At 41.7% G+C, this 71,762-nt stretch overlaps 4 protein-coding genes and 1 pseudogene across 5 annotated transcripts in view; 3 read left to right on the top strand and 2 right to left on the bottom strand.

Annotated features, from left to right (window-relative positions):
* LOC110502548 (cytochrome P450 26B1) overlaps positions 1-5,428 on the top strand; it is a 5,636-nt gene extending 208 nt beyond the window's left edge. The window contains exons 1-7 of one of the 2 annotated variants that reach the window (XM_021580666.2): positions 1-10; positions 604-857; positions 1,328-1,552; positions 1,913-2,188; positions 2,569-2,724; positions 2,943-3,386; positions 3,773-5,428. The exon at positions 1-10 is cut by the window's left edge and continues 208 nt beyond it. In XM_021580666.2, the coding sequence (XP_021436341.1) occupies positions 654-857; positions 1,328-1,552; positions 1,913-2,188; positions 2,569-2,724; positions 2,943-3,386; positions 3,773-4,120 (1,653 nt within the window). In that variant the 5' untranslated portion in view covers positions 1-10; positions 604-653 and the 3' untranslated portion in view covers positions 4,121-5,428. Of the gene's footprint in view, positions 21-603; positions 858-1,327; positions 1,553-1,912; positions 2,189-2,568; positions 2,725-2,942; positions 3,387-3,772 lie in introns of both variants that reach the window. The other variant, XM_021580668.2, reaches the window with a different exon arrangement.
* A 1,359-nt stretch (positions 5,429-6,787) lies between these two features.
* LOC110502547 (cytochrome P450 26A1) lies at positions 6,788-10,003 on the top strand. Its single transcript, XM_021580665.2, has 7 exons — positions 6,788-7,090; positions 7,321-7,545; positions 7,695-7,976; positions 8,094-8,243; positions 8,327-8,461; positions 8,806-8,958; positions 9,207-10,003. The coding sequence occupies exons 1-7, from the start codon at positions 6,800-6,802 to the stop codon at positions 9,558-9,560; spliced, it is 1,590 nt and encodes a 529-aa protein (XP_021436340.2). The 5' UTR covers positions 6,788-6,799; the 3' UTR covers positions 9,561-10,003.
* Positions 10,004-21,929: 11,926 nt separating this feature from the next.
* On the bottom strand, positions 21,930-30,768 carry slc22a15 (solute carrier family 22 member 15). The gene is made up of 12 exons (XM_021580664.2): positions 30,595-30,768; positions 28,716-28,859; positions 28,419-28,551; positions 27,962-28,126; positions 27,651-27,780; positions 27,232-27,468; positions 26,893-27,033; positions 26,635-26,720; positions 26,447-26,555; positions 26,204-26,276; positions 25,832-25,990; positions 21,930-24,429 (listed from the first exon to the last, which is right to left on the bottom strand). Exons 1-12 carry the CDS (start codon positions 30,676-30,678, stop codon positions 24,382-24,384), a joined length of 1,509 nt encoding a protein of 502 aa, XP_021436339.2. The 5' UTR covers positions 30,679-30,768; the 3' UTR covers positions 21,930-24,381.
* Positions 30,769-40,773: 10,005 nt separating this feature from the next.
* Positions 40,774-59,396, bottom strand: LOC110502544 (kinesin-like protein KIF11). The gene is made up of 23 exons (XM_021580663.2): positions 59,237-59,396; positions 58,902-59,012; positions 57,209-57,341; positions 57,001-57,098; positions 53,572-53,650; positions 53,295-53,480; positions 53,014-53,138; positions 52,840-52,930; positions 52,488-52,730; positions 52,288-52,383; positions 52,081-52,169; positions 51,866-51,953; positions 51,566-51,754; positions 51,206-51,413; positions 50,941-51,113; positions 50,674-50,799; positions 50,418-50,576; positions 50,008-50,147; positions 48,513-48,786; positions 42,997-43,219; positions 42,741-42,898; positions 41,367-41,477; positions 40,774-41,275 (listed from the first exon to the last, which is right to left on the bottom strand). Exons 2-23 carry the CDS (start codon positions 58,976-58,978, stop codon positions 41,159-41,161), a joined length of 3,183 nt encoding a protein of 1,060 aa, XP_021436338.2. The 5' UTR covers positions 58,979-59,012; positions 59,237-59,396; the 3' UTR covers positions 40,774-41,158.
* A 4,975-nt stretch (positions 59,397-64,371) lies between these two features.
* Positions 64,372-70,069, top strand: LOC110503099 (annotated as a pseudogene).
* The last annotated feature ends 1,693 nt before the right edge of the window (positions 70,070-71,762 follow it).

Below are 71,762 nucleotides of genomic sequence, written 5' to 3'. Positions count from 1 at the left end.
TTAAGACGAGGTAAGACGAGGTACATCCCCTTCTTCAATATTCGAGTTGTTTTCTGTGGTGTTTTGGTGTTTTCTCACGCTTCAAACACTTTTATTATAGGCTACTTTTTTAAAGGTATAGACTATTATTCTTAGTCAGCATCCGCCTTGGATGCGTTGGCCAGCTGTACTGTATTTCAATCAATGTGAATTTATCCCCCCGCTTTTGTCTGATTTATTACCTACCATGCACTGTAAACGCGGGACGCCTTGGGGTTATTGAGCCCCCTGGACTGTATAAACGCACATAAATAGACAAGCCGGCGCATGTAACCTGTAAAAGTTTTTGGGAATACTTGTCCGTTTCTCTTCATTCAAGGGGAAGTAAATGGAGGCGGAATGAAGTAGAGTTCCAGTAGATATAGTATCGTTTAGCCTATTTAATCTCGTTAAGTTTATTTCAACAATTTATTCTGCATAATTATCAGAAACCAGGCTTGCCATATAAAGATGTGTCTGACATCTTACAAGTGAAATAAGTTGCATTAGAAACAATTTCAACCTAAAAGCTCTATGAACGTTTTTTGTTTGTTTCCAATTAAATGTTTTCTCTCTCCTGGACAGAGAAAGAAGCACGCGTCAGAGTTTGCACAGTAGCACGTGGATGTTTGGAAATGTTCCTTCTGGAGCTCAGTCACTTGTCAGCGCTGCTCACAGCGCTCATGTCTGTGCTCTCCGCCCTGATCCTGCTTGCAGTCTCCAGGCAACTGTGGACTTTCAGGTGGACCATTATGCGGGACAAGGAGTGCAAGTTCCCGCTACCCAATGGATCCATGGGCTGGCCGCTGGTGGGAGAAACTTTCCACTGGCTCTTTCAGGTATGAGGAATGTTGCGTTTTTTACTAGCGTTCTAAGATAGGCTATCGGCGTCGTTTACGCGACGTATGTCACCATGCATGTGTTGAGCTAAAGAATTTGGTTTTTTTTTTTTTTTTTAAAGGTTGCTTTATCTCATGCAATTAGTGTAATTAAAATATTATGTAAACAAAAAACAGTACACAACTTATTAAAAAAAAACATTGGATCTCAATGTTCAGTAGGCCTTGATAATGTGTCCATGGAACTATACATGTGTGGACTTGATGAGCGCATGTAATTCATTCTTGCGGTGAAAACAGACGTTTTCACTTCACTTCCACACCGCTTTCCTGTAGGAATGTATTCTGCTTCCAGACTGGGCGTAAACTAAGAGGCACGGGTATAGCCATAAGGCTACGCGCCCTCTATAGTACACGTGAAATTAACACCCCTTTATACAGCTTTTGTGTGTGTTTGTGTTTTATGACAGGGATCCAACTTCCACATCTCCAGGAGAGAGAAGCATGGCAACGTTTTTAAAACTCACCTTTTAGGAAAGCCTGTTATCCGGGTAACTGGTGCAGAAAACATCCGTAAAATCTTGCTAGGAGAACACAACTTGGTCTGCACGCAGTGGCCCCAGAGCACCCGCATTATCCTGGGACCAAACACCCTGGTCAACTCTATCGGAGAGCTGCACAAGAAGAAGAGAAAAGTAAGGATGAAAAGAAGATTAGTAAAAACGATTAGTAAAATCGATTACATCAACATGTCCCATAAGCGTATAGTTTGCCGGATACAACTTGGTGAGGCATGGCCATCTTCTAGGCCTGCAAACTGAACGCATCTTCAAAGGAAATGCAGAATAGGCCTATTACTTGCCAGAGAGAAATCAAGGCAATAAAATATGCATTTAATTTCCTTCTGTTGTTATTGAGTTTTTACATAGAGCATTGGTTATAAATATGTAAGTATAGGGAAAATTAATTTCGTCTCAAGTATTATTCAATTGTTGTCTGGAGCACCTTGTACCAACCAGGTGCTAACTTTTTATTATGCTTTCCTTTCCTTTAAGATCTTAGCAAAAGTGTTTAGCCGCGGGGCCTTGGAGACTTACCTACCCCGCTTGCAAGATATTGTCAAGTCTGAAATTGCAAAGTGGTGCTCGGAGCCTGGCCCAGTGGATGTTTACGTCGCAGCCAAATCTCTCACATTTCGCATTGCAGTCAGAGTCTTGTTGGGACTGAAGATGGAGGAAAAACGCATAGTATACCTTTCTAAGATCTTTGAGCAACTCATGAACAACCTCTTCTCATTACCAATTGACGCACCTATGAGTGGCCTCCGCAAAGTGAGTGAGCCTACAGCCAACAATGTTATAATGCTGTAAAATTATTCGCATATGTTATTTATGTTTTAATCATTGTTAAACGGTTTGGTTAATGCAGAGAAATTATAACCCCGAAATTATAACTCTTATGTATTATCAATATCTTTACATGTTATCAAAAAACAATTGTAGCCTAAGTCGTATTGTATGGTGTGGCATGACGAACTATTTTGCTTTAGTTAATAATTTGCATGGAAAACAAAAAACTTGCACATCCAAATGTAGTATTACAACCGAATGGGCAATTATACATATAATAGAATGTCAAACACTGGATGGAAATATCTCATCGAGACAGTTAAATATCGATAAGACTATGCTGATTTATGTTTTCTTCTCAGGGAATTAAAGCCAGGGAAATCCTACATACGTGCATGCAGAAAATCATAGAGGAGAAAATGCAGAAACAACAGTCTGAGGAGTACTATGACGCTTTCGATTACATGTTGAGCAGTGCCAAGGAAAACGGACATGAACTGAGCATGCAGGAGTTGAAGGTAAATTATAGTTTTAAAAAACAGCCCAGTTTATCCATTCTGCTTTGGCTATATAACTGTAATACACAACATCCCACATTTTCCATTGTATAGTCTTATTTGGAAGTTTATAGCCTAGTATTTTGAAATCACCAATTATTTACTTTGGATCACCAAAGCAAATGCCCAATATTGTAGCCTAAATAAAAGGTTAATTGTGTTCTGTCTCTGGTGTCTAGGAAACCGCGGTGGAGTTAATATTTGCTGCTCACTCAACTACGGCCAGTGCTTCCACTTCGCTTATTCTTCAGCTCCTGCGGCACCCCGCTGTGGTGGAGAAAGCCCAGATAGAGCTGGAGTCAGAGGGTCTCGGCTACGACGCACACAGCGCCCACAGCTGCTCCAGTAAAGAAAATGGTCTGAATTGTCCTCTTGCGGTCGAACAAGGGGAACATCGGCCTCTAGACGCAGAGACCACCCCCTTGATGAATGGGAACGGGACTTTTCATTGCGCACCGGATGAAAACGAAGAGGCACCGTGTTCTCGGTCTCATATTCCTTGCTTAACTATGGAGAAACTGAGCCAGCTCCGTTACATTGACTGTGTTGTCAAGGAGGTGCTGCGGTTTCTCCCGCCAGTATCTGGAGGATACAGGACGGTGCTGCAAACATTCGAATTGGACGTAAGTATATCATACGCGAGCTTCTTGAGCACGGCGGAAGCGCACTATGGAAGCTGACCTTAGAAAAAAAACATGAACAGGCCACACACCATTATGATACATTCGATCTACTGTGATGTCGCTATTTCAGTATTTTAATTGGGTACAATGAGATCTATTCTAGTCGGGTTATTACAACTTGATTAATACTGATTAAATTACAATTGATTTATGTTTATCGTCTATGTGATATGTTGTGAGATACAGATGATACTGCCTTAACATTTCAGAAAGTCAAAGAGCATTAAATCTGACCATAAAGAGGTTTTCGCTTGCCAATAGCGACTTTTTATCTTGTCAGGATTGTGTTGAAGTTTGAATTTTTGTTTTGTCTCTCTTCTTCCAAGGGCTACCAGATTCCTAAAGGATGGAGTGTGATGTACAGCATCCGAGACACACATGAGACAGCTGCAGTGTTCCAGAGCCCTGAGATATTCGACCCAGACCGCTTCGGTTCCGAGCGTGAAGAGAGCAAGACTGGGCGCTTTAATTACGTTCCATTTGGTGGCGGAATAAGGAGTTGTGTCGGAAAGGAACTTGCCCAAATGATATTAAAAACCCTGGCCGTTGAGGTGATTGGCACGTGCAAATGGACCCTCGCCACGGATACATTCCCCAAGATGCAGACAGTGCCAATAGTCCATCCCGTCAATGGACTGCATGTGCATTTCAATTACGATAGCCTACTCCGATAGAGTTGAGATAAGTAATTGTGTTATTAAAGACATTAAGCTCATGAACTTTTCGCAATTACAATATTAAGTTATTAAATCAGAATACATAGTCAAGAAACCTTTCCTCTTCGTTCCGAATATCGTGGAAATGGTAAAAACATGGTGGTCATTGAAGAGTGGAAGCAAGGCATGGTGCCAGTGACCTTCGATGACCTGCTTATCGCCAAGATCGCCTTTTTTTCACCCACTGGGAAAGGTGACGGGAAACTTTTGCTATTGTTCACGGACATCCGGGCGCTCACTTTATAACATAGCAAATCGAAAGATGATATATAATTTTTAAGCACCCTAATGCAATATATAATGGACGAGTAGGGCTTTCTTCTCAGAACAAACATTATTTGTGCTCAGGATGTGCGTCTATAATGTCCGTCTATAATGCGAAACTGTCTTACAGATCTTGCACTTGGTCTCCACGAAAAACATTTAGAAATACCTTCAAAATGTATGTGTTTATGTGAGTAGATATAAATGAGATATAGGCCAACATATAGGCCAACAGTAGGCTATGTGTGTGTATAAAGTTATGTGTGTATACAATGAAGTAGTACCAATAAGCTTTATTTATAGAACATTTCGGCTAAGTCTGTGTTAAGATGGAATAATTATGAATAGACCTAGTTATTTAGATATCATAAGACATTAACTAATGTAAAGCTTAGACCGTTAAAACAAAACCATATAGGCCTAGAGCTTTTATTCGATTATTTAGAGGCTATACATCAACATGCAATTATATAATGTTACCTAGAGAATATAACCAATTATTATTATTATTATTATTATTACATGTGTCATCTTTATAAATAATCGCTTGTTGATTTTGAAGCATGATGGAAGCGCTGTGAAATGACTCAGTTAATTAAGATGGATTCATGGAAGGAGATAGCACTTTTTCTCCTTTACGGAGTGTGTATATACAGTATTTGTCCTATTGATTCAATATGTGTATTGTTTTGTGTATTGCTCGTATTATCTATAGAACGATGTTAAGATTAAATTGCAAAAAGGTGTATTTTTGCCATTGGATAGGAAATTCTACCATGACAAAATGTGCAATTGTTGCCATCATGTTAACCACAATGAATAGATTCCCGTTCTATTAAAAGAAAAATATGAACTTGTTCATAGATAAAATGGTTAAGGTTTTAATCATATGACATTTGAAAGTGTGCCAGTATTATCACAGTATAAGCCTATTCAATCTTTCATGACATATTGTATGTTTTTAATTGGATATACCGAAATATAGTCAATTGTTAGCGTAAAGTGTAAAGTCTTATTCTTAATTGGGTCTGTTTTCATTCACCAACTCATAACATTAAATTCCATAACCAAAAGGAGATTTGCATATCATCTGACAGGCTCCGCCCTCGAAGATGAACAGAACCTGCAAGAGATTACACCTTCAGAGTGAACTCGGATGGCAGTGTGACCCTCTAGTGAACCAGTTAACTTTGCCCTATTGACCCTCAATTTAGTTGACGGCTTTGTTAGCTGCACTCCACAGGCTGTGATCACAACACCAATGATATTTCACAGCATCATCTTCACAGCAAAGAATGGTAAACCAATAGCTCACCATCTGAATTTCCTCTATAGATTACGAAAGTATTTACCCCCCCCCCCCCCCCCCCCCCAACACACACACGCACACACACTCTTTCCAAGTTAAAACCAACAGAGTAAAATTACCCTTCTCAAATGATATTCAAAAAGGTTGAAATTATGCTAAATTGTAGGCTATATTCCCTATAGGTTGATTGAGACATTGGAAAACCTGTATGAAATCCTGATCTCATTTGGCCTAGATTGAGAGATGGTATATTTATGACCTCAATTTGATTGTCGTGATAGACAGAATAGATTACTGTAAGACTGTAATGACGCGAACTCCTCTCTAATTATGTGTTCTATAGGGCCCTGTAACTCGCTATTTGATGGACAGTGAACTTGGCGACATTTTGGCGCCGGAGTTCACACGGATGTCACCGTCCGTGTTGTAGGTCACATGCAGGTCAGCGCATGGGAATGGGATAGAGCGTCACTGCCCCCACCTCTGTTGGAATCGCGCTGCGGTCATGGGTTTTAAACAGAGGGTCCAAAGAGGATGGTGATTTGTAGAGTGTTAGATGGCATCGACATTTCAAAGTAATATAGTAATTAACTGTAAGCCCATTGAGTAGCCTAAACTAAATACAAAACATTAATTCATTGCCGTTTGAAAAATATAAGACAATACATTGATATGCCTACACAGTGAACACAGAAGCAACGCTTCTCATAGCTTACTGACGCATGCGTCAAGCCTGGGTGTCCTCTTCATGGGAAGTATAATTCATTTTCTAAAGTAATCAAGACCGATTAGTCTCATTCTATGTAGGCCCTAACACAACTACAGTGATGCGTGCATGCTGTAAATTAAGAACACGATATATTGGGTAAACAAAGAGGTCATTTTCAAAGCCAGAGGCTTGCATTCTGGTGTGGGGCTACTGTGTAAGTGGTAGCCTATGCGCACCCAAGAAATGGTTAAACATTCGGGCCTGTCCGCTGTGGGCGGAGCACGGGGCGCGCGAGCAAGAGCTGCACAATTAAAGATGAACTCTGAGTGAACTAATTTGTCTGACCCAAGGTAAGATGGGGCAACTAGTTGGGGGGAAACGGGCGTATAAAAGCGCAGAATGGAGGGTGAGACATACCAGTCCACTCCTGCGGTCCATCCGTACACTTCTCCTCGAGATGGGTTTCTACACGTTATTCGTAACATGTCTTTGCACTCTCCTGCTCCCACTCCTTCTGATCGTGACGGCGATGAAACTGTGGGAAATTTACGTCATTAGTGGAAGTGATCCAACCTGTCAGAGTCCTCTTCCTCCGGGTACCATGGGACTGCCCTTCCTTGGCGAGACGCTTCAGATGGTCCTACAGGTAAACTGATGATGGAAACAAACTGAAAACTCAGTTCCTCCCTATATTTGCAGTGTGCAGCAGGCTGCTATTGATTAGTTATTGTTGGGGTGATGCATCAGGCTCAAATGTCATATCAGAATGCTATTGAATAAATTGAAGGATTGTTATGTAGCCTCATTCAAGCCATTTATATGAATGACATTTACAGTATCTATTCATCCATTTATTCTTCTCATTTATATTTCTAGAGAAGAAAATTCCTAAAAATAAAACGTCAGAAATATGGATATATTTATAAGACGCATCTCTTTGGGAGTCCCACGGTGCGGGTAATGGGTTCAGAACATGTGAAACAGATTCTGATGTCCGAACACAAATTGGTCGCGGCTCAGTGGCCAGCATCAGTGCGACTCATTCTCGGGTCGCACGCCCTCTCCAATGCGCATGGCGCGCTCCACAAGAGCAAGAAAAAGGTAGGAAATACGTAGAGTAGCCTACATGTCTGTGTAGGAAGCTCATGGTTTATGCTTACGATGAAAAACACAATTGTAATTTACCTTGCCTTTTTACAGCGGTGTCCTTAAAACATGCCCTTAAAACGCTCTCTCCTGTTTGCCTGCAGGCGATCATGAAAGCCTTTTCTGGAGAAGCCCTGAAAGAGTATATTCCTGTGATCCGGGAGGAGGTGAGATGTGCAGTGCATAGCTGGCTGCAAAGCGACTCTTGTGTGTTAGTGTACCCAGAGATGAAGCGCCTCATGTTCCGCATCGCAATGAGGATCCTGCTTGGCTTCGAGCCCGAGCAAACAAAGACCGACGAGCTGGAATTAGTGGAAGCGTTCAAAGAAATGATAAATAACCTTTTCTCCCTACCAATCGATGTTCCTTTCAGCGGCTTGTACCGGGTAAGTTGTCTGTCAAATGATACGATTGATTGATTAAAACAGCCCTGGCCTGCATCACATGGGGCTCCAGTGTGCGCGCAAATTTTTTTAACCGATATTTTTCACCATTCAATTTAGGGTCTGAAAGCACGCAACATCATCCACTCAAAGATAGAGCAAAACATCAAAAATAAGCTGTCCAATATTGATAACAACAATAACTACAAAGATGCTCTGCAGTTATTGATTGAGAATGGAGAGAGGAACGAGGAGCGACTAAGCATGGAGGTAACCAGATGCCTTTCATTTAGCAATTTGATTCTATACACTGTCATTTACTCCATGAACCGTTCTTTATTTGTTTCCCTCAGGAGATAAAAGAGTCTGCCACAGAATTGCTATTCGGTGGCCACGAGACTACAGCGAGCACTGCGACCTCTCTGGTGATGTTTCTCGGGCTGCATGCACATGTCATGCGTAAAATGCGCCATGAGCTTCAGGAGAAGGTTGGTATCACTCTGTATCATCAAAAAACAACATGACAACATTGTACATGACACTTGATTCGTGTTGTGCCAATGAAATGGCATAATATTTATTTAACATGATTTGAAACCATACAAAAATTGTTTACAAAGTCTTCCATGACAACAAAAGAATAGTCAATGTAGGCCCATCTTTTTTTGGTTATGATGAGATTAAGTTTAGACGCAACTCTCATTAAAGTATTTATACATTATATTCTTCCAAATCTAGGGCTATATTTAATTGACTGAATTTGCTGTACATCTCACTTGCGAGATTTATGTCCCCCTATCTATGTGTTTATAATATATACATGTTTTTACAGCATTTGTTGGGAGCCCAATCTGAGGACAAACCACTGAGTATTGAGTTGTTGGAACAGTTGAAGTACACCAGCTGTGTCATCAAAGAAACTCTCCGTATAAACCCTCCTGTCCCTGGTGGCTTCCGTGTGGCACTGAAGACATTTGAGCTCAATGTAAGTAAACCTATGTTGTAGCATCTGAAATTACATTTACACAAGATTTTAGGCTAAAAGTTTAAAGGAGGCATAATTGTGTTTTGATAGCCACAAAATGGAAACCATGTACTGTTATAGTATATTCGTTTTTCTACAAATATATCATCGCAACATGGTAGCAGCTCTATGTATAATGATTGGAAGAAAATTGTTGGAAGTCATTGCCATACCCACCCCACCTAACAACCTAAAGTGTGTTTCCTCAGGGATACCAGATTCCCAAGGGTTGGAAAGTCATCTACAGCATCTGTGACACACACGATGTGCTAGACACACTTATGAACAAGGAGGAGTTTCAGCCAGAGAGGTTCTTGGACAAGTCACCAGATGACTCCTCCCGGTTCGGTTACATCCCATTTGGGGGTGGTGCGAGGACGTGTGTGGGTAAAGAGTTTGCTAAAGTTGTACTTAAGGTGTTCCTGGTCGAGGTGGTCACCAGATGCGACTGGACTCTGTTAAACGGACCCCCGACAATGAAAACAGGCCCAACCGTTTATCCAGTGGACAATCTGCCCACAAAGTTCAGCAGATATGGTGACAAATGTATCCAGAACAACTGATAGTGAAAAATTCACATTTATGTAAATACACTTGTTAATATTTAAGATAGACGTATCATGTATATTACATATATTTTGTAATAGAGATATTTATGTAAACCCCACTAGCATTGTAAAAGCAACATTTTTAGAAGCACTTCAGGTTGATGCACTTCGATAAGTTTTGAGACATAATTTTATGTATATTTTGAAATGTAAATGTTTTTCATCTGTACTTGATCATTTTCATGCTGCTTAACTGTGTTGTTGCATTTGGAATGTTTTCAATAAAATAAATGTACTATTATTATGAATAGTTGATTTTTCACTTTAAATCTGTCTAAATCAAAACCATTTCAATTTTCCCACATTCTCTGACATGATATTGATAGAGCTCAATGTTTTCATGTCAAATGTTCCTCTATCCCCAAATAAATCACTGTTGGTTCAATTGCTTGAAGAAATATACATGTGTAGTTATTGGCACCACTTCCTGTTATTGAATCACTCTATGGATCTAGTTGTATGCCCATTCATCTAGCACACATCAGTGTACATTCACTCCATGCTACAATAACTATTACACTTACGCATAATATGACCCCAAATGACGTTAGACAATGTCAACAGTGATGAATTTGAATCCAAAGGCGACACAGAGAGGGACAGGATGTTAGACCCTCCAGATGAGTGTGGAGAGGATGGGTACAGTGCCTTGCGAAAGTATTCGGCCCCCTTCAACTTTGCGACCTTTTGCCACATTTCAGGCTTCAAACATAAAGATATAAAACTGTATTTTTTTGTGAAGAATCAACAACAAGTGGGACACAATCATGAAGTGGAACGACATTTATTGGATATTTCAAACTTTTTTAACAAATCAAAAGCTGAAAAATTGGGCGTGCAAAATTATCCAGAAGTTCAGTGAGGATCTCTGAATGATCCAATGTTGACCTAAATGACTAATGATGATAAATACAATCCACCTGTGTGTAATCAAGTCTCCGTATAAATGCACCTGCACTGTGATAGTCTCAGAGGTCCGTCAAAAGCGCAGAGAGCATCATGAAGAACAAGGAACACACCAGGCAGGTCCGAGATACTGTTGTGAAGAAGTTTAAAGCCGGATTTGGATACAAAAAGATTTCCCAAGCTTTAAACATCCCAAGGAGCACTGTGCAAGCGATAATATTGAAATGGAAGGAGTATCAGACCACTGCAAATCTACCAAGACCTGGCCGTCCCTCTAAACTTTCAGCTCATACAAGGAGAAGACTGATCAGAGATGCAGCCAAGAGGCCCATGATCACTCTGGATGAACTGCAGAGATCTACAGCTGAGGTGGGAGACTCTGTCCATAGGACAACAATCAGTCGTATATTGCACAAATCTGGCCTTTATGGAAGAGTGGCAAGAAGAAAGCCATTTCTTAAAGATATCCATAAAAAGTGTTGTTTAAAGTTTGCCACAGCTGAACACACCATCCCCACTGTCAAACATGGTGGTGGCAGCATCATGGTTTGGGCCTGCTTTTCTTCAGCAGGGACAGGGAAGATAGTTAAAATTGATGAGAAGATGGATGGAGCCAAATACAGGACCATTCTGGAAGAAAACCTGATGGAGTCTGCAAAAGACCTGAGACTGGGACGGAGATTTGTCTTCCAACAAGACAATGATCCAAAACATAAAGCAAAATCTACAATGGAATGGTTCAATAATAAACATATCCAGGTGTTAGAATGGCCAAGTCAAAGTCCAGACCTGAATCCAATCGAGAATCTGTGGAAAGAACTGAAAACTGCTGTTCACAAATGCTCTCCATCCAACCTCACTGAGCTCGAGCTGTTTTGCAAGGAGGAATGGGAAAAAATTTCAGTCTCTCGATGTGCAAAACTGATAGAGACATATCCCAAGCGACTTAAAGCTGTAATCGCAGCAAAAGGTGGCGCTACAAAGTATTAACTTAAGGGGGCTGAATAATTTTGCACTCCCAATTTTTCAGTTTTTGATTTGTTAAAAAAGTTTGAAATATCCAATAAATGTCGTTCCACTTCATGATTGTGTCCCACTTGTTGTTGATTCTTCACAAAAAAATACAGTTTTATATCTTTATGTTTGAAGCCTGAAATGTGGCAAAAGGTCGCAAAGTTCAAGGGGGCCGAATACTTTCGCAAGGCACTGTATGTGACTTCATGGGAAGCCTGAATGGTGAGTCTTAAAATACTAGTAAATATTTATCCCTCAATGTTGATTTAAAGTATTCTTGTGCTCTCAGGATGTTCTTTAAATGGCTTTGCATATACTTGATTTATTGATTTGTCCTTCTCTGACCATGATTAGACCGTCATAACAACCCTGCCAGGCTGCACAGTAGAGCCGAATGCACTGTAGTCAAGCCAGCTAAGTGCGCGCGCTCACACGCGCACACACACACACACACACACACACACACACACACACACAGCTAAGAGGCTGAACCAGGCTTTAAATAGGGCAAGTGTGGCAAAATATTGGGCATGAAAAGACAAGAAAAAGGTAAATATCCCTTAAACAGATACCTTCCCCCGCTTGCTTCTCCTCATGTGGGTGAAAATGTGACTTTTCACTTTGTATCAGGGTGGATGAAAGCACTTATAATGTAATTTGCATGTCTGATGCACTCTTGCCCCCTCGTTGAAACATATCAGTCCACCTAACTCTCAATCAGATTACCTATTAGCAGCCCATTGGTATTATTTATAATCAAGAGGGAGAGGCTTTTCAGAGGACGCCTCAGGGTCAAGGAGAGTTCAGTGATAAGAAAAGGGCCCTGGGGTTACAGTGATGAGGTAGGGGGGTGGCCTTTCATCTGCCTGTTCAAATAGTTTGCTGATCAGTAAAGAAAAGTAAAACAATTGTCAGCAAGAAGGTTAATAGCGATATTTCATGCATTTCACATTTGAATTTCATCTTCTGTAAAAGGCTTTATTGGCCAATAAAAGTCACACCGCAAACAAGTATGTTCATGCTCTCTTAGAACTCTTGCTCTCCACTCGTGTGGGCTTTGGTTCAAAGACACTTTGAAAGCAATAAGGGACAACGACTTGTGAAATGAGAGGTAGCAGAGAGGAAAAGGCGAAGCGAGAGGCGAGAGGTTTTACTCTGCCTAAAATCTGTCCACTAAAATAAGCCCACGAAGTGAGGAATTTTTGTATGGTCAATTAGTTTTGAATTTGGTTAACAAAAATTGTAATTGCTAATTTGCTGCATGGGGCTTATTTGATTGAATATAAGTTTCTTAGTGGTTAGCTTAGCTTCTTACAAATTCACTGATATAAGTGGACGCATGTGTCATTTCGTCAAATTTATATACAACATTAAATATCGGAGTTGTGCCTGTTGTCACAGACATAGACAGAGGACTCATCATGTAAACTCAGCAAAAAAAGAAATGTCTCTTTTTCAGAACCCCGTCTTTCAAAGATAATCCGTAAAAATCCAAAGAACTTCACAGATCTTCATTGTAAAGGGTTTAAACACTGTTTCCCATAATTGTTCAATGAACCATAAACAATTAATGAACATGCACCTGTGGAACGGTCGTTAAGACACTAACAGCTTACAGATTTACAGCAATTAAGGTCAGTTATGAAAACTTAGGACACTAAAGAGGCCTTTCTAGTGACTCTGAAAAACACACAAAAAAGATGACCAGGGTCCCTGCTCATCTGCATGAACGTACGTGCCTTAGGCAAGGCATGCTGCAAGGAGGCATGAGGACTGCAGATGTGGCCAGGGCAATATATTGCAATGTCCGTACTGTGAGACGCCTAAGACAGCACTACAGGGAGTCAGGACGGACAGCTGATCGTCCTCTCACATGGCAGACCACGTGTAACGACACCTGCACAGGATCGGTACATCCGAACATCACACCTGCGGGACAGGTACAGCATGGCAACAACAACTGCCCGAGTTACACCAGGAACGCACAATCCCTCCATCAGTGCTCAGACTGTCCGCAATAGGCTGAGAGAGGCTGGACTGAGGGCTTGTGGGCCTGTTGTAAGGCAGGTCCTCACCAGACATCACCGGCAACAACGTCACCTATGGGCCAGACAGGACTGGCAAAAAGTGCTCTTCTCTGACGAGTCGCAGTTTTGTCTCACCAGGGGTGATGGTCAGATTCGCATTTATCGTCATTGCAGGCAATCTCAACGCTGTGCGTTACAGGGAAGACATCCTCCTCCCTCATGTGGTACCCTTCCTGCAGGCTCATCCTGACATGTCCCTCCAGCATGACAATGCCACCAGTCATACTGCTCGTTCTGTGCGTGATTTTCTGCAAGACAGGAATGTCAGTGTTCTGCCATGGACATCAAAGAGTCCAGATCTCAATCCCATTGAGCACGTCTGGGACCTGTTGGATCGTAGGGTGAGGTCTAGGGCCATTTCCCCCATAAATGTCGGGAACTTGCAGGTGCCTTGGTGGAAGAGCGGGGTAACATCTCACAGCAAGAGCTGGCAAATCTGGTGCAGTCCATGAGGAGGAGATGCACTGCAGTACTTAATGCAGCTGGTGGCCACACCAGATACTGACTGTTACTTTCTTACTTTTGGTTTTGACCCCACCCCCTTTGTTCAGAGACACATTATTCCATTTCTGTTAGTCACATGTCTGTGTAATTTGTTCAATTTATGTCTCAGTTGTTGAATCTTGTTATGTTCATACAAATATTTACACATGTTAAGTTTGTGGAAAATAAACGCAGTTGACAGTGAAAGGATGTTTCTTTTTTTCTGAGTTTATATCACCCATTTTAGCATGGATATTAAAATTGTGTGCTTCCACCATTTTAAAGTAGTCAATTTGGTGGGAATTCCTATGAGTTGGGTGCAATCAGCCAATGCAGAAGAAAATTGAGATAGCCTCAATGGCGCTGCCCATGCTGTCACAGATGCTATAATGCACAGATACAAAGATGAGTCCTCTATTTATCTCAATGGCCTGTTGTTCACATGCGTATTTGCCCTCTCATTGTCTAGAATGGTCCCACCTGATTTCGCTTACTCCTGCCTGCCTTCCATTTTTGAGAACGTGTCTTTCCATTGTTAGAGAGGTCATTTGACTATCTTGTCAATATAATAGGCCATCTCTGGAGGTAGCCAGTGCAGATGGAGGATATGATAGGGCTCCTAAAACATCAAGCCCAAAGTTAGGTAATGCCACCTTTTAGTCCCAAAGGAAATTATAACTGACCCTGTAACCTCCCTCTGAAATCATGTCACTTGTATTCTAGTATGGTACAAAAGATAGACATCAATAATGATTTCTTTATATAGCCGTTCCAGGTCATTGAGAGTTAACAGTTAATTACAATAATGAGGTAAGAGAGCAGTCTTTAGAGAGAAATTTACCCGCCCACAGACGGATTACACAAATCCACTCGCTTGTTGACTCTTTTGGAGATGTCAGGGCTAGGGATTTGACTTTGTGTTTGAGACTTTCTTTTACAGCATTCAAGAGTCAAAGGTTCTCAAAAAAATAAACCAATAATTCAGAGGAAATAGAAACGTTACTGTAACAAAGTTTACTAAACTTTACAAGAAGCTGACAGGAAATACCTTCAGAATAACAAGCTGCCAGGAAAAAGGACAAACATCTTAAGGATGTAAGCAAATGTTGTTCAGATTTCAAAATGTTATAAAGACCATGTTGTTTCATATGTATGAAAATGATGAGGTTCTCAAACAATGAGGTTATATCCACACACACACACTACATGATCCAAGCCACAAACAATGCTCTAATCATGTGACCCAGTAAAAGGGAGATAGAGATAAACAGAGAGAGAGAGAGAGAGAGAGAGGGTGAGAGAGACAGCATCCTGCTGTGACCTTAAACAGAAAAGGACACAAGCTGTTCACACAGGAGGAATAAGGCGCAAATTAAACAGGGATCTGCCAAGGTGAGAGATAATTATTGGCTATGTCAGACAACATCTGTTATTGCAGCATTCCAGAAGTCAGCTTCTCTGAGGACAAGCTGAAACCTCCTCCAGAGTTCATGACTGACAAAGGCCTCTGGCTGTTCCCACTGGAGTTCACCCTCCTCCATTTCCATCATAATATAGAGCATCTGGCATGATAGTGGAAGAGAGAGATTAAGAGATGATACTCCACACATTTGTATTTGTGTGTGAGGGTGTATCAGACAGGTGTGTAGGGGTTCGTATAGGGCACGTGTCAAACTCATTCCACCGAGGGCTGAGTGTCTGCAGGTCTTCGCTCCACCCTTGTACTTGATTGATGAATTAAGGTCACTCATTAGTAAGGAACTCCCCTCACCTGATTGTCTAGGTCTTAATTGAAAGGAAAGAAAAAAAACTGGAGACTCTCGGCCCTCCGTGGAATGAGTTTGACACCCCTGGTATAGGGGTTGGTATAGGGAGGACAGGCTCATAGTAAAAGCTGGAACAGCATCAATAGAATGGTATCAAGCACACCAAATGCATGGTTTCCATGTGTTTGATACCATTCCATTCACTCCATTCCAGACATTATTATTAGCTGTCCTCCCTTCACTGGCCTCCTGTGGTGTGGTGTGGTGTGGTGTGGTGTGTGTGTGTCTGTGTGTGTGTGTGTGTGTGTGTGTGTGTGTGTGCATGCATGCATGCATGCATCATGTGTGTGTTAGCATATCTTATGCTCTTGTACAGATTTGTAAGAAATATATGTTGTTTACTTGTGAAATGGCTAAAGTTATTGAGCTACAGTTTTCAAAATTTTCATGTTAGCAGTTTACCCATAAAGACTCACCCTGTAAACTTTTGGGATTTGTTGCTTACAGTCAGAGTGAACTCCCAGCCCTGAAGCATGGTAAAATGAGATGGGAAGCATGCATTTCATCGCCAAATAACTGCAAAAACTTGTTTCGTGGCAGCCTGTGCCTCAAGGTCAGGCAGAGTTCGTTCAAAAGTAAAAACAATCCAAGCTAAATCAACTATCTGAGGGTTACTGTTTTTGTTTCCTAAAGTTTTGCACATGGAGGACAAAATAAGAGCTGTGAACCCTCTTTGACAAAGCAGAAGCAGAGTGGGAGGATGAACTGCAAGAGCCCTCATGAACTCTCATATCCATCAGAGCAAATAAACACCTTGTGTCTCGGACGGGGTTGTTTATGCTATGAAATCCTGTGTGGGGTTGATATACACTGTACTACCGTGTGCCACATACCAGCAGAGGTTCAAAAGTTCATCTAAACCATGAACTCTGTCAGGGCACAGCAGGCAGTTCCACCCATGAGTCAAATAAAAGAGAGACAGAGAGGCTCAAAGCAGCATAAAACAACCCGGAAAGTGCTGCTCGCCACATTCAAGGGCAATGACAGGTGAGAGGTGTCACAACTCCTGCCCCCTCCCTCCTGTCCTGTCCATCCCCCCTCATTGGTTCACTTTATGACCCTCTGACGCCCCTCATGCCCCCTTTAGGAGCACAAATACAGTCACTGTGAATGAAACTCAAGCGTGGCTGTTTGATCAGTCCATTCAGTTGTGTGGCGTGTGTGTGCTTTAGGAGAAGAGGGTCTAGGACTATGCTATGGTGAGGGACACACATTCTTTCCTAGGTTGTGTTCATATGTGCGTCTGTGTGGTGTGTGTCTGTCTAGGATGGGCCAGGGAATCAAAACAGAGGGGTTATGACCCATATGTATTTGTTTAAAGATGAGATTTGTGTCACCTCCGGGCCCAAAACGCAGCCTAGCAGTGCAAACCAGCGGCAGGCATAACTGGTTCTGGAATGAAAACAAACCCTTTGCTGTTGTTACAGCTAATTTGCTAATGTTTATACCGGCTTATCAAAGAATACAGAGTGTTTAACTCGATCAGTGTACCCTACAGGTTTTCACATAACATGTTGATCATAGCTGACCTCGTCCTATAACGTTTTAATAGGCCTTTTCACTTGCTTAAAATTGTTATTGTTTTTAAGAGCGTTTATGGTTAATTGCCTTTCACATAAGCTCTAGAGAGAGAGGAGGGGCCAGATAAGTGAAGTTGTCTATTCTTAGTTCAGGCAGGGGTTACATAAGCTTTGATCAACTTTTTACCAGAAGTCTTAGTCTACCAATTGTTTTCGTATATGTTGAAAGAAAAACCCAGACTGCTTGCCTTTGAAAGCATTTAGCAGATACCACTGATGGTCTAAGTGCAATGACCTGAAACTGCCCCTGCATGTTCGCTGTTAGGATAAATATCCCTCTATTAGGAACAAGTGCCTTGAAAGCTGCATTGCTTTCTGGGGAGATCTCTACTCAGAGCTTTTAAGAAAAGGTGGTGTACTTGACTGGCAGGTAGACTCTTTAAGAAGCCTGCCTCATCCATCAGGTACACAGTATGACGGACAGTTATATTTAGCCGTTGCGGTATGTGAACCTGTGTGCATGAAGAGTGCTTCCAAAAACTCCTCTCTGTGAAAAGGTTCATTTGCTTTTCCTGGCAGGCGTAGGCAGCCTGATATAACAGCAAGAGGGGTATTTTAAACAGTCTGCTTCCCTCAGACAGCTGCCATGGTGGGAATTGAACTGCAGCAACGCAGCAGCAGAGCTGCAAAGGGAGGGAGGATGACCAGGTCACACAGCGGGCACGGGGATACGCCTGGGACACTGCAGCGACGCTTCATTCCCATACTGTAAATACAGACAGACAGTCTCTGGCACACATACACGCGTTAATGCACAGGGGGAAACCATGGACAGCCATGCACACATAAGCTTTGTATGGTTTGTTGTGGGCTGATATGTTAGATATAACGTGCATTAAATATTGAAATGATTTATAGGTCACTACGTGCATTGTATTTTTTTATTCATACATTGACAAAGAAAAGCTGGAGACTAAAAGCATTCACTCCAGTGGTTTAGTACATCCACTGCACTGTTTTCCAGCTTCTTCTGTTTCTTATTGCACTAAAATCCAGGTTAATACACATCACCACAATCCATTAGAGGGAACCCCCATCTCCTCCAGATTCTGGCCACACATTCATCATCTGATTTCACTTGTTCCAAGGCCGAGCAGCAAGTCATCCATCATTGCCATGTGCTCGTTTCATTATCACCAATCTCTCCTTTTCACCCTCAGAAAACATCTAGCATGCTGTAAAGCTGAGAGAGAAAGGGAAACCAGCAGCTCAGTGAATGGTGAGCTACCTTCCATCTTCATTTGTCAGAAAGGAGTAGTACTGTGTTCCAGACCCTTTTGAGGGTCTTGCCAAAAATCAGGAGAATGAACACTGTTGAACAGGTCATGTTACAGCAGGTATTGCACTTGGCTTTGGCCTTGTCAGTACAGATCTCATTTAGGTGTGAATCGACAGTCAGTGTCATACAGGTGTTTCTTATCTTTACTGAATCTGATAGATTAATTATACATTTAATGAGAAATGTTATCTGAAATGTCATGATGGCACAATATGTTTGCAAGCAGGGTGGTGTGAGCTGAAACTGGTGAAGTTGATTAATCACAAAAACAGAGTCAAGTCCAATAGGTTTCTCAGGGTCAAAATGAGAGGCAGGGGATGCATAACAGAAAATAATCTCTGCAATACATTCCCAACACATAACAAAACTGAAAGTATGGTATTTAAGAATATGAAAGGAGCATTTTCTCACAGGTCAGACTTGGCTTACTCTCATCATTGCTCTCTCCATCTGTGGAAAGTTCCCCAACCCCCTTCCCTTCTTTCCAACCCCCACCTGCACATGTCCCTCCTTCCTTTCCTCCCCCTCTCTCAAGAGCGGAAAGGCCTCGGTCTCTGAGAGACTCACCGGCAGGATGCTCTATACACAGTGTAATTACAACCAGAAGCAGCGGCGAGTGTGAAAGCAGCAGATAACATCAGGTCACCCAGCGTGCAGGAGTTCACGCAGAGCCCAGTGGAGTGGCAGCAGCTGAGTTATGGCTCCGTATTTTAACTGCTCCAGCCTGGTCCAGCCCTACGCTACATCCCCATTCACTGCCCACACCCACTGTGATACAGCAGCAGGGAGCAGCATGGTGTAGGGTTAGAAACGTTAGTCACAGATTGCAATGTCATACATAGACAAAGAAAATGTTCAAGGATTTGGGGATAGAGATTTATGTTCATTGTAAGATAAGAACACAGCCGGACGCACACATACGCAACCACGCGCACATCCACGCGGTCTAGTATAGCAGGTCTGTATCTATTTGTAGAACTCTGACAAATTCAAAATAACTTAAACTTGTCCTCTCTGGTAATGCTCAACCCCAATTGTCGTCTGTCCCCCTAGGTGGTTGGAGGTTGAAAAAGGTTGGGAGAAACGACGGCTGTGGAGAGCAGTGACCCTGCACTGTTCCCTGTCAGACTGCTGGATTTATGGCCCATCACTGTGAAGGGGAACTGTTTGTTTAGACACCACAAATCCTTAAAATGTCCACTTCTGACACTTACTCACTGATGTCACAACAGTCAGAACTGTTATACCCGTGTACCCGGGAATCTACTGTAATTATGTATTTGCCCTTTAACCTGTTACCTGACAAAAGATTTTTATTTTATTTTTTTATTTTACCTTTATTTAACCAGGCAAGTCAGTTAAGAACAAATTCTTATTTTCAATGACGGCCTGGGAACAGTGGGTTAACTGCCTGTTCAGGGGCAGAACGACAGATTTGTACCTTGTCAGCTCGGGGGTTTGAACTCACAACCTTCCGGTTACTAGTCCAACGCTCTAACCACTAGGCTACCCTGCCACCCCAGGGTGGATAGCAAGGAACCAGATAGCAAGGAACCAGCAGAAAGTACCATACTAGATTATACTGGGTGATAGATAGTTCAGTTGACCATTAAGCAAAAACAAATCTGCGTGCTACTTATTTTTTTTGCTTTATGGTCAACTGAACTATGTAGCGTTTTACTTGAATAATTGTCTGAATAAGACTATTAATCTTTTATTTTTTAAAAAACCTTTATTTAACTAGGCAAGTCAGTTAAGAACAAATTCTTATTTTCAATGATGGCCTAGGAACAGTGGGTTAACTGCCTTGTTCAGGGGCAGAACGGCATAATTGTACCTTGTCAGCTCGGGGATTTGAACTCGCAACCTTTCGGTTCCTAGCCCAACACTTTAACCACTAGGCTACCCTGCCGCCCCTATTAACATTAATCAAACTTTTAACACTGATAAAATCTTAAGTAAACACATAAATCTGGACTGAGAGCACATTTACTGCTAGCAATCCACCCAAATAGGCTACCCCAAGTACAAATACACACACGCTCCCTGGCACACACTCTCACACACTGCCCCAATCACGCACTCTCCCCTCTAGAGATGTGACAGAGTTGTTCCTCGAAAGTTCAGCAGTGGGTCAGTGTGGACATTACTCTCCTGGCTTCCCCCACACACTCACAGCCTCAGTGCTCACACACCCACTCAAACATAACCACACTCTCATTCCCCTCCTCATGCCTCATCAACTTGACTGGAGGTAACTATAAATATCAAGATATCAGTGCCGTTGGAAAATGTTTTTTTTTGGGAGTGTTAAGTGAGGAATTGGGGGGGTGGGGTTAGCTGGCCAGATCCTGAACTTTTGATTTGAGTGCATATTGGAGGGTGTGTGAACAATATTCTGTGTTTCCCTGGTCTCAAGTGCCAGTTTTAATAAGCAAATGAGGTCACCTTGAGGCTTCAGACTTTCCTTTTTGTTATTTAGTTTATACAACCATTCAACTGAATCATCTGACATGCCTTTCAATTGGCTTCTAATTAGACAGAGAATGTAAGTAACCTCACCCAGCCCCATGTAACACATCTTATCTACCTCAGGTGCATTACCTTCAATCACCCATCCACAAAATATTCTGCAGCAAGAGCTTGTGTGACAAATCTTCTGCATGCTGAAACATCATCTGGCACGCTTGCTGTTCAGAGTGAAGAATAGCAATTCCAGGACCTCAAATCAATGGTGGGTGAAAGCCTACAGCTCAAACATACAATAATGATGGAAGCAGACCACAAAACTTTATTTAAACTAGGCCAGTCAGTTAAGACCAAATTCTTACTAACAATGACAGCCTACCGGGGAACAGTGAGTTAACTGCCTTGTTCAGGGGAAGAACGACAGATGTTTACCTCGTCAGCTTGGGGGTTCGATCCAGCAACCTTTCGGTTACTGGATCGCTCTAACCACTAGGCTACCTACCGATAATGACTTTAAGTAGCATAAGCACTTCAGCTCGCATTAGGACGTAGAGTTATAAAATTGAAGTGCATCCAAGCTGTTTTGAGCTTGATATTAAGCTAACCCACATACTGTATAAATTATACATACATTAATTCAATACATTTTCTTTTCAATTCAACACCTCATTTCCACAAACTTTTGTTGGAGATTGTTTATTTACTTCCAACAGGGAATTTCTGTGCTGGCAAGCATACAGTGTCAGAGGAATATAAATCAAAACAATGATTACGGTTTCAACTCTTCAACTCACTCCAACTGTTTGCTGAACCGGTGGTACGGGCCAACTGCCATAATTATAAGTGATGGGGGAAAAAAACATTATGCGGTTACGTCATTCTTTGATGAGAGCTTCTGGCCGATATGGTTGTTCGGGGGCCTCTCCTGTCTGCGTCAATGGTGACAATCACCTCACTAGGGTAAAAGGCCAAACGTGACCTGAGTTCAGGCAGTGACCACTATAATTACTTATAATAAACAGTATTAAGATTTAAAAGATTCAAATGTCCATGAACATTACAATGCACCCCTGTTCCATGTCATTCTCATATTATTATGCAAGCTACCATTCACAATTGGTGTTACCTCCGTCATTAACTATTTATAACTCCGGAATCAGCACAATGTAAACCAATTACCTTGAATACTGTACAAATCGTCAACAATGTCCAATATAGATATTTATACATAATCTGTATTCACATTGTAACTAGCATATGATCTGTCCAGCAGAACACAGAAATTATATTTATATGGAAACTGAAACAAGCCATTTGAACTTCAGTGACTTGATTTATAAATGTTGCGTACACACAAAATATGCATGCCTGTTCTCACACAAAAGTTGGTATTTATAAAAACTGAACTTTACATGAGAAAGTGCTATCCTCCCACAAACTTTAGACCATGCATACACTGTTTCTAGTGGTTGAAGTCCTGCATTGCAAGAAAGCAAATAACGTAGCCTAGTCGTAGCCTTATGAATAGATGTCATCATATTTTCACAACATAAAACAGGTATGCCTAGCTAAATAAGATGCTATCATTTTCCATTTGTGATAAAAGAAAAATCAATGCATCATCACATTCTAAAATAATTTGAAATAAGGCATATATATTTGCTATTATTTATTTAATTTCCACAATCATTTCACCTTTGATGGTTTCGAAATAGCCTACAGGCAGACAAGTTAAGATGGGACGAATGGTAGTTTATCACTAATTTAAAATTGTACCCACTTCCCAGTAGTAAATAGATAAGCTATTTCAAGCAGCCTATTTTGCTCTATGCGATCTGAAGCGCAGTTTAACAGTAGAACAGATGGTTCACAGGCCATGTCCGAGCACTGTAATGTGAAATGTAGATATTTCATTTACAAACATAGTACATATCAACCATCGCAGAATAAATTCCTCACCTTTTCTGGCCATGATGAGTTTATATTCTTGTAGTAGCTATACAACAAATTACCACACGCATCTCATTTAACTGGGATTATTAGTTAGAGCAAAATTATAAATAGCCTATGTATCCGACAGGGTGCGCGGTTTATAACATACAGTAGAATTTGACAGGTGAACAGAGAGTTGATATTTTGCATTGAAGTGTGTAGGCTACCACTAAGGTCACTGTTTACATTTTACAGAGTAGACAATGTATCAGAATTCGCAGGTAGTGCAGCATATTTAGGTTTGGGAAAAGGTTCATGCAAAATGTTGCATTTAACCGGTCTGTTTACAGGTCCACAAGAACATGCAATTGTTTGTCGTTCAGAAAATTTCAAATACCCAGATTTACTCCACCTCAAAAACACCCATCATGAACCTTTTAACACCCTTATTTTCGGTATAGTTTGAAAGTATTGGAATTAGGCCAAGACAGTATCTAAAGGAAATAGCAATAGAAAATAAAACATTTAGCCAATCCCTCCAAAGGCATGTGATCAAGGTCACCATTGCTATTTCCTTTAGATACCGTCTTGGTCTAATTCCAATACTTCCAAACTATACATAAAATAAGGGCGTTATTGTCATCACAAAAGGTGAATGATGGGCATTTTTCAGGTGGAGTAAATGCTCGGTCACAGTTATGACAGGTCTGATTTACAATGGGAAACCTGCATATGAATGGTGTGTGCCAAGTTAACTGCACGCACAAAAATATTGAGATTTTACAGAAATGGCGCACGCGGCTATTTAGTGTTAAATGTACGCAACAATTATAAATTAAGCCCCCGATGGCTACTTGGAAAAGTAGAAACTGAAAACTTTGGCAGTAATTGTAGTTCTCTTCCATTTGATACCACATGATTACTTGATCAATTCACTGCGGCTAAACTGCGATTTTCACTGTAAAGTACAAAAAGTATCACACATACAAAGAGAGAAACAAAATAACACGAAAACATTGTAAACATGTGTGCCGTTCCCTGTAAAAATGGACCACCATCCATCACGGCATGACCCGTCCTTGCTTCACCATGGAAACAGAGCACATCGGGTCACTTGTGAGAAAGCACTTGTGTGTGGACAGGCTTCGAGAGTCTCTCCTGTCGGATTGCCTCTGACTGTTCTCTTGTTCAAAGAGTGAGTCACTGATTGTGGTTGGTTTTCGATTGGTCCTCTTCAAACAAGTGTGTCTGTATAACGGAACACAAACCAGCCACCCAAGATACAGACTGTTAAGCAGGTATTACATTTAAGATCATTGTAAACTTGCATTTGGATAGGGGGCGTAACTAGTCTCACCTGACCATCCTTCTCAATCCAGTCTCAACTATTGAAAGTCTGGAGAACATCAATACTGGATTTTCATTTGAATGGGAGCGCTGGCCTTCAGAGCTTGAATTTGCCCCCAGGAGGCATTTCCTTGTTTTTCGTTTATTTCAATGTTTTTCTATTTCCCTACAGTGTCAGACATAGGCTGACTCCGTTTGGAGCACCACCGATGCAAAACATGTGATGGGTTGCAACATTCAAACCAATCACTAGTTATACTCCACCCCTTTATATTTTCTTCCTGAGAACTTCGCCAGGCTTTTGAAACACAGTACAAGTAAGATTTTGGACACGCCTACTCATTCAAGGGTTTTTATTTTGACCATTTTCTACATTGTAGAATAATAGTGAAGACATCGAAACTATGAAACATATGGAATCATGTAGTTACCAAAAAAAAAGTATTAAATCAAAATACATTTTATATTTGAGATTCTTCAAAGTAGCCACCCAAATGTCAAGAACTTTTTAAAGTTTCTTCGAGTGCAGTCGTAAAAACCTTCAAGAGCTATGATGAAACTGGCTCTCATAAGGACCGCCACAGGAAAGGAAAACCCAGAGTTACCTCTATTGCAGACGATAAGTTAATTAGTTACCAGCCTCAGAAATTGCTGCCGAAATAAATGCTTCACAGAGTTCAGGTAACAGACACAACATCAAATGTTCAGAGGAGACTGCGCACCACTAAGAACCCACCACTAAAAGGACACCAATAAGAAGACGACTTGCTTGGGCCAAGAAACATGAGCAATGGACATTAGACCGGTAGAAATCTTTTCTTTGGTCTGATGAGTCCAAATTTGAGATTTTTGGTTCCAACCGCTGTATCTGTGAGACGCAGAGTAGGTGAACGGGATGATCTCTGCATGGATAGTTCCTACCAGAGTGGAGAAAAAGCAGCCAACAAGCTCTCAGCATGTGTGGGAACTCCTTCAAGACTGTTGGAAAAGCATTCAGGGTGAAGCTGATTGAGAGAATGCCAAGAGTGTGCAAAGCTGTCAAAGCAAAGGGTGGCTCCCTGGAAGAATCTCAAATATATTTCAATATGTTTAACCATTTTTTTTAGTTACTACATGATTCCATGCATTCTGCCATAGTTTTGGTGTCTTCACTATTAGTCTACAATGTAGAAAATAGTCAAATGAAGAAAAACCCTTGAATGAGTAGGTGTCCAAACTTTTGACTGGTACTGTACGTGAGTAGCTCGACGTCCGAAGCTAGGGGGTAACTTGCCCAATATAATGAACAGAGTTATGATCCTACCTTGGTCTCTACAATGCGGTGGTAAGCAGGGCTGCTGAGCTCATCCAGTGTCTCTGTCACAGGTTTGTTAAGTGTCTCAGGGAGAAGGAGACCCAGGCAGCCAGCAGAGATCCCACTGAGACAGAACACCAGGAAGGGCATAGAGGTGTGTAACTCTCTCTGAAACACATAGCAAACAAAACACAGCTTAAGCTTGAGGGGTTCAAATGAATACCATACATTATGACAGAAGGCAAAACAAAACTTCGGTTTACCACAATTTGAACACTTAGAAAGCCCAAAGTGGTCCTCGTACTTGAATACAATTGTGAAAACAAAAAAAGACTGATGATTTTTGTCCCTTGTCATATTAATGATATTCTGCTGACGTACCATAGAGGGCACAAAAGGGGCCAGGATCCCCCCGACTCTGCAAGACATTGAGCAGACCCCAAGACCAGCATTCCTGACATCAAGACAAAGCACTTAACATTACTTAAACACCTCTCCAACATTCAAAACCATATTGCATTGTGAGAATTGACACTCATATTACACAAGCAAAAATGGGAGAATGGCACCCTCTACTGTACTTCATAGAAGTAATTTAGTGGGATCTGTTTGCACTGCACTCACCTTACAGCAGTGGGGTACAGTTCAGTAGTGTAGACATACACTATGTTGAAAGCCGCACTGACCAACAGCTTTCCTAACAAAGCTAAAGAAGTAGCATTGAACAATGCCCCTAAATAATAAACAAATAGATTAATAAGCAAAATAATGAATCAAAGCTATCTAATATACTGTAGATGGAATGCCCTTACCAGCAGTTACTGGAACCAACATGGTGCATAGACACGACAAGCCAGCTAAAGCCAGAAAGCTGGCCATGGTTTTCCTTCTCCCAGCCCTAAAAAACAGGCACAGATTCCAACTGTTTAGCACAGCTGAGGAGAATATATGGTCTTGTGAAACTATTACGATTCAACTTCTGAATTATTAACCATAAATCAAGACATTTATTCAGTGCACCACTGACACTTCAATTCATAGAATATCATCACAGGTGGTGAGAATCTTACCACTGCTTGTTTATGAAATAGATACAGAGAGGGTAGGCTGGGAGCTCCACTAGTCCATACATGGCAACACTGAAGTAGCGGTTCCCACTGTCCTCACTGGCATTCATGGTCAGCCCATAGTACACCAGGCTGCAGGAATACCTAAAGAACATCCACAGACAGTGTCAATCTAAGTTTGGTTATGTTTAAAGTCTTCAGTGTGAAAGGACTTTAAAACAATGTATACTGAACGTACGCATCGTTGTGAGCTGTTGATACCGTCTGTGCACTATTAATGACATTGCAAAAAGTGAGTCCCTCTGGTTTCCCAGTGGTTCAGCTCATGATGTGCTAACTCACCAGACATACATGAGCACCACGGTTCTCCAGCGGAGCACTGTGTGGGTGAACAGGTCGAGGAAGCCAGGGCCATTGTTGCCCTGGTTACCAGTCTTGACAGAGCCAGGACACATACGGAGCTTTACTTTGGCTGCAGCGTTGCTGTTCCCATTCCGCACAGCTATATACTGCAAAACCTCCTCCGCCTTCTCCGTGTAACCACGGGAATACAGCCAGCGTGGAGACTCCGGGAGAGTCCTGCCTCAGCCAGAAAAACAAGAACAAGAAAGAAAAACAGGAGACGAAAAGGTCAACTTGCTATTTGTTTCATCAGAAAACTACAGTCTCACACATGCAGTAAAATGTATTGGGAAGGGTGTCAGTAAAGGTTCTAATGCAATTGCTTTCTTGGAATAATCATCCTAAAAAAAGTGACTTACACACAAAGTAGAAAAAACAGGACGCCAGGAGAATTAGCTGCTGTTGCCAGGGTACGCCATGGTCTGATATAGTAGCCAAGGGCACCAAACAGGGCAATACCCACAGCAAAGGTCATATTAGTCAAGGTCCCTGAAAAACAAAACACCAGACAACTTTTAAATAATTTGGAAAAAACACTTTCCAATAGTGTCAGACCACTTTCTTATGTGGACGGACTGACTACAATTGACCCTTCGTCCAATCCTAGTCCCCCCTTCCTTAGTTACTGTAGCTGGTAAACATTTGTCATTGTCATGATGATTATTTGTACCTGTCATGGCCCAATAGGCCTTGCCCACATACTCCTGGGTGAGCACAAAACAGACGAGGGACATACCCCCATTCATCAGACCCACCAGCAGGCGCGACAACGCAAACACCTCATAGCTGGGAGCAAAGGCTGTGGCATAGCCAAACACCACCTCAAAGAACAGAGCTGAGAGAGAAACAGAGCAAAAAAGTTGGTTTGTCAAAGAGAAGGTTGCTTAAAGAACATGTTATCAATGATGTAGCAGTCCACAAGCAAAAGGTTGTTTTTTTTAATTATGAATGATGAGGCCTAACCATAGCTCTCAGATGTTTACCAGTGACACTATTAGCTGGGCTGAAAAGCAGCCTGCAAGGAAGCAGTTCAGAACAACATTTCCTAACATTTCCTAATGACTGCTATATCATATCAGCCAGTCATTAAGATCAAAATATGAAAAGTTATGAACCTCATTTGTCACCTGTTAGGAAGACTGGTTTCCTTCCAATCTTGTCAGAGAGGGGTCCAAAAAACACATTTCCTATCAAGACCCCAGCAAAGAACAAAGAGCCTGCCAAGCTGACCTTGTAAGACTGTTGCTTTAGAAGGAACCACTAAGAGAAAAGGAAGGAAAGAGACAGGAAGATGGCATTCATAAATTATCATTGTGTAGATTATTTTTAAGTGTGTTAAATACCATACACAGGTGTGAATGACGCTACATTCTCAAGCACGGCACATTTTTGCTCCTATTGAATCATGAACGGTGACCGCTCACCTCCGTCACAATGGAGTTGACATCCTCTGTAAATGTAACGTGTTTGATGAGCTCCTCATGGTTGGAGTGGTCACCTTGTTCAATGTGGTATTCTGGTATAGCGCCAATGAGCACAATGAGCATGGACTGGCATGCCATATACACCTGGAAAACAAAACCAAGCTGAGTGCCAAGCAAGTAATAAAGGCCAAGCTACCCAAGTGATCTATCCATCACTGGTATTTAATTAGCTAGCTCCTTTCACACATTCTGCATTGGAACAGCCTGACCTGCTCAAATCCTCTGAAATTCCAGAGATTGGCATGGTAGAGCTGGGGAGCTCGGAAGGTACCGGAACGCATTAAAAAAAAGAACCCACCTTTATAATAAAGCATTGAATGTATATCAACACATTTGCCGAGTGACATAGGGCAGAAGAGTAGAGCCACTTACAGATGTTACACACATGGGGACATTATTTTTGGGGCCGAAGGTGCCGGAATTGTTGGGGCCTTTTATAGACACATTTCATGCAATTCTTCGTAATTTTACATTAATCTTTTTTTAATGCTGCGTTCAAAACTGGGAACGCGGAGCTGGAAAATCTCCAACTGGGAAATAGGGAAAAAAAAGCTCTGACTGTGAAAATGTTTGGGACATTCATCTAACTCAGAATTCCAAGTGGGGAACTACCTGAAGATGGATCACTGATGCCATGATTGGACCTCGTTTACTCCCCCTGAGTTACCAGTTGTTTTGAAAGCACCATAATACTGCACAAATGATCGAAATGACACCGAAACTGAGATCAGTGAAAACGACCCTGTCTTGAATCCACATCAATAGCCTAGATTTATGGAGACAATGAGGAAATTATATATTTTTTAAATGCTTTCCAGTTTCACCCAATGATATGCAGCTCACTCGCTGGTGATGGCATATTAGTGATGGCGTTAATTCAAATTTTTACATTGCAAAAAGTTAATTATCTTGAGGTAAAGTATTCAGCCAAATAGGTTCCGGAATGACACAGCCACAGGTGTCAGATCCTGTTCCAGCAGTCATTTAGCAAATGCTCTTATCCAAAGCGACTTACAGGAGTAATTAGGGTTAAGTGCCTTGCTCAAGGGCAGAAACATTTTCCACCTAGCCGGCTCAGAGATTCGAACCAGCAACCTTTCGGTTAATGGCCCAACGGTCTTAACCGCTAAATTAACGGTTGTGAAGTAGGTTGTCAAGGAAGTTGTCAAGGTAAGTGAATTTGTGTTTACACAAGTCCTCCCGCCCTCACCTACCGTCCACCAATCATGTCAATGCAGAGCTATATGAGACCTCATTTTTACCAAATTTGAGAGGCGCAAGGCGATGCGGTATGGTGCTCAATTTGTCCTCTGCGTGCCTCCAGAGACTTGACAATTGCGTCACACCACCCATACAGCGCCTCCGAAACACATTTTCGGATCAAGCATAAATTTGCTCTTAGATATTGGGTTATAGGATAAACCATTTGTCATATTTCATTTATAAGTTATATTCTTCAAGAACTGAGTAAAATTAATTAAAATGGCCATTGAACAGAGGGAAATATTGCAGACTGTGGCTTTAATGGGTATGCAAATGACGGGAGAGATAGCTTGCTAGGATTCAGCAAGCTACTTCAAAGCTTCTGTGATTTCATTATCTAGCCAACTAACGTTAGCTAAGTAGCTTAGCTATGGCTCGATAACAATAACAGCGACAGACTACTAGCTGGCTTGCCCCACACTAAGTTTGACCACATACTTCAATGCATTCAGAAAATATAGTAAATGTATTAGATTGCTAGCTAATACAGCTAGCTAACTAGCTGTGGGTGGCATACGTTTTCCGCGAAAAAAAAAGGAAAGTTAATAAAACAAACCTGAAGCAACACAAGAACCAACACCATCTGCTTCTGATATGATCCGAATTCTCCGACTAGTTGAAATGCCTCTTCTAAATCCATTCCAAGAGGAAACAATATTCAAGCACATCACACCAATTTGACAGACTGCGCAAACATCATTTCGCAGACGTGGATTACTATCACATGTTATCATATAGGGAAGCGTATTGGTCAAGGAGACGAAACAGAATACGGCGCATGCGCAGCAGTAACTAATTGGGCGAATTCGTTCTGAACGTATGGATGGATACACTGTGATCAATTGGAGGCTAAAGAAATGAGCGTATAGAAGAACTCTGAGATAGCCTCCAGGCAATGGCGACCCATCATTCAAGGCAGGTTTTGAGCCCCACATTTTTAGCATGCTATTTTGTCATTTATACGTGTCACATATCAGTTTGCAATTTTTTTTTAAATAAAATAAAACATCATTGAGTTAATAAAGCCGCATACAAACTTGGTCCCTTTTTTTATTCCTTGAGTAAGCCACCTCAAAATGCTGGTGTTTTAGCCTAGCTCAGTGCTTTCAAATCAAATCAAATTTTATTGGTCACATACACATGTTTAGCAAAATGCTTGTAATGCTTTTTCCGAGTTCTGTGGTGATGGGGCAGCCAGCAGAAAATATGGAGAGTAGGGGTTGGTAATGTTCTCTAGTTGCGCCGTGATTGGCTCAGCAAAATCTAAGGGTAGAGCTTAAAAATTAATGCCCCTTCAGTGCTACCATATAATTACATTAGAAGTGCCCATCGAAGAAGGCACAAGGTCAATGGCCACAGGTAAAATTAAGTCAAATCAAGTTATAAGTTATACAGTGGCAAGTCAAATCAAATCAAATAGTATTGGTCACATTCACATGGTTATCAAATGTTAATGCGAGTGTAGCGAAATGCTTGTGCTTCTAGTTCCGATAAGGCAGTAATATCTAACAAGTAATCTAACAATTTCACAACAACTACCTTATTCACACAAGTGTAAAAGGATGAATAAGAATATGTACATAAATATATGGATGAGCAATGGCCGTGCGGCATAGGCAAGATGCAGTAGATGGTATAGAGTACAGTATATACAGTGGGGCAAAAAAGTATTTAGTCAGCCACCAATTGTGCAAGTTCTCCCACTTAAAAATATGAGAGAGGCCTGTAATTTTCATCATAGGTACACTTCAACTATGACAGACCAAATGAGAAAAAGAATACAGAAAATCACATTGTAGGATTTTTAATGAATTTATTTGCGCTGTTGCGCCTTCTTCACCACGCTGTCTGTGTGGGTGGACCATTTCAGTTTGTCCATTATGTGTACCTTGAGGAACTTAAAACGTTCCACCTTCTCCACTACTGTCCCACGATATGGATAGGGGGGTGTTCCTTCTGCTGTTTCCTGAAGTCCACGATCATCTCCTTTGTTTTGTTGACGTTGAGTGTGAGGTTATTTTCCTGACACCACACTCCGAGGTCCCTCACTTCCTCCGTGTAGGCCGTCTCGGCGTTGTTGGTAATCAAGCCTACCATTGTAGTGTCATTTGCAAACCTTATGATTGAGTTGGAAGCGTGCATGGCCACACAGTCATGGGTGAACAGGGAGTACAGGAGAGGGCTGAGAATGCACCCATGTGGGGCCCCACAACAACAGACAAACACAGTCTGCTTAAACCAATAACAGACAAACAATTATACGTTTTCATGTCTCTATTGAACACTGTGTAAACATTCACAGTGCAGGGTGGGAAAAGTACGTGATCCCTTGGATTTATTAACTGGTTGACCCTCCTTTGGCAGCAATAACCTCTGTATAACCTTCTGTAGTTGCGGATCAGACCTGCACAACGGTCAGGAGGAATTTTGGACCATTCCTCTTTACAAAACTGTTTCACTTCAGCTATATTCTTGGGATGTCTGGTGTGAACCCCTCTTGAGGTCATGCCACAGCATCTCAATTGAGTTGAGGTCAAGACTCTGACTGGGCCACTCCAGAAGGCATATTTTCTTATTTTGAAGCCATTCTTTTGTTGATTTACTTGTGTTGTGGGTTGTTGTCCTGTTGTATCACCCAACTTATGTTGAGCTTCAATTAGCGGACAGATATCCTTACATTCTCCTGCAAAATGTCTTGATAAACTTGGGATTTTATTTTTCCGTCGATGATAGCAAACTTTTCCAGGCCCTGAGACAGCAAAGCAGCCCCAAGCCATGATGCACCCTCCACCATATTGTACAGTTGGGATGAGGTTTTGATGTTAGAGTGCTGTGCCTTTTTTTCCTCCTCACAGTGTTGTGTGTTCCTTCCAAACAACTGAACTTTAGTTTCATTTTTTTTGCCAGTAGCACTGCTGAACATCCAGGTGCTATTGCGAACTTCAATCATGCAGAAATTGTTTTTTTTTGGACAGCAGTGGCTTCTTCCGTAATGTTCTCCCATGAACACCATTCTTGTTTAGTGTTTTATGTGTTCCAGAGATTTCTGTAAGTCTTTAGCTGACACTCTAGGATTCTTCTTAACCTCATTGAGCATTCTGCGCTGTGCTCTGGCAGTCATCTTTGCAGGAGAGCCCCTCATAGCGAGAGTAGCAACAGTGCTGAACTTTATTTATATACAATTTGTCTTACAGTGGACTGATGAACATCAAGGCTTTTGGAGATACTTTTATAACCCTTTCCAGCTTTATGCAAGTCAATAATTCTTCATCTTAAATCTTCTGAGATCTCTTTTGTTCGAGGCATGGTTCACATCAGGCAATGCTTCTTGTGAATAGCAAACTCTAATTTTGTGAGTGTTTTTTATAGGGCAGGGTAGCTCTAACCAACATCTCCAATCTCATCTCATTGATTGGACTCCAGGATAGCTGACTCCTGACTCCAATTATCTTTTGGAGTCATTACCCTCATTACCCTTTACAACCTACACTGTGAATGTTTAAATTATGTATTCAATATAGACAAGAAAAATACAATAATTGTTGTGTTATTAGTTTAAGCACACTGTGTTTGTCTATTGTTGTGACTTAGATGAAGATCAGATCAAATTGTATGACCAATTTATGCAGAAGTCCAGGTAATTCCAAAGGGTTCACATACTTTTTATTGCCACTGTTTCTACAGTATCTTTGATTGGACTGATCATGTCAACATCATACTTTCAAAATCTTAGCTAGCAAGCTAGCAGTCATCATCATGAATCAAGTCGACAAGTCTACTGGCAAATCCTTTTCATTCTGAAGAGAAATAATGAAGAGAAATTATAGATAAAACGTATCAGTGCTCATCGGCCATTGAACATAAACATTACACAACAAGTTGGAAATCGCAAATTCAACAATGAGTGGTTTGGAAGGAATCAGTGGCTACCTGCAAGCATTGCAAAGCAATCACTAGCCTGCTATTCAGTGGAGTTGGTGTGTGGTCCCAAGTCTGGGTTTAAGGGTCTCTTTTCCAAGTTTAAAAAGCTAAATATTCAACATTGGCCATGTTGTCAATCCAGCATGACTTCTGCCGCGCTCAAAACAACTGGAAAGTTGGAACTAGGAAATCTAACTTCAGTGAGTTCAAGACAACGGAGGAGCTCCAACTAGGAAAATACGTTTTGAACAGTCATCCAACTGGGAATTGCAAGTCGGGAACTCTGGCCTATCTCTCACTGATGTGGTCATCCTGTCTGGGTTGGCGACTGAAAGAGACTGAAACCAGAGATCTGTATATAATGACGAAATGCTCATATATCCGCAATGGGCGTCTTTGTTCCAAAGGCGGGAAGGCAGGCGACAAGCTTAGGTCTGCATATTATGCACATGGAAACGCATTGGGTTTATTCTGGACACATTTTGGTGAGTGAGCTCTCTCGTTTCGCCTTTTCCTCTCTGCTGAAACGACACTACATTACCAAAAGTATGTGGCCACCTGCTCGTCGAACAACCTACTCCAAAATCAAGGGCATTAATATGGAGTTGGTCCCTCTTTTGCTGCTGTAACAGCCTCCATTCTTCTGGGAAGGCTTTCCACTAGATGTTGTAACATTGCTGTGGGGACTTGCTTCCATTCAGCCACAAGATAACTAGTGAGGTCGGGTACTGATGTTGGGCGATTAGGCCTGACTTGCTGTCAGAGTCCCAATTCATCCCAAAGGTGTTTCATGGAGTTGAGGTCAGGGCTCTGTGCAGGTCAGTCAAATTCTTCCACACCGATCTCTACAAACCATTTCTGTATGGACCTCACTTTGTGCACGGGGGCATTATCATGCTGAAACAGGAAAGGACCCACACCATTATACAGTTGAAGTCGGAAGTTTACATACACCTTAGCCAATTACATTTAAACTCAGTTTTTCCACAATTCCTAACAATAAAAATTCCTTGTTTTACGAAAATTAGCATCACCACATTATTTTAAGAATGTGAATGTCAGAATAATAGTAGAAATAATGATTTACTTCAGCTTTTATTTCTTTCATCACATTCCCAGTGGGTCAGAAGTTTACATACACTCAATTAGTATTTGGTAGCATTGCCTTTAAATGGTTTAACTTGGGTAAAAATGTTTCAGGTAGCCTTCCAGAAGCTTCCCACAATAAGTTGGGTGAATTTTGGGCCATTTCTCCTGACAGAGCTGGTGTAACTGAGTGAGGATTGTAGGCCTCCTTGCTCGCACACGCTTTTTCAGTTCTGCCCACAAATGTTCTATGGGATTGAGGTCTGGGCTTTGTGATGGCCACTCCAATACCTTGCCTTTGTTGTCCTTAAGCCATTTTGCCACAACTTTGGAAGTATGCTTGGGGTCATTGTCCATTTGGAAGACCCATTTGCGACCAAGCTTTCACTTCCTGACTGTTGTCTTGAGATGTTGCTTCAATATATCCAGATAATTTTCCTTCCTTATGATGCCATCTATTTTGTGACGTGTACCAGTCCCTCCTGCAGCAAAGCACCCCCACAACATGATGCTGCCGTGCTTCACGGTTGGGATGGTGTTCTTTGGCTTGCAAGCCTCCCCCCTTTTCCTCCAAACATAACGATGATCATTATGGCCAAACAGTTCTATATTTGTTTCATCAAACCAGAGGCAGGAAACTGACTTGTTGGAAAGGTGCCAACCTATGACGGTGCCACGTTGTAAGTCACTTAGTAAGGCCATTCTACTGCCAATGTTTGTCTATGGAGATCGCATGGCTGTGTGTTCGATTTAACACACCTGTCACTAACGGGTGTGGCTGAAATAGTCTAATCCACTAATTGGAAGGGGTGTCCAAATAATTTTGTATATGCAGTGCATTCAGAAATTATTCAGACTTATTGCCTTTTCCCACATTTTGTTACGTTACAGCCTTACTCTAAAATTGATGAAATTGTTGTCCTCAGCAATCTATTCACAATAGCTCAATGACGAAAATGACAATTTTTTAGGTGAATTTATTAAAATTGAAAAACAGAAATACCTTATTTACACAAGTATTCAGAGCCTTTGCTATGAAATGATTCAGTCTGGTTTTAGACCCCATCATAGCACTGAGACTGCACTTGTGAAGGTAGTAAATTACCTTTTAATAGCATCAGACCGAGGCGCTGCTTCTGTCCTCGTGCTCCTAGACCTTAGTGTTTCACTATATATTTTACCTCTTGGGGATGTAATTCGAAAACATAATGTTAATTTTCACTGCTATGCGGATGACACACAGCTGTACATTTCAATGAAACATGGTGAAGCCCCAAAATTGCCCTCGCTAGAAGCATGTGTTTCAGACATAAGAAAGTGGATGGCTGCAAACTTTCTACTTTTAAACTCGGACAAAACAGAGATGCTTGTTCTAGGTCCCAAGAAACAAAGAGATCTTCTGTTGAATCTGACAATTAATCTTAATGGTTGTACAGTCGTCTCAAATAAAACTGTGAAGGACCTCGGCGTTACTCTGGACCCTGATCTCTCTTTTGAAGAACATATCAAGACCATTTCAAGGACAGCTTTTTTCCATCTACGTAACATTGCAAAAATCAGAAACTTTCCGTCCAAAAATGATGCAGAAAAATTCATCCATGCTTTTGTCACTTCTAGGTTAGACTACTGCAATGCTCTACTTTCCGGCTACCCGGATAAAGCACTAAATAAACTTCAGTTAGTGCTAAATACGGCTGCTAGAATCTTGACTAGAACCAAAAGATTTGATCATATTACTCCAGTGCTAGCCTCCCTACACTGGCTTCCTGTCAAAGCAAGGGCTGATTTCAAGGTTTTACTGCTAACCTACAAAGCATTACATGGGCTTGCTCCTACCTATCTCTCTGATTTGGTCCTGCCGTACATACCTACACGTACGCTACGGTCACAAGACGCAGGCCTCCTAATTGTCCCTAGAATTTTTAAGCAAACAGCTGGAGGCAGGGCTTTCTCCTATAGAGCTCCATTTTTATGGAACGGTCTGCCTACCCATGTCAGAGACGCAAACTCGGTCTCAACCTTCAAGTCTTTACTGAAGACTCATCTCTTCAGTGGGTCATATGATTGAGTGTAGTCTGGCCCAGGAGTGGGGAGGTGAACGGAAAGGCTCTGGAGCAACGAACCGCCCTTGCTGTCTCTGCCTGGCCGGTTCCCCTCTTTCCACTGGGATTCTCTGCCTCTAACCCTATTACAGGGGCTGAGTCACTGGCTTACTGGGGCTCTCTCATGCCGTCCCTGGGAGGGGTGCGTCACCTGAGTGGGTTGAGTCACTGATGTGATCATCCTGTCTGGGTTGGCACCCCCACATTGTGTTGTGCCGTGGCGGAGATCTTTGTGGGCTATACTCAGCCTTGTCTTAGGATGGTAAGTTGGTAGTTGAAGATATCCCTCTAGTGGTGTGGGGGCTGTGCTTTGGCAAAGTGGGTGGGGTTATATCCTTTCTGTTTGGCCCTGTCCGGGGGTGTCCTCAGATGGGGCCACAGTGTCTCCTGACCCCTCCTGTCTCAGCCTCCAGTATTTATGCTGCAGTAGTTTGTGTCGGGGGGCTAGGGTCAGTTTGTTATATCTGGAGTACTTCTGTCCTATTCGGTGTCCTGTGTGAATTTAAGTGTGCTCTCTCTAATTCTCTTTCTTTCGCTCTCTCGGAGGACCTGAGCCCTAGGACCATGCCTCAGGACTACCTGACATGACTCCTTGCTGTCCCCAGTCCACCTGGCCGTGCTGCTGCTCCAGTTTCAACTGTTCTGCCTTATTATTATTGGACCATGCTGGTCATTTATGAACATTTGAACATCTTGGCCATGTTCTGTTATAATCTCCACCCGGCACAGCCAGAAGAGGACTGGCCACCCCTCATAGCCTGATTCCCCTCTAGGTTTCAGCGTTTCTAGGGAGTTTTTCCTAGCCACCGTGCTTCTACACCTGCATTGCTTGCTGTTTGGGGTTTTAGGCTGGGTGTCTGTACAGCACTTTGAGATATCAGCTGATGTACGAAGGGCTACATAAATAAATTTGATGAGACTCCAAATTGAGCTACGGTGCATCCTGTTTCCATTGATTATCCTTGAAAAGTGATAAGAATCCACCTGTGGTAAATTCAATTGATTGTATATGATTTGGAAAGGCACATACCTGTCTATATAAGGTCCCACAGCTGACAGCTTGGTTTTTACCTAGACATGCACTATGAGGTTGAAGGAATAATCCGTAGAGCTCCGAGACAGGATTGTGTCGAGGCACAGATCTGGGGAAGGGTACCAAAATATTTCTGCAGCATTGAAGGTCCCTAAGAACAGCCACCTCCATCATTCTTAAATGGAAGAAGTTTGGAACCACCCAGACTCCTCCTAGAACTGGCCAAACTTAGCAATCAGGGGAGAACGGCCTTGGTCAGGGAGGTGACCAAGAACCCGATGGTCATTCTGACAGAGTTCTTCTGTGGAGGTGGGAGTACCTTCCAGAAGGACAACCATCTCTGCAGCACTCCCATCTGGCCACTCTATGATAAAGGCCTGATTGGTGAAGCCATTCCTCAGTAAAAGGCACATGACAGCCCGCTTGGAGTTTGCCAAAAGGCACCTAAAAGATTCTCAGGCCATGAGAAACAAGATTCTCTGGTCTGATGAAACCAAGATTGAACTGTCTGGAGGAAAGCTGGCACCATCCCTACGGTGAAAAATGGTGGTGGCAACATAATCATGCTGTGGGGATGTTTTTCAGCGGCAGGGACTGGGAGACTTGTCAGGATTGAGACAAAGATGAACGGAGCAAAGTACAGAGAGATCCTTGATGAAGTCCTGAACGCTCTGGAGCAGGTTCTCAGACTGAGGCAAATGTTCACCTTCCAACAAGACAATGACCTTAAGCACACAGCCAAGACAAGGCAGCAGTGGCTTTGGGACAAGTCTCTGAATGTCATTGAGTGGCAGAGCCAGAGACCAGACTTGAACCTGATCGTACATCTCTGGAGAGACCTGAAAAACAGGAAACAGCAGAGAACACGCCTATCCACATTGACGGGACCGCAGTTGAGAAGGTGAAAAGCTTTTAAGTTCCTCCGCGTACACGTCACCGACAATCTGAAATGGTCCACCCACACAGATCGTGTGGTGAAGGCACAACAGCGTCTCTTCAACCTCAGGAGGCTCACAAACGTTTACAGATGCACAACTGAGAGCATCCTGTCGGGCTCCATCACCGCCTGGTAACTGCACTGGCAACTGCCCGCAACCGTAGGGCTCTCCAGAGGGTGGTGCGGTCTGCCCAACGCATCACCGGGGGCACACTGCCTGCACTCCAGGACACCTACACCACCAGATGTCACAGGGAGACCAAAAAGAGCAAAGGCATCAACCACCCGAACCACCTGATGGTAGCCTGTTCACCCCGCTACCATCCAGAAGCCAAGGCCAGTACAGGTACATCAAAGCTGGGACTGCGAGACTAAAATAAACTGCTTTAATCTCAAGGCCATCAGACTGTTAAATAGCCATCACTAGCCAGCTACCACCCCGTTACTCAACCCTGCTCCTTTGAGGCTGCCACCATATATACATAGACATGGAATCACTGGTCACTTTAATAATGTTTACATACTGCTTTACTCATTTCATAGCTACTGTATTCTATTCTACTGTATTTTGGCCAATGCCTCTGACATTGCTTGTCCTAATATTCATATATTTCTTAACTCCATTCTTTTACTTTAGATTTGTGTATTGTAGTGAATTGTTCAATATTACTGCACTGTTGGAGTGAGGAACACAAGCATGTCACTACACCCACAATAACATCTGCTAAATATATTTTGCAAAAATGTTGAAAAAAAATTAAATGTAGTTTTTGCTTTGTCATTATGGGGTCGTGTGTAGATTGAGGGGAAAAAACAAATTTCACCAATTTTAGAATAAGGCTGTAATTTAACAAAATGTGTAAAAAGTCAAGTGGTCGGAATACTTTCCCAATGCACTGTAGTGTCATCCAAGAAAGCATCCGAGTGAGCAAAACAGAGCCCCACTTTTGCCCATTTATCTGATGCAGTCTGGCCAGAAATATACTGAACAAAAATATAAACACAAGTAAAGTTTTGGTCCCACGCTTCAAGAGCCAAAATAAAAACTCCAGAAATGTTCAGTAAGCACAATTGTATTTAGTAGTCAATAATATACTGTAGATATTGCCTCCTAATATTGTGCAATCGGTGTGTCGCTTCACTGGCCTGGGATATTGTTTGAATTCAAGACCAGATTGATCTCAATTTGTCAGTGTCAAAGTAGCCACTCATTTCAGTCATGTGTGTGGGTTCAAAAAATATTCAGCCATTGTCTATCATGTCAATGATGTGGAAACAAAATATGCCTACAAAGAAATGCTAGTTTGTTAACACCACCTGCTTTAAGTCACAAGCGTAAGTTACTCAGGATTTAAATGCATATTCCCATTCAAATTATTGGTATGCAGTTTGACATTTCAACAGCAAAACGTGAAAAATTATCGAGACACGGTGTGGGCATATAGGTGGAGTATGCATTTTAAGCACCTAGTCTAGAATTAAGGAAGGCACAAGGGGGGTGTGATATATGGCTAATATACCACAGCGAAGGGCTGTTCTAAGGCACGAACCAACGCGGTGTGCCTGGATACAGCCCTCAGCCGTGGTATATTGGCAATAAGAATTAGTTCTTAACTGACTTGCCTAGTTAAATAAAGGTAAAAAAATAATAATTGATTGGCTGACAGCCGTTGTATGAGACCATATGCCACGGGTATGACAAAACATGTATTTTTATTTCCATATACCACACCTCCTCGGGCCTTATTGTTTAATTATAGAAATGCTACATTTATTTTTCCAATTATGGGCTTGTGGTGCAGTTAACTAAGTGAAAGAAAGAAAGTGGTGTATATTTCAGAGGACGCTGACATCTTTAAAAATATGTTTAATACAGACAAATGAACATTAGTTAAATGTTCTAGCTCATTCATGTCAGTCAATCCTTTTAAGACTGCATAATAGGAAAATAAAACATTAACAGAACAGAGAGAATATTAAAAACCGACTCAAGACAGGTAAAATATTAAATAGTTAAGAAATGTAAAAGGAAAGTCACATTCTACAAGTTCTGACACCTGAGTGGTAATATGGACCCGAGTGGGGTATCGTGAGTGTCATTTTCTGCCATCTTGGAACGATTGAGGGATTTGTTTTCCTTCTTGCCTGCCTTCTTTTGCTGAAAGGAGAAAACATTACATTCAAACAAAGCCATAGCTAGGAGCGAGAGATGACAGTACATTAACAAAGAAACACTGGGGCAATCTTACCTTGAAGAATGGCACTCTTCCATTCTCGTAGCACATGAGGTTTTCGTCGATATAAGATGGCTCAGTGACATAGCTGTCGTTGTAGCCGCTCAACTCGTCCTCCAGAGAGTCCTATGGCAACAGATGTCATAACATCTATTCTGTACACTGAACTTCACCCTTTCCAATGTCATTATTGCCTATTACATGCTGAATAGTCTAGATCAGTCAGTATTCATAGTCCGTGTATACAGTAGAGGTTGACCAATTAATCGGAATAACCGATTAATTAGGGCCGATTTCAAGTTCATAGCAATCGTAATCTGCATTTTTGGACTCCGATTATATTGCAATCCACGAGGAGACTGCGTGGCAGGCTGACCACCTGTCACGTGAGTGCAGGCAGCAAGGAGCCATGGTAAGTTGCTACCTAGCATTAAACTTAATCTTATAAAAAATATATAATTTTTTAAAATCAAGCTTAACATAATCACTAGTTAACTACACATGGTTGAAAGATATTACCAGTTTAACTAGCTTGTCCTGCGTTGCATATAAATCAACGCATTGCCTGTAATTGTCACTTCTCTTGCATTCAGTGTAAGCAGAGTCAGGGTATATGTAGCAGTTTGGGTTGTCTGGCTTGTTGAACTGTGTGAAGACCATTTACTTTAGATTTGTGTATTGTAGTGAATTGTTAGATATTACTGCACTGTTGGAGCGAGGAACACAAGCATTTCACTACACCCACAATAACATCTGCTAAATATATGATATTTTGCAAAAATGTTTAAACCAGCTCTTCGCAATACTTGAAGCACAGTGATGTTATTGACTTCAAGCCCATCAACTCCCGAGATTAGACTGGCAATACTATAGTGCCTATAAGAACATCCAATAGTCAAAGGTCTATGAAATACAAATGGTATAGAGAGAAATAGCCCTATAATAACTACAACCTAAAACTTCTTAACTGGGAATATTGAAGACCCATGTTAAAAAGGAACCACCAGCTTTCATATGTTCTCATGTTCTGAGCAAGGAACTTAAACGTTAGCTTTTTTTTTTTACATGGCACATATTGCAATTTTACTTTCTTTTCCAACACTGTTTTTGCATTAAATAATGAAACATGTTCAATTTGGGTTTATTTGAGACTAAATTGATTGATTTATGTATTATATTAAGTAAACAATACTGTTCATTCAGTATTGTTGTAATTGTCATTATTACACATAAAAATCTGCATACTTTTTTTGGGTACTCAAAAAAAAAAAAAAGAAAATCGGTATTGGTGTTAAAATCATAATCGGTCAACCTCTGGTATACAGTAATCTGCGATACTGCCCCAAACCGACATGACCCAACCAGGTAAAATTGGGATCTAATGTGTACCTGATCGACCTGCTTCTCCTCCTCTACTGTGTCACACTGGAACAGGGCTGCCTGCAGCTCCTCCTGCTGGTGGCGGAAGCTGTCCAGCAGTTCAGCTCTGCTCTTCGACTTGGCCAGGAGACATGGGTACACAAACTCCCTCCTCTGAGGAGTTGTACCTGCCAGAACAAAACAATGTCAGTGACTCAGACTATACATGTAGAAGAAAAAAGCCAATTTAACATTTTAGATGGCATTACATCCGTGTCAGGCTCACCAGTTGGGACATCCTGTTTGAGCTGCTCGCTGAGGAAACTGTGGACACTGACCACGCCACCCTCCACGTGGGCCTTGAGTTCTATGTGGTGGTGTTCCAGAGTGTTCTGGTCCAGTGACGTCTGCTCCTTCAAGGCACCCAGACCCTCCTCCACCAGCCCTTGCTGCTGCTGCAGTTGACCACTCACCTCCTGGACCCTCTCCTCACAGCTCTGCTCCACCCTCTGATTCACACCACAGAGAAACAACGGTAAGGATTTCAGTTATGATGAATACTGACATGTAAGGAGCTGCTCAGGGATTTCGAAGCTAACCATTTTTGTAAAACTGAACAGTGTGGTACCAGACTACTAATATTTTCCGGCACTGAGCAAATTTCAGGTCTGCTGAGCGCAAACTTGAACCGTGTTCAACTTCCAGCACGTGTTTACTGTGAACAGAGGCTTTCATTTACTGTTTCAGTGGCCAAATAGCCTACTGTGACTATTTGACCATAAATGTACACCTACCAGAGTGGCTTACCATAAAAAAATATATATTTATTTTAGAAAACGCATCATGTAAAATTAACATGGAAATTGGTTATATCATTCAGCCTACAGTAGCAGCCAATGTATAGTGTTTAATGTAGGCCTACATTCCATTAAACTTTTCCTTCAGACAAGGTGGAGACTGAACATTGTGTTTAATACAAGAAATCAAAATAAAAAAAAGAATAGTTATTCCCATATCATTATTAAAGACAATCAGACAAGTTATGCTACTCTGTGCCTATTGGCTACTTAGCTTATTCAGACTCGTCTCAAAATAAAACACTTCCCCTTAAGACAAAGAAAAGCTCTTTACCTGGCACGCTTTTCAAAGATGGCTAGAAAATGTACACGTTTTGTGATCTTGTAGGAAGCACAAATTTGCTATAACTGGGTTAATAATTCACTAACTAGCAAATAATATGAACAAAATGTGCACACGGTGCTACATGCGATTGTTTTGAGATCAAAGCGTGAGCTGCATAAATCACAACAGCTCATGCTGTAAAACAGTCCAGTTCAAAGTGAATGGCACAAATCCATATATGTCAATTGTCTACTTGCACATAGGCCTTGATTGATTTTGTGTTGTGATTGTGATTGGTTATGCCGCACTGGTCTGTGTAAAGGAATACAATCCTACTCTGATGCGCTCAAATGTCGGTTGACCGAGAATAACCCGTTCGTTCTTCCAATCTGAAAAAAAAGGTGTACTTTTCCATATATAGACACCCTACACGCCGAGCTGGTCTGATGCTTTAAGTGCACTCTTAGATAAAATTACTCGTAACGGGCGAATGTTTACTGGTTGCTCAGGAGGGAAAGTCAGATCTGTGGAAGACATCGGAGATAAGAGGGTATAGGAGCAAGCGTTGCGTGAGTATTATGTGCCAAACGGGTGCGATTAGAATACAATATTTTTTCTTATAATTTGGAAAAGTGCACACTAAATAAGTGTACCAGAGTGTTAAGGAAAAAATATGAAGCCTTTAAAAACAGCAAAGACAAAAACAGTTGCATGCATTTGTGATTTGCAGTTTATTTATCGCTTAGGAAAATTATTCAAAGCTCCCTTTCTTATTCCGTTTTAAAACTAAAAGTTTGATTGCATTTCAAAGCATGAATGACTCATATGCTGTGTCATGACATGAAGGACTGATACATACAGTAGCATACAGTGCCTTTGGAAAGTTCAGACCCCTTGACTTTCTCCACATTGTTAGCCTTATTCTAAAATGTATATTTTTTTAAAATAAAATAATCCTCAGCAATCTACACACAATACCCTAATGACAAAGCAAAAACCAGTTTAGAAATTTGAGAAAATGTATTAAAAATGGGGGGGAAGAAAACATACCTTTACATAAGTATTCAAACCCTTTGCGATGAGACTCGAAATTGAGCTAAGGTACATCCTGTTTCATTGATCATCCTTGAGATGTTTCTACAACTTGATTGGACTCCCCCTGTGGTAAATGCAATTGATTGGCCATGATTTGGAAAGGCACACACACACACACACACACACACACACGTGTACCAACATATTTCTGCAGCACTGAAGGTCCAAGAACACAGTGGTCTCCATCATTCTTAAAATGGAATTAGTTTGGAACCACCAAGACTCTTCCTAGAGCTGGCCGCACAGCCAAACTGAGAAATCGGGGGAGAAAAGCCTTGGTCAGAGAGATGACCAAGAACCCAATGGTCACCGACAGAGCTCTATAGGTCCTCTGGAAATGGGAGAAACTTCCAGAAGGACAACCATCTCTGCAGCACTCCACCAATCAGTCCTTTATGGTAGTGACCAGACAGAAGCAACTCCTCAGTAAAAGGCACACGACAGCGCACTTGGAATTTGCCAAAAGTCAAACACTCAGAACATAAAAACAAGATTCTCTGGTCTGATGAAACCAAGATCAAATGCCAAGCTTCATATCTGTAGGAAAACTGGCACTATCTATACAGTGACGAATGGTGGTGGCAGCATCATCCTGTGTGGATGTTTGTCAGCTGCAGGGTCTGAGAGACTAGTCAGAATCGAGGCAAAGATGAATGGAAAAAAAGTACAGAGAGATTGTTGATAACCTGCTCCAGAGCACTCAGGAGCACAAACTGGGGCGAAGGTTCACTTGCCAACAGGACAATGACCCTAGACACATTGCCAAGAATGCAGGAGTGGCTTCGGGACAAGTCTGAATGTCCTTGAGTGGCCCAGCCAGAGACCAGACATGAATATCTCTGGAGAGACCTGAAAATAGCTGTGAAGCAACACTCCCCATCCAACCTGAGAGCTTCAGAGGGATCTACAGAGAAAAATGGGATAAACTCCCCAAATACAGGTGTGCCAAGCTTGTAGCGTCATACCCAAGAAGATTCGAGGCTGTAATCGCTGCCGAAGGTGCTTTAAAGTACTGAGTAAAGGGTCTGAACACTTATGTAAATAGGATATTTCAGTTTTTTTTGCTTTGTCATTATGGAGTAGTGTGTAGATTGATGAGTAAAACATACATTTAAATCAATTTTAGAATAAGACTGTTACGTATCAAAATATGGAAAAAGTAAAGGGTTCTGAATACTTTCCAAATGCACTGTATGCATGTATACACGCACACACACAGTACAGGTCAAAAGTAGACACCTACTCATTCCAGGGTTTCTTTTTTCCTATATTGTAGAATAGTGAAGACATTAAATCTAAGAAACATACGAAATCATGTAGTAACCAAAAGTATTAAAATCAAAGTAACTGATTCTTCAAAGTAGCCACCCTTTGCATTCTCTCAACCAGTTTCATGAGGTAGTCACCTGGAATGCATTTCAATTAACAGGTGTGCCTTGTTAAAAAGTTAATTTGTGGAATTTCTTAACATCTTAATGCGTTTGAGCCAATCAGTTGTGTTGTGACAAGGTAGAGGTGGTATACAGAAGATAGCCCTATTTGGAAAAAGACAAAATCATATTATGGCAAGAACAGCTCAAATAAGCAAAGAGAAACAGTCCATCATTTCTTTAAGACATAAAGGTCAGTCAATCCAGGACATTTCAAGTAACTTGAAAGTTTCTTCAAGTGCAGTCGCAAAAACCATCAAGCGCTATGATGAAACTGGCTCCCATGAGGACCACCACAGGAAAGGAAGACCCAGAGTTACCAATGCTGCAGAGGCTCAGTTCATTAGAGTTAACTGCACCTCAGATTGCAGCCCAAATAAATGCTTCAGAGTTGGACATCAAAATCAACTGTTCAGAGGAGACTGCATGAATTAGGCCTTCATGGTCAAATTGCTGCAAAGAAACCACTATTAAAAAGGATACTAATCATAAAGAAGAGACTTGCTTGGGGCAAGAAACACAAGCAATGGACATTAGACCGGTGGAAATTTGTCCAAATGTTGACCGGTGGAAAGAGTCCAAATGTTTGGTTCCAACAGCTGTGTCTTTGTGAGATGCAGAGTAGGTGAACAGACGATCTCTGCTTGCATGGTTCCCACCGTGAAGCATGGAGGAAGGGGTGTGATGGTAAATTGCTGGTGACACAGTCAGTGATTTATTTAGAATTCAAGTCACACTTGAGCAGGATAGCTAACAGCATTCTGCAGCGATACGCCATCCCATCTGGTTTGCACTTAGTGGCACTATCATTTGTTTTTTCAACAGGACAATGACCCAACACACCTCCAGGATGTATAAGGGCTATTTGACCAAGAAAGAGTGGAGTGCTGCTTCAGATGACCTGGCCTCCACAATCACCAAGCTCAACCCAATTGAGATGGTTTGGGATGAGTTGGACCGCAAAGTGAAAGAAAAGCAGCCAACAAGCTCTCAGCATATGTGGGAACTCCTTCAAGACCGTTGGAAAAGCATTCCAGGTGGAGCTGGTTGAGAGAATGACAAGAGTACGCAAAGCTGTCAAGGCAAAGGGAGGCTACTTTGAAGAATCTAAAATATTAGATTTGTTTAACACTTTTGTTACGACATGATTCCATGTGTTATTTCATAGTTGATGTCTTCACTATTATTCTACAATGTAGAAAATAGTACAAATAAAGAAAAGCCCTTTTAATGAATAGGTGTCCAAACTCCTGACTGGTACTAATATGAAATTCAATCTCCTACATTTTCTTAGACAATTAATAGGCACGAACTGTTTCCTCATTCCGCTGTTGCCTCAGCCACATTGTTCTCAACACCAATACGCTGGTTAACTTTGCTATTACGTATATAGCAACATAGGGAAAGGCGCCAATTCAACGGCACACTGAAGATTGTCCACAGTTCTGAAACAGCGACCTCTATCCAACACAGGAGAAAGCGCATGTTACAAAATATTATTTATTAGTGGTGCATAATTATTTTCACATAATATAACCATGTACAATTTCAGGTATCACATGTTTTTGAGTAAAGACTGTGCCATTCGTGGCCTCCGCAATTGTTTTGTCTACCAAAACAGGGGTGAATCAGACAGCCTGTGCACCATGAAAAAACGATTTGCGATTGCTCGACCAACAGCCTATTGACCAGTTAACTAAATGGGGTCAGCCCTAATGAGGTCTGATAAAAAGGTCTGATCCTGTTGGTATCCAACAATCCATAGGACTGCTGAACACTTGAACTGGACTGCAGACTCTACAAACCTTAGAGCACACATACAGTACATTCATGACACACACCTAATGATTGCTAAATACTGCACAATATAAAACACTGCCACCCCCCCCCCAATCCCTGCCTTCCCCAAAACACATGAAAATATTGGACTATAAATTGTGCCTTCCTGTATTATAATAAAACATTTATTCTATTCTACTAAGCTATTTACTTGGTTTGTATTCTCATATTTTATCATTTCTTACAACTGAAACTTCTAGGCCAAGAAAATTGGCAAAATAGCAAAAATACATGTTAGTACTCTATTTCATAAAGTACCACCAAGTCCCTGTTTGAGGTAAAACTGCACAATATTCTGTCTGACTGTATAGTTTACCTGTAGCAGGGTCTGAGCAGAGGCGGTGTTCTCTCTCATCAGGGTGAGCTGAGCATGGGAGTCAGTGCTGTCCTTGGTAGAGGCACACCATTGCAGACTCCTCTTACACAGTTGGGTCAGAGAGCTGTGCAGGTGGCTGCAGTAGACGGAGCACTCCTCCATCGTATGCTGGGCCTCCTGGGCAGTCTGCTGGACCTCAGAGATAAGGCTGGCGGTGGAGGACGCTAGACGCTCCTTTTGGGTTGCGGTCTGGTTCTCAGCTGCACTGCATCTCCTGGAAGACAGAATCAAATGAATTAGAGGCTATGCACTGGCAAACATCAAGTGAAAAGAGTATTATGCAGATTCAATGGACAAAGTCAACGACATGGTAGGGCTGACTCCAATTAGTCAACCGGTCGATTGTTTGGTCGTTAGGCGGTTGGTCAACCGAGATTGTGTGTTACTGCTTTACTAAAACACACACCCAACTCAGTGAACTAATCCATTGGAGGCCAAGTCTAAAAGCCAATTTATGTTTGATCCGAAAATGTGGTTTGAGGCTCCATATGGAGAGATTAACGCAATTGCGGAGCCTCCAGAGGCAAAATCAAGCTCTGTACTGCATCGCCCTGCGCATCCCAAATGTTGTAACAATGAGAAGGGATCTGTACAGCTCCGCATTGACATGACATTGGTTGACGGTAGGTGGGGGAGGTACATCCTGTATAAACACAAACTCACTTCTTTGAGAACAGCTGTGCATTGCGCTGTTAAGCGCAAGAAGTATGAATGCCCTGACATCTGATGACACACATATACATATCTAAATGCTGCATGGCCATCTGCAGACGTCAGATTGAGCACGCACAATGCACTTCTCTCCAGAATGCGCTCTCTCCCGCAGATTTGTGCATATTCATAACTTCATTGTGTGAATTGTTTGCATATATCACCAGTAGTATATTTAAGCAATAAGGCCCGAGGAGGTGTGGTATATGGCCAATATACCACGGCTAAGGGCTGTTCATAAGCGCAACGCGGAGTGCCTGGACACAGCCCATAGCCATATATCACAGACACATTGTTCGCTGAGTGCACAACCTATGCTACAGTTGGTTTATTTCATTCCATTTTACAAATTGTCAATTTAGTAGTCTTTTGTTTGGAGCTCTGCGGTCGATGTTGATTAAGGACACGCACGCATAGAAGTAGGCCTACAAGCTACCGTGAAAATGTAGGCACAAAAAGTGTTTATTTGGGGATATGATAGTATTTCTGGATTGGCTTGACGCACCATCACTAATGACCTGTGGAGCTTCTCAAAGTAATGTTTTCACCTCAAACGGCAATCAAATGGCAGCTGTTTTTACATCCATTGAGAATTACAATAGACGACTTTCGGTCAACCACAAAAAATATATATATTTGAGTCGGGACAGCCCTAACGCCATGGACAGGTATATCACATCACATTAGGCCAATGGCCCAGTTAAGACAGCCCAGTTGCACTTACGTTTGCAGGGTCTGCTGAAGGGACTGGACAGGGACCTGCAGGGCGTCGGAGGCACTCATCAGGCCAGCGTAGTTATTCTGGGTCTCCATGGCCAGGAGGTTGAGCTGGTTCTGCAGACACTGGATCACTTGGGTCATGCCCTGTAGGGGAGGTGATGTCACAAGGTCAGATCAAAAAGCACACTTGTTGCCCAAACAGCCTCGATAGTGACGTTTTTTTTTTTTTTTGTCAACATCCAGATGTCTAACAGGGACTGGACCAATGGTATAAAAGCAGAGTAGACATTGCCGGAGCAACCCTATTGTGCATATCAAAGTGTATTACTTTGACATCTTGTTTTTTCAGATAATTGCAGAGGGTGATAAGAGAAGACACTTTATAGACCACTCCAAATCGATCCCAGGCCGTACCGTCTGATGCTCCTTGTCTGCTCTGCTGATCTGTTTCTTCAGGTTGTTGTGCTCAGTCTTTAGGGAGCCGAGACCTGCTGTGGCAGTCTCCCTCAGGGCAGCCAGGTCCTGGGCATGGCCATTGAAGAACGACGTCATCTCCACCTTCATGGACGCCATCTGGGAAAAAGGAAAGCATTCATTAAATTGTCTAACACATGCATAAGCAAAGTATTTAGAGTATATACAATGCATTATTTCAGCCAGCTTCACTTACCTTAGCTGCCAGGGCATGGTGGCTCCCCAGTGTCTTCTTCAGGCTATCATTCATGGCCATGATGGCACTGAAACCAGGCAACATCTGGGCCACCAGGACCTCCTCAAGCTCCAACTTGTGCTCCTCCTGTTAAAACAGGATCATATTAATCAAGAAATATCACACACACACACACACACACACACACACCTCTTTATACAGATGTATACAAAAACAGAAAAAAAAAACACCAGAAAAGAACCGACATGGCTTAATTTCTACCCTTACCAAAACCTGGTGCAGAGTGTTTTTGGCCTCCGCACACAGAGTCTCTTGCGCCATCAACTTAGCCTGACACTTGGTCATGCCATCAGTAAACAGGTTATTGATGCCGCAGAAGGACGCGGCTACAGTAGCCATGGCACCTTTGAAGGCTTTGTCGTTGACTGTAAGAAGACCCTCTGAGGGAGCAAAAGACATTCAATCAGATATTAATTTCTATGATGCACTCATATCACTCTTGTAAACTACCGGTCCATTTCAAGCTGCTCACCAACTGAGGTTTTGTAGGAGTCCAGCATGCTCTGGTGCTTGTTGCGCTGGTCTTCCACAGAGTTCTGCATCTGGCTGAACATAGCATCCATGTGGTCGGTAAAACTAATCTGGATTTCAGAGTTGTGCTCCTCAACTTTCTTCTTCCTCTCTAGCTTAGCATGCAGGTCAGATACATCTTTGGTGCTCACATCAACAGTTGTCAGCAACTGGAGAAAAAAAGGTTCAATCTTAAAAACAGACAGTCATACAGTACATGCTCAAATGTCATTTTAGTCATTTAGACTGAACTGTTAACCAGAGCGAATTACAGCAGTGAGTGTATACATTTTCGTACTGGCCATAACGTCGTCACCCTAACCTTGTCTGCAGTGGTGTACAGTTTCTCCTCAGTGGTGGCCAGCTCAGACACTATAAACACCTCCTCAGTGAGCTTCTGTTTGGTCTCCTGCAGGTCCTTGTGAGTCTCCTCCAGCTTATGGTTCTTCTCCTCAAGATCATTGATGCACTGGTCCAGCTTATCCTTGCTATCCTCAAACAGCTCAAAGACCTGGGAATGAGGGACGATCACAATATTTTTGGATTAGTCATGTGGAGCCAGTAGCCATTGTCCAGCTCATCCAAAAACAGGAAGTAAAATGACATTTTTAAACATGCTTACTCTCTTCAGCTCCTCCTCCACTGATGCAATCTTCTCGGTGTATTCTGTTATATGCTCCTCTTGGGAAGATATCAGGCCCGCCATGCTCCTGTGGGGTGATAAATTAAAATGTTAAACTCCTGTACTTTCTCCTTTTGAAGTTATTAAATTCCAATACAGATTTTAGTAAAAACGTGAAACATTAACAAAATATGTGTTGTACAATGGGCAATTACTCATAGTTCTCAGACGACAAATACACTCCATTCTTGTCACGAGTGGCAGCCAAATCCCGTTTTAGACGCTCAATTTCCTCTGTGTATTCCTGATAAAATACAATATTTTAGTACAAACATTTCACCAAATAAGATATTCTTAAAAACATACATAAAGTAAACAGAATTCTCCAAATTTCAATTTAGAGTTTCAGTTCTTATATTCACCTTGATAAGAGTTCTCTTCGTCAACTTCTGGTTCACCTCAGGCTTGTTCATGATGTTCTTGGCCCTGTTGGCATATTCCAGCGTGCTCAGAGTTTCCTGGGGATTTCCCGAAATGAAAAGTTAGAGTATTGAGGCATTGCTAAAAACTAGACATCAATCTAGACACACATGCCAAGAGACAATAAGACAGCCAGACACACCTCCAGGTTTATTGAGGCTGGGGAAACGGTGGCGATGATGGAGGTCTTGGTGCGGCCTCCGAGTGAGTCCTGGAGGATACGGGTGAGTTTGGACTCCCTGTAGGGCACGTGGGGCCTCTTCTCCACCAGTGCAGTGATCACCCTGCCCAGTGTCAACAGAGACTGGTTGATGTTGCCGGCCTCGCGCGCCCGCTTGTCCACAGCCCCCGATCGGCCGATGTTCTCACTGCCAGCAAGGTCCACCTACAAGATGAGGTCACATTAGCGAGAATTCCTGGTGGGCATCACAAGCAGGTGCACATACAGGACAAATATGTGATCTTTCTTTGTAAGTAATACCAGTTAACCGTACCAAATTCAGTTTTCCAATCTTGACCAGTTCCTCTCCTTCAATGGTGATCTCCTTCATATGAATCGTGACAGAGAACACAGAGTGAGAGCGGCTGAAAAACAAAAAGGGGCAGATCAATATTACACTATAACGCCTTGCTATGAGAAGTTTAGCTGGTTAGACATGCAGGTTTACCTGGAGTAGGCATTCATAAGAGTGGAGGCAGTTTTTCTCTTGGCAGATCCACGCTCCAGAATCTGGTAAATCTCATTTTTGTTGTGTACCGTGATTTCCTCCAGGCCCTTGATTATGACACCCCTCTGATGGACAGAAAGTACATTTAAACATCATAACTAGTTTAAGAACATCACCCCATTGGTGGAATAGCAGGTTGTCTATGGAAACAGCAGTGACGTGTTGACACTTGTGGAATTCAACTAATTAGGAACGTACATAAATGTGAGAGTGAGTACTACCTTATTACGTGGATCATCAAACAATTGAAGGCGTTCAGTGACATCGGGACAAGGACTTAGCAGGTCAAACAGCTCTTCATTGTAAATCTCCAGCAAGGAAACCTTGACAGAAAACTCTGTCCCATTCTCAGACAGCTTCTCAAATATCTGATGAAGTGTCCGGGGAATGATACCAGCAAGAGGGTCCTGAAAGAGTAGATTCAAATCACACATTAGTACACATACAGAGGACAATAACAAAAAGTCAACTGACAAATCTGACACAATTATGTTATACCTCTTCCCATGTAAATTCTTCATTCGGAGATCTTTCTCCTTCCATTGTGAAGGTCTTTCCTGTTCCAGTTTGGCCATATCTACATGACAAAAGCCATTTAAATAAAAAATATTTTAGAAAAACAGACAGACAAGTCTTCAGTGGCCAATGTCAGCTTCTTTTTTTGGGGGGGGGGGGGGGGCACTCGGTGTTTGGTCGCTGCTCATGTTTTTGTTTGTTCATTTGTGGATTGCGCTGTACTCTGCCACTAAATGTTGTCTATTGCTTGCTAGTGAAGGGGAATATATACATTTTAGAATAAGGCTGTAATGTAACAAAATGTGGGGAGTCGAGGAGTCTATACTTTCCGAATGCACTGTAACTGCCTTAATGCTGCTGGACCCTGCGAAGAGCCTTAATAAATAAACATATTGCTCACCATATGTCTGCTGCAGAGGGACAAGAGCCATGAGAAAACAAGTTTAGATGAGTTTTGGAAATAAGTTAATTATTTAACAATATCACACCGTTTGGACACTGACGAAATGTTATTCTTGCACCAGTTCAGTACTTTTATTTCCATGACTCATCTAAACTTGTTTTCTCATGGCTCTTGTCCCTCTGCAGCAGACATATGGTGAGCAATATGTTTATATTTATTAAGGCTCTTCGCAGGGTCCAGCAGCATTAAGGCAGTTACAGTGCATTCAGAAAGTATACAGACACCTACACTCCCCACATTGCTACGATACAGCCATACTCTAAAATGGATTCAATATTATTTTTCTTAATCTACAAACAATACCCCAGAATGACAAAGCAAAATCAGGTTTAGACATTTTTGCAAATGTATTAAACAACTGAAAAACTTTATTTACATACAGTTGAAGTCAGAAGATAAACGTAGGTTGGGGTCATTAAAACTCGATTTTCAACCACTCCACAAATTTCTTCTTAACAAACTGTAGTTTTGGCAAGTCGGTTAGGACATCTACTTTGTGCATGACAAGTTATTTTTTCAACAATTGTTTAAATACAGATTATTTAACTGTATCACAATGTCAATGGGTCAGAAGTTTACATACACTAAACTGACAGTGCCTTTAAACAGCTTGGAATATTCCAGAAAATGTCAGGGCTTTAGAAGCCTCTGATAGGCGAATTGACGTCATTTGGAGAGGTACCTGTGGATGTATTTCAAGGCCTACCGTCAAACTCAGTGCCTCTGCTTTACATCAGGGGGGGCGAAAAAAAATCTAAAGAAATGAGCCAAAACCTCAGAAGAAAAGTTGTATAACTCCACAAGTCTGGTTCATCCTTGGGAGACACCTGAAGGTACCACGTTCATCTGTACAAACAATAGTATGCAAGTAGAAACACCATGGGACCACACAGCATTCATACCACTCAGGAAGGAGACGTGTACTGTCTCCTAGAGATGAAAGGACTGGTGCGAAAAGTGCAAATCAACCCCAGAACAGCAGCAAAGGACCTTGTGAAGATGCTGGAGGAAACAGGTACAAAAGTATCTATATCCAGAGTAAAATGAGTCCAATAACAACATAACCTGAAAGGACGCTCAGCAAGGAAGAAGCCACTTCTCCAAAACCACCATAAAAAAGCCAGACTAAGGTTTGCAACTGCACATGGGGACAAAGATGGTACTTTTCTGAGAAATGTCCTCTGGTCTGATGAAACAAAAAATAGAACTGTTGGTCATAATGACCATTGTTATGTTTGGAGGAAAAAGGGGGAGGCTTGCAAGCCAAAGAACACAATCCCAACTGTGAAGCGCAGGGGTGGCAGCATCATGTTGTGGGGGTGCTTTGCTGCAGGAGGGACTGGTGTACTTCACAAAATAGATAGCATCATAAGAGAGGAAAATTGTGGCTATGTTGAAGCAACATCTCAAGACATCAGTCAGGAAGTTAAAGCTTGGTCGCAAATGGGTCTTCCAAATGAACAATGACCCCAAGCATACTTCCAAAGTTGTGGCAAAATGGCTTACGGACAACAATGTCAAGGTATTGGAGAGACCATCAGAAAGCCAAAACCTCATTCCTATAGAAGATGTGGGCAGAACTGAAAAACCATGTGCGAGGAAGGAGGCCTACAAACCTGACTCAGTTACACCAGCTCTGTCAGGAGGAATGGGCCTAAATTCCCCCAACTTATTGTGGGAAGCTTGTGGAAGGCTACCCGAACCATTTGAATCAAGTTAAACAATTAAAAGGCAAAGCTACCAAATACTAATTGAGTGTATGTAAACTTCTGACCCACTGGGAATGTGATGAAAGAAATAAAAGCTGAAATTCTCCACTATCATTCTGACATTTCACATTCTTAAAATAATGTAGTGATCCTAACTGACCCGAGTTAGGGACTTTTTACTAGGATTAAATGTCAGGAATTATGAAAAACTGAGTTTAAATGTATTCGGCTTAGGTGTATATAAACTTTTGAATTCAACTGTAAGTATTCAGACCCCGTTTCCATTGATCATCCTTCTACAATTTGGGAGTCCACCTGTGGCAAATTCAATTAGACATGATTTGAAAAGGCACACACCTGTCTATATAAAGGCCCCACAGTTGACAGTGCATGTCAAAGCAAAAACCAAGACATGAGGTCGAAGGAATTGTCCATAGAGCTCAGAGACAGGATTGTGTCGAGGCACAGATCTGGGGAAGGGTTCCATGTAGCCATGGCTCTGTGGTACTGCCTTGTTCCGAGCCAATTGTAATTTGTGGCACCTGACCACACGACTGGACAGTAGTCAAGGTGTGACAAAACTATGGCCTGTAGGACCTGCCTTGATAGTGTTGAAGCAGAGCTTTATTATAAAAACAGACTTCTCGCCATCTTAGCTACTGTTGCATCAACATGTTATGACCATGACAGGTCACAATCCAGGTTTACTCCAAGCAGTTTAGTAATCTTAAATTGCTCAATTTCCATACTCATTACAAGAGTCACTTGAGGTTTAGTGAAAGGTACAAATCATTCACAATGCTTTTAGTTTGAAAGATTTAGGACTAACCTATTTCGAACCATTCTGAAACAGACTGCAGCTCTTTGATAAGTGCTGAAGTAATTTCACTTGCTGTAGTAGCTGACGTGCACAGTTTTGAGTCATCCGCATACATAGACACACTTCACTGAAAGCCAGTGGCATGTCATTAGTCAAGAAATAAAAAAGTAAAAAGGGCCTAGACAGCTGCCCTGGGGATTTCCTGATTCTACCTGGATTACGTTGGAGAGGCTTCCATTAAAGAACACCCTCTGCTATAGTGTGGATAAAGTGTTACTTGTTGTTAGACAACATCAGATGGTATCATGAGGTCCCTGGCAATTCCCAGCCCTATGGCTTACAGCAAGTAAAATTCAGAGTATGAGTAAATGTACTTGGCAAATAAAGATGATTGACGTCAGTTATTACTTAGTACTTACGCAAAAACTGTACAGTTGTATCCACTTATCACTTCATCCAAAATGGGACATACAACACTCTTGTAGACGTCGATTTGCTTTGCAGCTGGACCGAAAACCTGAGGGTTTGATAACATGTAACTTAAATGTCCAACCTTACAGATGGCCTTCCAACCCAAGTAGATATTGGTGTTAGTCCATTTTACACAACATTAGCTACATTAGTTACCATATCAAAAGTGTACATTTTCCTAGCTGCCTTGTCGCCAATCCCTCCCGTTCGCACATTGATCTCTTTTCTGTTTTCAACCGTATCAATGACTCCATGGGAGGCAGACTTGCGTTCCGCGTTGTTGAAGGGTCTGAAAAGGCAAGGGCAGAGAAGTTAACGAGACATTAGTTAAGCCTAGATACAGTGCATTCTTAAAGTATTCAGACCCCTGGACTTTTCCCACATTTTATTACGTTACAGTCCCCCCCCCCCCCCCCCCCCTCAAACAAACACCCCATAATGACAAAGCAAAAAAGTTGACAATTTTGCAGGACAACGCTCCCCATCCAACCTGACCGAGCTAGAGAGAATCTGCAGAGAAGATTGGGAGAAACTACCCAAATACAGATATTTCTCCCAATCTTCTCTGCAGATTCTCTCTAGCTCAGTCAGGTTGGATGGGGAGCGTCGCTGCACAGCTATTTTCAGGTCTCTCCAGAGATGTTCGATAGGCTTCAAGTCCGGCTCTGGCTGGGCCACTCAAGGACATTGAGACTTCTCAGGATTGGCTTCAGGACTTGTCTTGGCTGTGTGCTTAGGGTTGTCCTGTTGGAAGGTGAATCTTAAACCCAGCCTGAGGTCCGGAGGGCACTGGAGCAAGTTATCAACGATCTCTGTACTTTGCTCCATTCATCTTTCCCTCAATCCTGACTAGTCTCCCTGCCGATGAAAAACATCCCCACATATGGTGGTGGCAGCATCATTTTTTCACCGTAGGGATGGTGCCAGGTTTCCTCCAGACATGACACTTGGCATTCAGGCCAAAGAGTTCAATCTTGGTTTCATCAAACCAGAGAATCTGGTTTCTCATGGTCTGAGATTCCTTTAGGTTCCGTTTGGCAAACTCCAAGCGGGCTGTCATGTGCCTTTTACTAAGGAGTGGTTTCCATCTGGCCACTACCATAAAGGCCTGATTGGTGGAGTGCTGCTGAGATTGTTGTCCTTCTGGAAGGTTCTTCCATCTCCACAGACAAACTCGGTCAGAAAGGTGACCAAAACCTGATGGTCACGCTAACAAAGGCTGTTATCCTCCGATTGCGCAGTTTGGCCGTGCAGCCAGCTCTAGGATGAGTTCTTGGTGGTTCCAAACTTCTTCCAATTAAGAAATCATGGATGCCACTTCTTGGGGACCTTCAATGCTGCAGACATTGAAAGTGCCTCGACACAATCCTGTCTCGGTGCTCTACGGACAATTCATTTGACCTCATAGCTTGGTTTTTCCTCTGACATGCACTGTCAACTGTGGCACCTTACAGACTGGTGTGTGCCTTTCCAAATCATGTCCAATCAATTTACAACAGGTGGACTCAAATCCAGTTGTAGAACAATCTCAAGGATGAGCAATGGAAACAGGATGCACCCGAGCTCAATTTCGAGTCCCATGAAGGGTCTGAATACTTCCGTAAATAAGGTGTTTTTTTATATTTTTAATACATTTGCAAAAAAATGTCTAAAACCATGTTTTTCCGTTGTCATTATGGGGTATTGTGTGTAGAACGATAATGTTTTTATTTAAGCAATTTTAGAATAACGCGCAAGAAGTGTGAATACTTTCCAAATGCACTGTATCTGGCAAGTGTTGCTGTGACACCATGTCCAAATGTTTGTATTTAAGTCCCAACTGGTTTCATACAAGTCACGTTTAGCTTACCTGCATCTCACAACAACTTGAATATTTCTCCCCTTCTCATCCTTTTTGGCAACATTGAACAAGTTGTTCGAAGCCATGTTTGCAGAACACTCAAAATCCTGCCAACGTCAACTGTAACAAATAACGATACCGTTTTTCAATTGAAAAACGCACATGTTGTATTAGTTAGCTAACATAACGTTACTGTTATTCTAACTAGGCAATTAGCTAGTTAACGGTAGCTATCTACTGTTACTAACTAGCGATTATCACTTCAATATATTTGCTAACGTTATCTTGCTTAGTTAGCTTGTTTACATAGGTTACATAGGCAACCAATCCAAATTTGTCATTACCAAATCTTTGCTCTCGGATTTCTCTCGAACAATTATCTTGTAGATGGCTAGCTAATTTTAACAAAAACAACTTGATTTGATTGCTAGCGCTCTTTCGTACCGACTGTGTAGTATTTCAAACTTTAAATACTTTCATCCGAGTTCAGCCAATTGCTAAATCGGAATGTCTCAAACGCGATTTTATTGGCAGTCTGTGGTCACATGAAAAATGGAGGAGTGATGCATCACGGGAACTAAGCTATAAATTGGGACACGTGCTAAAATACACTGCATGACCAAAAGTATGTGGACATCTGCTAACAGCTTATTCCAAAATCATGGGAATTAATATGGGATAGAGGTGAGGGCTCTGTGCAGGCCACTCTCATGCCATATTCCTATTGCTAACGTTATAGTTATTGCTATTCTATTACTTCAGTTCCATTTCTATAGTTTATGTAGTCCGGTGGCCAGTTAGTATATGAAAAGATAAAGATTTCCATTCTTCTCATCACGGAGATGATGATGATGGGACACCAGGAGGGTGCAATAATGATCAAGTAGAACAGAAAAATGACAGTTCTCACAATCTCCATACACGGACCTCTAGCTACTGTCCTCTTAAATTCCACGAGTACAAAATTACTAGGTGATAACACAATTCATGTTTGTATTTACATCATATAATGTAGTGCTTAGTAGAAAGTATATTTATTGTTAAATTGTAACTAGGTTTTCCCCAATGAAAATTAAGTCGTATGCTGTAAAACTCGTTGCTGTGTAATACGCAAAATATCGTTGTAGTGAACGGGAATATGACGTCATTACAAAATCTGTATCCCTTCTAGCCATGCTATTTTTTGGGTGGGAGGAATTATCACATTTGGGTTGGCATTGTGGCTCAAGCAGAGTTTCTAACGCAGAGATGCAACATCGCGAAATTTACGGGACCGCTTGCTGAACAGACCAAGCAGACCAGGCTGGGATTTTGGGTTTACAAAATCAGCGAGAACATTTTTTCTTCCTTAGTTCATTTTCTCGAAATCTGAAGGCACAACGTAGATTCGAACCAATGTCTTAAGTACTTGAACATGTTATTACCCCAACCTCTTGAAAGAGACAAACTGACACGTTTTAATTGACGTCAAAAACAACTTTATATCAAAGGAGTGCCTTTGATTTGACGGCCGGGACATGCGCAGTTTGGCTTGAGACAATCATTAGACCCGATGATTTATTTCTACGCATGAGTTTAGCTAGCCAACAGCGATTTATTTTGGAGAAGCAGTTTCTGCCTATCTTTATACTGTACTGTCTTTGATTCAAGGCAAATAACATTTACATGACAAACATTGCACTGGAAGTCAATGTCATTTTTTTTCTCCCCACATTTTGTAAAATTTGCCATTCACAACGTAAGTCGACTATTTGTTTAAAAAACAGTTGTTTGAAACACACTGTGGTCAATACAGATCCATCAGTTGTCAATTCAACCATAGTAAGTGTCTCAATTATTGATAACAAAAAATGTAGGTGGAAGTTGCAATGTGTTGTAAATTGACCAAAGGTATGGACTTTATCATACAAAGTGAGAGACACACTTTAAAATAACTCATAGATATTACCCGTTCAACAAAAGTATTTGTTAGGATATCACCTTTCCAACAAGTCAGTTTGTCAAATTCCTGTCCTGCTAGAGCTGCCCCAGTCAACTGTAAGTGTGGTTATTGTGAAGTGGAAACATCTAGGAGCAACAATGCCACACAAGCTCACGGAACGGGACCACCGAGTGCTGAAGCTGTCCTCGGTTGCAACACTCACTGCCGAGGTCCAAACTGCCTCTAGAAGCAACATCAGCACAATAACTGTTAGTTCGTAGTTTCATGAAATGGGTTTCCATGGCACACAAGCCTAAGATCACCATGCACAATGCCAAGCATAAGCTGGAGTGGTGTAAAGCTCACTGCCATTGGACTCTGGAGCAGTGGAAGCAAGTTTTCTGGAGTGGTGAACGTTTCACCACCTGGCAGTCCGTAGGGAAATCTGGGTTTGGTGGATGCCAGGAGAACGCTACCTGCGTAAATGTATATTGCCAACTGTATGGAGTGCATACAGAAATGGTTTGTCGAGATCGATGTGGAAGAACTTGAGTGGCCTGCACAGAGCCCTCACCTCAACCCCATCAAACACCTTTGGGATGAATTGGAATGCTGACTGCGAGCCAGGCCTAATCACCCAACATCAGTGCCCGACCTCACCAATGTTCTTGTGGCTGAATGGAAGCAAGTCAATGATCCAACATCTAGTGGAACGCCTTCCCAAAAGGGTGGATGCTGGTATAAAGAGCAAAAGGGGGACCAACTCCATATTAATGCCCATGATTTTGGAATGAGATGTTATACGAACAGGTGGCCGCATACTTTTGCTCATGTAGTGTATATTCGAAATGTTCATGAGAAATTTACATTTTGTTGATCTGTTTATGTGACTATGTTCTGGGTGGATCTTCGGCTAGACTTGGGTAAAAAAAGATTTGGTAGGGACATCGATCTGCAAGCTTGATGTTCTTTTTCTTTTTGATAGTCCAAGGTATTCCACTGAGGAAAAGTATGTGTAATTTGATTATAATTCTTGCTAAATTTTACACCCATAAAAAAAAAAAATTCAATTAAAAATGATCCTATTCAGGTAGATTTAAATCATTACTTTGCCAGATACTATGCGCTATGAGAATAAGAAGGTAATGAAATCAGTACTCTTAACCTTTTCACATTTCTTTAAATGTAAAAACCCGTTATGCGTTTCTGTTTTTGTGTTTCTGTTTGTTTGATGTTTACATGATCAATTCATCAGTTATGTCACCCTACAGACTTGAAGCTGACCAAATAGCTCAGAACATAATTTCTGTTATCTCAGTGGCTACTTGACTGACTGGTGGAGGGAATCTGTATAAAAAACTATCAGGAATTTTGACACTCAACTCTTTATCACATAATTTTTTTTGCCCTTATAAACCAGGTTTCATTACAGGCCTGATGGAAACAGAACATTTTGGGGTCAACTTTCCAAGGTGGTTCTTTTTGTGTCGGTTAAATTAATTATGTGAGAAATGGCAGTGCACAAATATCGATTTAGTAACCATCATATTAAAGTAAAACTTGTAGTCACACTATGATATGGTGTGTGGTCCTTCCACTGCGATTCTGGAAACCATGCAGTTTATTTGGCTACAAATGAAATTTCTGGCTGTTGGGCTGCAACCTGGTCTCAGAGCATTTCGTATTATTCTGCTCCTAAATATGACACACTCCATTTAGTATGATATGGTATTACGTATGGTATGTATTAAGGTGTGGATGTCATTCACCCATTTCGTAAGATATGTTCTGAATTACAATTGGCATTAAATGTTACGAATTTACAAAACGTATGATATGTTACGAATTCTAGTAAGCCAGCTAACGTTAGGCACCTAAAGTTAGCTATGCTCAGGGTTAAGTTATGGCTAGCTAAAAGTTTTTTTTTAACCTTTATTTAACTAGGCAAGTCTTATTTTCAATGACAGCCTAAGAACAGTGGGTTAACTGCCTGTTCAGGGGCAGAACGAGGGCCTTGTCAGTTCGGAGATTTGACCTTGCAACCTTTCGGTTATTAGTCCAACGCTCTAACCACTAGGTTACCCTGCCGCCGGTTTAGGGGAAGGCTTAGCTAATATGCTAAGTAGCTAAAAATTAGTAAGTAGTTGCTAATTAGCTACAATACTAAAGTTGTTTGTGATGAGATTCGAACTCACATCCAGCCACCCTACTTTCGTTTTTGCCTTAAGTAACAATCTTTCTAACGTAAACATACCAGACAAAATTTGGCAGTCACTAATGTACGTTTACTATGTTACGTCTAGTGTATGAGACCAGGCTGCAACAATTTATGACGTACTTCCCTGGATGGTGAAAGTGCACTGTGATCTTGATGCTCCTTTCCAATAAACATGCTTGACTGCCGTTTGACAAATATTCTGGCTCTTAACCATAATCTCATCATGTAGACTAGCCTAAACACACTATTTGCGAGCTGTTGGGTAGAGCACATGTGCCAAGACCATTTGGAATTCACTATTTAACCCAACAGTTTTTGTGACAAAACTATTGGTAGAGTTGAAAACTGCGATAGAAACACATTATTTCATGTACCAAATAAATATCTAAAGTGATAAAGTACATGTTGTGTGCACTACGTCATCACGCACTGTTTTTTCTATCTGCAACAAGTAGGTTTGGTGGAAACACCACCGGTGAAAAAATGTGCATATTTTATTTTATGCATATTTTAGAATATTCGCATGGAAATTTGTCCCCAATTTGATGGAAACCTAGCTATAGAAACACAATATGAGCCATTTGAGGAGCACACTTCCATCTAGTGCCAATATCCTTGAATAGACATTTAGTAGGTCGTCATACAGCTATCATATTGAGGTAGATGAACAACTGTTTGAGATGAAATTTGTTATAAGCACATGCACTGGACTGGTGAAGTGTACCATTGAAAACAAGAGCCTAGTCTCTGTGCTTAATTCATGTGATAAACCTCAGCAAGAAAATAACCCATCCTTCTGTGCTTGCTCAATAATTTGCCTTCAACAGAGTTGATTTATTGTTTGTTATGTCTGACTGTTGAAATACAACATGATTATGAATAATAGAGAAAATAGATTGGATATTCTAAATTAGAGAAGGGACAAGATGTATAGGACAATGTTTGATATAATTGTTTTCAATAATTCATTGTTCTAGTATTTGATCATGTTTCCCAACAATAAGTTAAAGTAACTAGCTGTGAGTCAATTCAGTTCTGCCCTACACCTCTGTCAACAGATTCTTTGTTTTACTTGCCAAGAGAAACCTCCTCTCCCTGCAATCTTTGTCTCATATTTTATGACATAACACCACCCATCAGCCTTGCAGAGCAGTCATCCATCTCCAGTGGGGCATCCACCCACTCAACCTAGGGGGGGGGTATTCCCTCATTTTGCTCTCTCTCTCTCTCTCTCTCTCTCTCTCTCTCTCTCACCACACACACACAATTTTCCTACCCCGGTGTGACTACTCAGCAATTAAGCACTTTCTTTAAATAATCTGAGCCTGTGTTTATAAACGATGGCGGAAAAGGGCAACTCATCCCAGTCCTCAATGGTCACACAGTCCACTGATTTACTCACTTTTAGTACAATAATAAACACATTATCTAGGTAATCAAAAGGGGGAAAACTAATAAAAGCACATTGCATGCATCTTCTGTTTTTCCTATCCAAAATCACATGGGCAGCTGGTGGAGGATATGAAGAGAATGAGGGTATATCATGAACACATGAGCACATACCCCAATTATAATGTAGCGAAATGGAGTAATCTAAAACTGTGTTGTTTGGATATGAATCCTGCATAGATGGTCGCTGGGTCTCTGAGATGAGCCTCTCCTGGAGTTTCGTCGTCATGAGAGCAGCTGTCCCCCAGGCCACGCCCCAGGCATGGGGTTTGAGTGACCCAAACACCTCCGGTTCCTCCGATCAAAGAGACCTTTTCTTTTACAATCTGCTGGGTCTAACAAATCCACTTCATTATCATAACCATTTTAACTGCGAGGGTGGAAGCAAAGTGAAGTGGGAACAATCCTATTGTTTCTTTTTTCCATCAGTCAGAGGAGTAAGGAGTAATCTAGTCGGTAACTTTGGTTGATCAGATGTTAGGGGACTGCCACAGCAGAAGCATCTCTCTCTCCATCTATCTGAGGCCCTGCTATCACTGTCTCGGGGGCTATTACAGGTAAGCAATTGAGGGGCTGTTTCAGCTGTTTTTTTTGTTTTTTTTTGTCTCCTATTTTCTTAGGGCCAGATTCCCCAGACATAGATGAAATGTAGTCCTGGACTAAAATGCTATGGAGAATCTCAATCTGTGTCCAGGAAACAGGCCCATAGTAACAGTATCGTTGTTTTAAGCTTGTAAAAAAAAAGAAAGTAGAATAGATCACTTTTAAAATGCACATGTAATCAACACCTTTACAATATATACTCTATATGTAAACTGTTAGGTATGAAATTAAGCTAGTATCATCAGGATCTATTACAAATACAACTCACTCTTGACGAAGCACAGTATGTCACTGTACACATACTACTTATCACGAGTGCCACTATGTATTGGTAGGCTGCATGGTAATAGACTATCATTCGAATGTTGTAGTTTATTGATGCTCAAAATACTTGACAAACAATCAGGCCTCAATTTCACAATAAAGGGTTCTGAAAGTAAATGTAAATGTAAGTGATGTACAATAACAATACTGTACTATAAAAGATTCAAGTCATGGGTGATTCAAACACATCAAGACATACATTCATCACATTTGCAATACATGCATTTATGAATGTATATTCTCTGGTCTGTTTTTAATATATAAGAAATTTTACTGCAAACCTCAAACATATCTTCAAATCAAATTCACGCATGTATTACCTATTTTACAAAAAAAGTGTTATAAAACAAAGATTCATAATAACAAAAACCACACATGACATTTGATTAATCGTCATGCAGGGGTCTCCAGACCCCTAGGTGACACAGGCATAGGCAACACAAAACGCCCCCCTCTAAATCCCACTCAATGTGGCGGGGCGTGGGCGTGGGGTGCAGGGAGGGCACCATTCCCCACGGAGGCACGCTGTGCAGAATAACGACCGGACACTGGACCTGGAAAAACTCCCATCTGCCAGAGGGAAGAGGCATTCACCCAATACACTAACATTTTTGTAACTGTGGGCGTTAAAAAGGGAACAATTGGGTTAATTTCCCCCACTGCAAGGGGAAAGGGGAGTTAGGTAGGGAAGACCGTTCCTAAACTACCCACTAGTCATTGGGATGTCTTATTTAAGTAGGTCTATCATTTTTAGGTGGACAAGTTGTTGCCTGTGTTAAAAAGCCTATGGACAATTGTTTTTGTGTTTCCTACATAGTCATATGTGCTATAACAAATTACATACACTAACTAGTCTATTGTGGAATATGTTGAAGGTTTCACAAATAGGAATACACATAGATGATGTCATTAGGAACATGTCAGACACATTTTGTATAAGAAAGAAAGTGGGTCTAGGATGTCAGGTAAAGTAGTGGTGATATGATCCTTAACTAGACTCTCAAAGCACTTCATGATGACAGAAGTGAGTGCTATGGTGCGATAGTCATTTAGTTCAGTTACCTTTGCTTTCTTGGGTACAGGAACGGTGGGCATCTTGAAGCAAGAGGCGACAGCAGACTGGGATAGGGAGAGATTGAATATGTCTGTAGACACTCCAGCCAGCTGGTCTGCACATGCTCTGAGGACGGGGCTATGGATGTTGTCTGGGCCAGCAGCCTTGCGAGGGTTAACACGTTTCAATGTCTTACTCACGCCGGCCACGAAGGAGAGCCCACAGTCCTAGGCAGCGGGCCGCGTTGGTGGCACTGTGTTATCCTCAAAGCGGGCGAAGAAGGTGTTTAGCTTGTCAGGGAGCAAGACATCAGTGTCCGCGACATGGTTGGTTTTCCCTTTGTAGTCCGTGATTGTCTGTAGATCCTGCCACATGTCTTGTGTCTGAGCCGTTGAATTGCGACTCCACTTTGTCTCTGTACTGACGTTTTTCCTGTTTGATTGCCTTACGGATGGAATAACTACACTGTTTGTATTCGGCCATATTCCCAGTCACCTTGCCATTGTTAAATTCGGTGGTTCTCGCTTTCAGTTTTGCGAGGATGCTTCCATTTATCCACGGTTTCTGGTTTGGGTAGGTTTTGATAGTCACAGTGGATACAACATCTCCTATACACTTCCTGATGAACTCAGTCACCATATCTGTGTATTTGTCAATGTTATTCTCAGAGGCTACCCTGAACATATCCCAGTCCGTGTGATCAAAACAATCTTGAAGCATGGATTCTGATTGGTCAGACCAGCGTTGAATAGACTTTAGCATGGGTACTTCCTGTTTAGGTTTCTGCCTATAGGAAGGAGAAGAAAAATGGAGTCATGATCAGATTTGCCGAAGGGAGGGCAGGGGAGGGCCTTGTAGGCATTTCGAAAAGTTGAGTAGCAGTGGTCCAATGTTTTTCCAGCACAGTACTACGGTCAATATGTTGGTAGATTTTCGGTAGTGTTTTCCTCAAATTTGCTTGGTTAAAATCCCCAGCTACAATAAATGCGGCCTCAGGATTATCTACTTGTGTAAGGAGAAGTCTCATTACCTGTGTGTCATAGTGGACGTGCAGGCATTTTGTTTAAAGGGCCTCCTCTTGCTTTGTTACTAACTGCCACAGCCCTTGGATCAACAACCTTGTCACATGCACAGTATGCCTACAGACATCAGCCATATGTAATTTACACTGAATGAGGGCAGCTTGATGAGAAGAGAGGAAGGAGTCCCAAGATGATCCCTTCAATAGTGTGGGATGTAGAGTAGGTGCAGCTATGTCATACATACTTTCAGTCCATACAGGTTGGCAACCCATAACTCAAGAAAGATTAATAGTCTATCTAATGACCATCCTGTTCACTGGGTACAAATGTTCCAACTTTATGGGGTGATATGAAGCACATGCCTTATAAAGCATTCTAAAGCATATACCTTCATACATTTTTTGTTTATCCTACACTGATTATTTCCCCCAAAAATGTTTTAGGTAGCTATAGAACTTTGACCAATTCAAATTTCAATTGTTGCACATAAAATCGCTCTTATCATATGCCTCTGTGTGTGCTTCTTCCTTCCCACGACTCTATATTTCATGTATGCAATTTACCGGATGTATTTAATATCAGTAGAAAGTGGGTGTCATCTATTACACCAGTTGAATCCATTTTTGGTGAAGTGTTACCAGAGTTCCTGTAAGCTTTTGTCAGCATGCCGATTATTATATAGACAATAAAATGGGAAATAAACTTTACATGGTAATATTTACTCAACTGAACCAGGCTAACAAATACCATGCAAAAAGAAAACTAATTTGTCATGTATTTTTTTAATTAATTGACAAGTGTTCTTTGATGTTGTAATCAAGCTTGAGGCCTAATCCTAGCCCGGTTTTTTCCCCGTTTTAATCACCTAGTCCTTGGATGGCCAGTGACGTCAAGAGACATTATTAAGAGACTCCCTTCAAATTCAAACTACAATATTGAATCCCCATAATACAACGATATTATATTATATTTGTCATGCGTAGGCGACACTATAGGCTATGGCAGAGAATACATCACTGGATTTGAAGGTTATATATTGAGTGCGTAAAGGCACGTAAAGGCTTGAAGCGCATACTCTTGGTAAAATAAATGACAGCTAAAACCATGGATAAAATGTGGGTACCAATCTGTGTTTTTTTTACACGACATTCACGAGGGAATTTACTCAAAGGAAGAGGTCATATCCGTATCATTGCCAGAGACGGAACTGGGTTAAAAGTTGAGTCATTGTAGAAACAGCACAGCCAATTAGATAAAGCTTATTTAGAAAAGATTCATTTCAATTTCGCTGCTCTAGCCAATGGAAGGGAAGCCAGGTGTTCTCATCAACCTTACTGAAATGTCAGTATTCAAATGCATTATTAGTCATTTGAGATGATCGTAAATTGAGGAGAATAATCCAAATGATTGGTCAATATTAATCCAATAGATTCATTGTCTGCTATAGTAAGCCAATGTATTTTTTAGAAAGCACTATGTGACATGAAACTTAATTCGTACCCATTACAAAACCACAAATTGGTGCTCAACCGCAAGCGAAAAACCCATGCATAAAATGAAAAACCCGTGCGTAAAAGTCACAATAAAAAATGTTTTGGCCACATATCTAACAGTACTTTTTCTTTGCTCCGCAGGTGATCGTTTGAGTGAAGAAAAGGACAATTTCGAGTTGTCTTTCCAGAGCAACTTTACGCAGCCCCCGCGCACTCAGCCTGTTGCATACAAGGACACCGGAATCCCAGGGGCTTCAATAAGTCGTTTGTGATTTAACGACAGCAGCTTCCTCCCCGGTGTCTGCCTCGCCCTCGCCTGAACCACAGAACCTTTACGCATAAAGCCTCACGGTTCGTGAGCTGCACCATGGCGCAGAGTCAACATGATATAAACCACATGTATGCTCCATCATCTTACTCTTGTAGCAGGGAAATGTACCAGGACCAATCAACCTACCTGGCAACCTCGACCTGCCCCATGTCCTACCAACAGCCGTCCCACTCATACACGTCACCAAAGTCGACAGTGGACAGTGCGCTCTTAACCATCATGCCTGACTACAGCGGGTTCTACCAGCCAAATTGCCAACGAGACATCCAGGCTTTTCCTGACAGGAAAGTGTTACCATATTCACTGAACTCGCTGAGGCTTCCACCACCTCTGACACCTCTGAACACAATAAGGAATTTTACACGTGTGGGACCTGCGACAGAGGGCCCTTGTCAACCCAATCCCTACAACACTCCAAATGTACCCCTGAGGCCAATACCGAGGCCGAGAAAGTATCCAAACCGCTCGAGCAAAACGCCTGTCCATGAGCGACCATACCCTTGCCCGGCAGAGAGCTGCGACAGGAGGTTCTCTCGGTCGGACGAGCTGAGCAGACACGTCAGAATCCACACAGGACACAAACCCTTCCCATGTCGGGTCTGCATGCGCAGTTTCAGTCGCAGCGACCACCTCACTACGCACATCCGCACACACACTGGAGAAAAACCATTTTCTTGTGACCACTGTGGAAGAAAGTTCGCCAGGAGTGATGAAAGAAGGAGACATACGAAAATCCACTTAAGACAGAAAGAGAAAAAGTAATCATAATGACCCTGGCATAATTGGTTTGAACAATGTTTCCATGCAGTCCAAAAATAATTTTATAACATCCAAATCACATTCATGCTGAATTTAGCAGACATGGTTAACTAGGACGACTACTGAATGTGGATATAAGGTGCTGAATGAATAACATCATAAATGGACAGGGCTATCACGTGTATATTATAGAAGTTAGTCATAGAGCCAGTTAGCCATAACTTAACTGTAAATGTGCACAAACACTAGTGCTCAAGATAGAACGTGTTTAAATAGAGCAGGTTAGGAAACAGTCATAGAGATGCTGAATAGCAGGCAAGAAGATTCAACGCCAATACTAAAGGGTATCAGCCGGCAAGTAGATTCTCTTTTGCCAGTGTTTAAAGAGCAGCTGAAAAAAAGATGATACCACAATAGATGAGACTGTGATGGGCATCCCTGCATTTTAGCTGGAAAGGAGTGCAATGACCAATATCACAGAGTCTAGAGGTCTGTTCTGTTCTGCTGAATATCATCACCATTCTGAGAGTGGGGGCTTGACTCCCATGTGTGCAAAAACTGGAAGTTTTGTACAGTCTGTCAAGAGAGACAATTAACTGAATTGATTAACCTGCTGTTTGATAACTTTTTAAAATCTCCTGTTACTTGTTGGATAAAGATGACAGAGTAACAAACAATTGATGCCACTTAGCCTCTCAGCTGTAAGATCATTACAGAACGTAACAAAGGAGAAAATTTTTTTGACGTTGTTGGCATAAAGAAAACTGCTTGTTTGTTAGTGTGCTTGTGCATTGTTCCACAAATGTATTCTTAATTAGCCTAGTACAAATTAAATTACTGGGCAAAGGACATGGTTGAATATTTTAAACAACAATCAAATCCACTTTGTGTTGTAGAATATGTATTTTTGTCTTATTTTGGTCCTTTGAAAGTAGGCTATAGGCTATTGTATATAAACTCAGCAGCAACAGAAGAACATCCTCTCACTGTCAAATGTGTTTATTTTCAGCAAACTTAACATGTGTAAATATTTGTATGAACATAAACAAGATTCAAAAACTGAGACATAAACTGAACAAGATTCACAGACACGTGACTAACAAAAATGGAAAAATGTGTCCCTGAACAAAGCGGGGTCACAAAGGGTAACAGTCAGTATCTGGTGTGGCCACCAGCTGCATTAAGTACTGCAGTGCATTTCTCCTCATGGACTGCACCAGATTTGCCCGTTCTTGCTGTGAGATGTTACCCCGCTCTTCCACCAAGGCACCTGCAAGTTCCCGGACATTTCTGGGGGGAATGGCCCTAGCCCTCACTCTCCGATTCAACAGGTCCAAGACGTGCTCAAAGGGATTGAGATCCAGGCTTTTGCTGGCCATAGCAGAACACTGACATTCCTGTCTTGCAGGAAATCACGCACAGAATGAGCAGTATGGCTGGTGGCATTGTCATGCTGGAGGGTCATGTCAGGATGAGCAGGGTACCACATGAGGGAGGAGGATGTCTTCCCTGTAATGCACAGCGTTGAGATAGCTTATTGTCATTGCAGGCAGTCTGATGATGCTGTGACACACTGCCCCAGACCATGACGGACCCTCCACCTCGATCCCGCTCCAGACTACAGGCTTCGGTGTAACGCTCATTCCTTCAACGATAAACGCGAATCTGACCATCACCCCTGGTGAGACAAAACCGT

Source organism: Oncorhynchus mykiss, chromosome 23 (genome assembly GCF_013265735.2).
Source record: "Oncorhynchus mykiss isolate Arlee chromosome 23, USDA_OmykA_1.1, whole genome shotgun sequence".
Taxonomy (NCBI): domain Eukaryota; kingdom Metazoa; phylum Chordata; class Actinopteri; order Salmoniformes; family Salmonidae; genus Oncorhynchus; species Oncorhynchus mykiss.
The sequence above is the reverse complement of the archived record's forward strand: the minus strand, read 5'-3'. Positions and strand labels throughout refer to the sequence as shown.

Bases quoted from the DNA above. Each gene is read 5' to 3' on its own strand.
- LOC110502547 (XM_021580665.2), top strand. From the start codon at position 6,800: ATGGGGCAACTAGTTGGGGGGAAACGGGCGTATAAAAGCGCAGAATGG. The intron at 7,091-7,320 runs GTAAACTGATGA...TTATATTTCTAG, and splicing joins CGCTTCAGATGGTCCTACAG to AGAAGAAAATTCCTAAAAAT. The intron at 8,244-8,326 runs GTAACCAGATGC...TGTTTCCCTCAG, and splicing joins AGGAGCGACTAAGCATGGAG to GAGATAAAAGAGTCTGCCAC.
- LOC110502544 (XM_021580663.2), bottom strand. From the start codon at position 58,978: ATGGCTTCGAACAACTTGTTCAATGTTGCCAAAAAGGATGAGAAGGGG. The intron at 53,139-53,294 runs GTAGTACTCACT...TCTGTCCATCAG, and splicing joins TTGATGATCCACGTAATAAG to AGGGGTGTCATAATCAAGGG. The intron at 41,478-42,740 runs GTACACATTAGA...CTGTTGCCATAG, and splicing joins AGGAGAAGCAGGTCGATCAG to GACTCTCTGGAGGACGAGTT.
- slc22a15 (XM_021580664.2), bottom strand. From the start codon at position 30,678: ATGGATTTAGAAGAGGCATTTCAACTAGTCGGAGAATTCGGATCATAT. The intron at 27,469-27,650 runs GTAAGTCACTTT...TGGCTGAGGCAG, and splicing joins CTGTTTTTTCTACTTTGTGT to GACTCTCCCGGAGTCTCCAC. The intron at 24,430-25,831 runs GTAGGATCATAA...TCCGTTATACAG, and splicing joins ACCGCATTGTAGAGACCAAG to ACACACTTGTTTGAAGAGGA.